Source organism: Xylocopa sonorina, chromosome 11, assembly GCF_050948175.1.
Source record: "Xylocopa sonorina isolate GNS202 chromosome 11, iyXylSono1_principal, whole genome shotgun sequence".
In the NCBI taxonomy this organism is placed as follows: domain Eukaryota; kingdom Metazoa; phylum Arthropoda; class Insecta; order Hymenoptera; family Apidae; genus Xylocopa; species Xylocopa sonorina.
In genome coordinates this window covers 610170-682258 of record NC_135203.1, presented here as the reverse complement: position 1 = coordinate 682258, position 72089 = coordinate 610170, and the positions used below count along the sequence as shown (strand labels likewise).

Here is a 72089-nt window from a genome sequence, read left to right as displayed (position 1 = left end):
TGGCCTCTTGTTCATCTCATAAAAGTGGGACAAGGGAGGAAATTCGAATCAATTTTAGGGAAAAACGAAGAACAACAACGGCCCAGGGAAAACTGAATACTTGGTGTTTGAAACTACGATTGAATTGCATTTCAAATTTTGTTAAGCGTTCCTCTCCGTCCCGAGGATTCTGATATAGGATGCTGTTTATTGTCCCGCCATTACTTGGCGCTTCATTACGAGCATTTTTCATCTTTTTCAGATTCAACAGATGCAATAAACGAATGAGAATATTTATGTGTTTACTTTTCGTAGCTTTTTTCAAGGAAATGAATAGATAATATTGTAAGAGAAATAACAGTAAATTTTTCAATCAAGAGTTGAAGTCAAGTTAATCAAGAGTTGACTGACACTTTTCTGATTAAAGAAATCTTCAGAATCACGTTCTCGTGCGATGATTTATTTGATCATTTTTCCTCCAGCTGCGACAAGTAGTCTGGCTCTTTTTAGTCGAGAACAGAGATATTGCAGGCAGATTTCTTCGACCAGTTGCATTTTCAGTGTACCTTTGCATTTCAACCCCTTGAGCACGAAGTCCGGAATATCACCTGCAGAATATTACTTTCAGCGACCCCTTTTCTGTACATTTAAATATTATTCCACGTCACTATTATTAATCGTATTACATCATCAAAATTTTTATTACTTGTATCCCGATAATAATTGCGAGACGTCAACTAAGAATTTCAATTTTATTATATTAATGTTTGTTGTATTGGAGTCATGATTATCTTCTAATCAAGAGTATAACGACTTTTTCGGGCGAAGCATCTGCTCGACAGGCAACGTCGGAAAATACTTGAACATTATTTTTATTCTCTATCACGAATTTCTTCACGATCGAATACGATCGGTCTAGTTTTTTAGCAGTTCAAAATCAAATTCATCTTCAAAAATTGTGGGACTTCAAAATATAAAATTAGTTAATGAAAAACTCGAGTTGTTGCACGAAACGTCGTGGCGATCGAGAGTCGCCTCATGACTGCAAAAGATTTAACCAGTTAACTGCTTTCGACGGCGTTTACATGTGTCGATTTAGAACTTTGTTTCGATGCGATTCACGATTGTTGACCGTTCATTTTTCATCGAACAAAAATGTAATTCTTTTTCGTGTTTTGTTCGTGTACGTTCGACGTGTACACTCATCATTACTTCGTTTAATTACGCACCCCGTAAGGGACTTTAATAAACTATTTGGCTAAAACGTGTTGTACTCCGGAATTGAACATCTCCACAGAAACAATAAACTTTCCTACAAATATTTGCGACATTAATCGAAGATTTATATTAGACTATTCGAGCTGTTACCGAGGTTTAATAACTGATGGTTTTCAATGTTTCTCGTTGGAGCTCTTGTTTGCGCTTCGTTAATTGTTTGCGTTACCAATTTGCTGTAATTCTATCAACTTAGAGTCAGTCATTCGAAGCTTAGAATGCACTCTCGAGCGTAAAGGGTTCAAAGTAAACTATTCCGACCGCCAAATAATATCCATGATCTATCTCCATTATCTTGTCAACAACTGTACCCAGCGACGTAGCCTCATCGTTTTAAGGTCGGTGGATTTGCAATTCACCGTGGCCAAAGTGAATTTTTTAGTTAGGTAGCCGGAACCAGTACGTAAATGGAACTTTATCCGATCCTTCTTTGGCACCCTGCCCTCTTGGCTCCGACATTCGCCGGCAAAACGTCGAAACAAAGTCCGCGCCGCGTGAGATTATTCAATAACGCGTTCGAACCTTGTTTGAGGCTACCCTCTTGAGCATTCCACCCTTGTCGCAAGGTTCCGCGACTCAGCTACGCTATTATCACAGTATACAGTAGCGCAACTGGCACGATTTTATGTGTTACAAAATTTAATGCGCATGCGCGAAAGAAGGCACCGAATCACAGTGCCATCTGAACTTCTGCCTCGCTTGCTCTTTAGTTTTTCTTTCTCTCTCTCTTTCTTAGCAGACAAAAAGACGATTGAATATCTAACCAAACCTGAAGCTGAATTTGGAGGGAATTCAATATCTGTTGAAAGCTGCTTGAAAGCGTTGAAGCACGTTCGAGCTATTTCGAAGATTTTAGGAGAAAAAGGAAAGAAAGCGAAAAAGAATCAATTTAAAATAATTGTTAATTTCTAAAAGTATTTTGATAAATAATTTAAGGGAATTGTTAATTTATATAAATATTTTATATTGTTTTGTAATTTTCTATAATACATATTTTTTGTTGTAGTATTACATATGCAGAAGGGGCTATAAGAATTGAAGAATTTTTCATTATATTTTCTCTTCTTTATCTTGTATAATATTTATGTTCTTACATTTTTATAGCCATAGTAACATGTGTATTTTATATTTTTTCGATTTTTGCTTTCCTTCCTTGTTTTTTAGTGTATTAGAAATAATAGATTTATTATTTTTATTAAATTTTGATTAACTAAACGTAAAAATAAGTTGGGCAGATAGAGAGTAAAAAATTGCAAGTGAGATTGAAATCCAGATGGCATTGCGATTTGGATTCTTCTGTCGCGCATGCGCACTCAATTTTATGGTACATCGACATCAATGGTGCCGACAGAGAGTTTCGCTACTGTATACTGTGCTATTATCGAGCATACATCCCAGCTACGAAGCATCGGGATTTAAACACGTTTTTGCGAAACAGAAATCGACTCTATTAACCAAAAAAGGAAGAGAAAAGGGATTCTGACTTTTTTTTGCAAATGCAAATCAAATGTTTTGTTCTCTCGTCGAAACTCATGTTAAACAGCTTTAACGTAAATGGATTGTGATCAAATGTGATCGAACATGCCGGAAAGTCTTTCAAAGTTCTACTCGTTGAAAAAATTCTAATGATCGTTCTCTATCATGGTTACAAATGTTTGAATTTTCTGTATTATCTGCACCAGTCCCAAAGTGGTCTATATCGACATAAGTGACGATTGTTGTTATCTAAAAATGTTTGTGAAAGTCTGCTTAGAACTTTGTTTCAATTTTTCCATCACAAAAACCGACAAATCGCATTGCCGTGAGACACGTATTTCGCGTTCTTGGCAACGACACGACGACGAGGAACTTCCGTTCTTCGTCCGGTTCGGCCAGCTACGAAAGGATTTTACCATATTGCCGATGACGCTCGCGCGAGAGTTGCCAGAATTTAGATCACGGAAGCAGTCTTCGCCGGGGCCAGCTGGTGGGGAATAACTCCGATCGATTCTGGGGATACGATTGATGTTACGCGACACTCGATGGGAATCGAATCGGGGAACGAAGTGGGACGAACCAATTGTGCCAGCGATCGCCACCGGGTTAGGAATTTCAAGACACCCTGCAATCAGAGGGCACAGAGCTCCGTCGTTGTCCCAGACACTCCGCGGTAATGAACTGTCCTCCATGTAAAAATACGCCACCGAAAGAGAGGAGCTTAGATAGCATACGTGTTGATTTCTGGCCAATTTCCCTCGCGCTGAAGCTCAGCAACGGACATATTCGTGTACACGTGTTGCTTTCCAGGAAGAAATCATATGCTCCTGGTTATTTTCATTCCCTCTCTTTCATTGAAACTCGTATTTAATTAATGCTTCAATATGAAATCCTAATTTTTTTATATAAAAAATCATAACGAAACGAAAGATGAGGACGTAAGAAAAACGAAAATCTTCTAATAACCATTTATCAGCCAGATCGATCGTCTCTTTAACCAGGAAAGAGTTGCGGCTCTGGAATTGACACGCGAAAGGCTAAATGAATTCTATATGATATAATAAAAAATTTCAATCGCAGAAATCTAATTTCACTATAGTTCGGAGTGAACTATTTACTCGAATAGAACAGGCGTGCAGCGTCAGCGATGTGTGGGCCTGGGGCAGGTGCAAATCAGGAAGAATACCGGGCAGCCGGTGGGTCAATAAACGAGATCAGCTCGTTGAGGAGCGCGTAGGCGTGACACGCGTTGCGGACTCGCGCCAGGAAATGGCGAAAGTGGTGCAATAACTATCGTGGCTCCTTTAATTGTCCGATTGATTAGAGGCAACGCTGGAAAGATGAATGCGAGCCGAGATAGCCCCTGAAATCGCAGTGGTTAATTGCATTTGGAATTAATACCCGAGAGGCTAAATGAAACAGAGTTGCTATTATATTATTTCCTCCATTCCTTATTAACCTATTAACCCATTAATGCGACGCGATCTCCATTTAAGGATTTTCGAATTTTACGAAATTTTACTGCTTGTACATAGTGTATATTATATCAGTCGATATTGTTTATAGCGGATGCTGTCTACAATTCTAACACGGTTCAAAAAGTTCTCGCAGTTATTTTTTTTCTTACACTGCCCTGATGCTCTCTAGTATTTAAATTTCGAGTGCATTTTATATCTCGTTTCTTTAAAAACAAGTGAACAAATATGAAATTAATTTGTAAAAGTTGAGCACAGTAAAATTGTCAGATAATTTTTTACGGTTTCGTTTTTATATTATAATTAAGTACCATACATAGATATGTAATGTGGAGGTTCTAGTAATTATATGTTAGTTACATATTTTTGTTATTATAACAGCTTTCCTTTTTCATGCAACATGTCATAAGACCCATTTGGGACTTTTCAAAAGATATAAAATGTTTTAACAACATAAAAATATAATTTGAATGCAATTATATCGTTACTGTGCAATTTTCCCGTAAAAAATTTCAAGAAAAAACGTTTGGCAACTAATCAATTAAAGGGATGATCGATCTGGTGGATAGTTTGTTATTAATGCGACGAACGAATGCGAGTAGTAACGAAGATTTCCGTTTTTCTCTCCATTTAGAATTTTCATTAGTGTGTAGTTGGGTTTACATTATGTAAAACGGGGGCGAAAGAAAGCTTGATTGTTCTGTGCGTCGATAGAAGGGGATTGATAACTGCGGTTGCGTAAGAATAGGAGCACTTGCGTTGATTGCTGAGTGTTCTATGAGCGGTGGTGAAATTGCAGCGATTGTTTCTGTTTGATTAGAAACATGACGGGCCCTTGAATTACTGTCGCATCGTCTTTAAATGCACGGTTCTAATCTTAAATTAGATTAGTGCAATTTCGACGATTCTAATGCACCCACACTACGATCGATCTCGCAAGTCGAGGTGCATCAGCTGTTGCTGCACGGTTTCGTCGTATGGCACGGTTATTACACGACGCCACTTAGAAAGTTTGCGCGCCGCTGGAACTGCGACAATAGTCGGTAAATAGGACACGGGCGTCGATGAGAGTTCCGTTGGAACACGCGGAGAACATCTGTCCGCAAAACACGAACCGATCCCGGCATTGTCGCGGTAGTGATCATCGCCACGAACTGTTTCGTTACAGTAGAAATTGTGGTCTACTTTTGATTCCTGAATACCCATGAGGCAAGAAGAGAAAGGGAATGCTTAAAAGGAGAGTTGTCTTACTTTTAGGATCGCTTATCTAGGTGAAACAGATTTAGTACATTTATTATACAAGACTTACATTAAGTCTTTCGCACTCGTGTCTCGTATGCAAATATATCAAAATACACAAAAAATAAGCAAATAATTATTCGTTACTATGAATCTTTTCGAAAATTCATGAAACTTCACGTTCCGATGCTTCATGAATTCTGCAATCGTTTTATGTAACAATCAACGATCTAATAAAGGTTTAAAACAGTCATATCCATCCACATCAGTATCTCCAATCTACTTTTACCAACAAATTCTACGAAACTACATTTCTACTGGTCTAACAGTTCGAGCACAGTTAGCAAACAAGATCTTATGACGCAAGCATGTCCCGCCTAATCAATCGGACCTGTGGAGTCGATAAAAAAAAAAACGAAAAATCGAAAGCCTGCCGCTATTTGAAATTTCCATTCACTTCCCAAGCGAGACGTCGAATCAGTTACTCGAGAGATACCGATCCGGATTCGTTCCCGTTACGAGGGCTCCAGCCAAACAGCGAAACGACGAAAGACACGATTGGCGTGGGTCAGTAGACACAGGACAGGAAGACCAGCGTGATATTCGATACGAGAGATCGCGTACGTGGGGTGGCTGGTGCCACCCTAACGTGGCACGTGGGGTGCTGCCAGGTGTTGCCTAGACGTCGGGTCGATGCTGGCTACGGGCGCACGCGCCTTTCCCTCCCTGCCTTCGATTCCCACCACTCTTAGTCTTGCAACCCTCACGCGGACCTTCACCACTACTTCCTCCCTCCCCCCTGACATTCTCGTTCCTGCCCTTTTCCACCCTCCATTTTCTCCTTTTTCGCGAAACAGGGGAGACAGAGCGACCTCTCTTGCTACCACTCCTTCCCGCACCAACACCGACGACCAACTACCAACAAGTTCGTCCCGCGAATCGGCCGACATAGCGTCACCACTATGCAACCAATCGTCCATGGGAATTACCATTGGCCTCCCTATCGGGAATTAACACACTCGTTGGGACGCGAGGGACGGTGCGGTTGCTGTGGTGTGGGTGCTGGCCTAGCCAGCTGTTGTTTCTTCCGCCACTGCTCCGCGTTCGAGCCGGGTCGAGCCGAGTCGAGCCAAACCGTCGTGGTTCGCACTCGCACGCGCGTCCCTCGCGGACGAGTTCGGTGCTGGGTTTCTCTTTCGCTCGCGCGCCTCGGGTTCGCTAACCCCTATAGACGCACGGCTGGATTCGAAGAGCTTCCTATTCTCGGTCGAATTTACGGGCTGCCCAGAGGAAATTAAGTCTCGATCGGAAGGGAATGAATTCGATATGTTCCAACCAGCCCGTTTCACGATGGATCGGCCTCGAGAAGTTGCTGGAGCGAAACCAGTTTATGGAAACGCGATAGAATTTCAACGTACCGTCATAAATCTGTATTCGCGACGATTCCTGTCATGTAATGCAAGCGTGGAAAAAGGAGATGTGCAACAACGTCGTTGCGATCTACTTCGAGTTTTGAACTTTATGCAAGATACCTCGTATTTGTATCTCTTACGTATACCAGCCAACTATGTAGTTCCTGGCTGCCACGCAATTTCGCTAAGTAAAAGATTCATTTAAAGCCCAGTATTACGCCAATGGCGATGCACCGTGCGCGCGCGTGTGGTGCATACAATTGAAAGGCTTGCAGGAATCGAGAGCTGGCATCGGTACCCTCGATGAGTTGCGCAGCCACCCCTTACTTCAGCACGAACCACCAGCAGCGGCGGCGACGCCAGCGCCATCCGACGATTCTGGCTCGAGGGGAGCCGCAATGGAGGGACGACGGGGGTTCCTGGTTTCACGGAGGGTAGAACGAGAAGAACGGTCGTTCATGCCGTGCGCGATCGAGAAGGGAGCATCGCGTTAGAAAGGGGGCAAGGCGGTGGTGCGGCAGCGCCGCCAACTAAACAGTCGCACCCCGTCGTTGTGATCGTATTCGTGGGCACCCTCTGTTACTGACGAGAGCAGCGACAGGGAGCGACCGAGAGAGTATTGGACGGACGGACGGACGGACGGACGGACGGACGGACGGGAGGGCGGGCGGTTGGGCGAGCGGACAAACAGACAGACAGACAGATAGACAGACGGACGGACGGACAGACGGACAAACGGTCGGTCAGTCAGTCAGTCGGTCCACCAACTCGAGTCAACCAGTCGGTGAAGTTCGGCTGCCGTGCGGGGGACACGGTAAAATACACTGGACAACTTGTGCACGCTTCACCTGGACACCGAACGGAGGCACGAAAAAAGACCAGCGAGAAGCGAGGTGCCGGCAGTAACGCGGGACGAAGAACAAGAAAGAGGAAAGAAAAAGTCCCGATCGTATCCGGTAGTAGGCATCCACAAGTAGTAGTACAGTAGTTCTCCTAGTGATAGTTGAAAAAACGGCTAGCGGGATTGATAGTACGCGAACACGGGGTGGAGGCAGGAGGTGGGTTCTCGTGCGAGCAGGCTGGCATGGTGGCGGTGCATCCTACGAAGGAGCTGCCCTCGCTGTGCCGATGACGAGGCTGCAGATCACGCCCCAACGTGAGCACGGAAGGTCGAAGAGGAAGCGCGCACCATCCACCGTGGTCATCCGGAGCGAGGTTAACGGTGGGTTGCAGACGCTGAACGACGGACGGCGGCGACGGAGACGGCGGCGTCACAACATCGACGACCGCATCGCCGTGGTTGACGGCTGGTGTAGCGAGCAACGCGACACCGGCGACGGTGGTGCCGGTGGCGGGGCTGGCGTCGCGCTAGGCGACGTCCACGAGTTCGTCGATCGTCGTCGGTACGGTGGTGCGTTTGGTGCGTTCGGTGAGGGTGTCGGTAGTGGTGTAGCAACGGTTTCTCGTGGCAGGGATACTACTGATTCGAGATCGTCGGGTGACCGCCACCTGGTGAACGAAGCGCGAGGAACTCGCGGCCGCAACGGCCGCGGGACGGGAGAGCTGCGTCAACATGCCGCGCTGCCTCATGGCGAAGAAATGGAAGGCCTATCCGTGGCCGGACCGCGTGGACGATCCGCAGGATGAACAGAGCGATCCTACGGGCATTCTGCAGGGGCAGGGGGACCACGGATTACATACCTCCGCCAGTTTAGAGAAGAGACAGCACAGGCATGAGCCGGAGGACGAGGAGATCGACGTAGTCGGGGATACGGATAGCAGACAGGTTGATCATCAGCAGACCTGTTGGGGTCCTCATAGTCCAACCGCTGGTGCCACTGCACCCAGTCCCCCTCCACTGAATGCTTCTGGTGCTCTCTATTATCATGGTGAGTACCTTCAATTGCTTTATTCGTTCGAATAATTGCATTTCCATTTGTCTCATTGAACTCATGCGTACGCTAAAACGTCTCAGCTTCTTCTCTATTTACGTATCGTGCCACGCCCTACGCATCGCTCAGATTTCATAGGTTCTAATCTCGAGGCAAACTTGCCCCTGGTCAGCGAGTCTTTCGACATTCGAGATGTCGGAAATCTGGCTGGCCATGCATCGAGCCACAAGGGTAACACAACCGCCGATTGGCCGATCGGTGGTGCTATAGAGAAATTGCGGTACTCTGCCCCGTCTGTGACACGAGGTGTCTACCCGCGGCACCTGGTGCCAGCGGGACATGCATCCCCTCGATCGCGTTTCCTACGGCTGGCTGGCCCGGTTTAACGATTTTCCCCGTTCGGTTCGCGATTCTGCGATGGATTTCTAGCCATGCGTCGCAAGCGTACGCGCGTACGTCTGCGTGCATAGTTGTGCACACACAACGTGCAGAGACGTGCAGGTTCGTTGTGTTCAGCGACACACCCGATCGTAGATTCTACTGCGGATCTTTGGGTGGAACGGAAGAGGAACGATTTCTCTTTTTCACGTTACTCGTCGTCCCATTTACATCATTTTCCTTTTGCGAAGAAAGCAGGCCTTTTTTGCACTGCTTTATTTGATCTCTCTCTCTCTCTCTCTCTTTTACGCGCGCGCGTTTATCTCGCGCTACGACAAACGGAAACGTATTCGAATTGCTTTGTTTAATCATTATTTGGAGTCTCCAGTTTTGTGGACGTCATCACGTCATTATTATTGACGAAATTAGGAACGATTTTTTATGCGATTTAGATCAGATTTCTATCCCCCATTACTGGTAATCTCGCTTTCGTCGGTTATTCCCAAGTATATACAATATTTCGTAATCATTGATGAGTAGAATTGAGGAACGCAATTTCGGGAACAATACACAGTTCAGCGAGCGACTTAAAAAGCGGTGAGCCAGTAGAGCAGCGCTTCGAGTACATGTTGAATGCATTCCACAAGTTGACCCGTATCAACGCATACAAAAACCTTGCGTCTTCCTCGTTAACGATTTTTCAAGCGGACATTTTATTACCTCGTCTGTTTTCAAGTCAACTGCCCTCCGTTTCGTTAGGAAATAATGGTTAATGATCCTTGGTAATGCAATAACACCACTTTTCTGTGACCGTAGCTAGTAGCGAAAAATACCCGCGAAAGCAACGAGCGTAATCGATTCTAACGCTAACATGGCACGATGCATTATGTAACACGTGCTCTGCCATGCTGGTTTCTCGTGTCTTCGCAAAGAGTTTACGGAAAGAACACCCGGTTGTTCAAAGTTTTTATCACAACATTTGCATATCTCTGAGAACCTGTCTTCGAACAAATGTATTCAACTTTCGAAATGGTCATTTATACAAGTCAAAGGTTACTTTTTAAGTAGACGATGGCGAGGTTTGATTAACTCGAATTCAGTGGTTGTTCGATTATCTGTGTCGACCTTGTCGGATCGGAATCGAGGTCGAAAATATGTAAGAACGACGTGGCATCAATTAAACGGCTTCCTTTTGCTCCGACTTTAACAGTCGAGTAACGAGCTGCAGTTTCTTCGCGGTCACGTAACGCCTCATTGTACGGGCTCCTTTTCACGCTCGCGGTATTTCTGTCGGCAGTCTTCGCGATTAATTAACGTATGATCGCCCCGCGTTCGAACTTGCTTTGCGAACTTCGCCGAACGTGCACGAATTCCATGGTATTCTCCGCGAGAAGTTTCAAATTCCTCGACGAAAAGTGTCTCGTCTGCAATTTCCTGAAGTGTTCAGATTTTCCCAAAGTCATCAAGCGGTCACACGGAATCCGTGTCGGCGGATACGCTAATTGCCAGCTTCAATATCGCGGACCTCAACACCCACTGCGGTTCGCGTTGCGCAAACGCGCGTAACATTGCGTTTTTCGTCGCAGTGGTTTGCACGAGCCTTGAATCCTCGCGGTCGATCACGCATCCGGGTTATCAGGGTCCATTTAATGCGTTTCGTACGAGTACGATGTCATTGGGACTATTCTTACGACGCAATGGTGATCGTTGTTCGTTCAAAACGATCGAGGAACGATAATGACAGAAGGACCTTACGTCGACCTTTGAAAAAGTAGAATCAACAGACTCGTGGGAGAGTGCGGAGCGTTCATTCGACATTATTGATTCTCACCCTCTCCTCTGGCCCCTCTGTCTCTCTTTCATCCCCGCCCTCTCCCGCCAGCTCTCTGTCTGCCTCCCTTTCTCCCCTTCTTTCCCTCTCTCTCTCTCTCTCTCTTTCTCTCTCTCTCTCTCTCTCTCTCTCTTTCTCTCTCTCTCTCTCTTTCTCTCTCTCTCTCTCTCTCTCTTTCTCTCTCTCTGATTCTCCCTAGCTCGTTGATCAAATACACTTTCAGACACAACCACTCTTTTCTTTCTGTCCTCTCCTCTCTCTTTCTCTCTCTCTCTCTCTCTCTCTCTCTCTCTCTCTTTCTTTCTTTCAATCCTCTCACTCTTGTATACATATGTCACAGTCGCTGTTTGATATCAGGAAAAATTAATTTTAAGGCTCTGGCTACAATTTTCATATGCTATTTATAAATCACACGCACGGTTAAGGGGTTAAGGATAGCTGGGAAATTTTTTCAGCCTGAGAAAGGTGCTTCCGCAAGTAAAATTTGAGAATCGCTGTTGTAGATCGACGATCGAGGATCTCTTGTTGTTCTTAGCTTTTATAGAATAGGAAATTGATAGATGCTAATTGGCTGTGGTGATCGCGTAATTAATGGCGGTACTTGGCCAATAATTATCACGGCGCTGGCGCCAAAGGATCGGGTCAACATAAGGGAATGAATCCTCAGGCAAACGGAAGTCGGAAGCAGCCAGTTTCTCTGTTTTACTCGAGGCTTCGCTCGACGTTGAATCGATTTCGAAAATCCGCCGAGTACGCGCGTACCCTCGTCCTCTTCTATTTTTAGGGTTATTAGGATTATCGTTTCAAGGATTGCTGTTTGAGCACACCGTGCAACGGTGCCAACACTTTCAAAAATCGTTTAATTAGTTTGTTTGCCATCTGTATCTGATCTTTGTCAAATTATTATTCTCCTGGCAATTGCGTATATCGTTGGGTTAACTTTCAAGTCGGTTTAATTCAAATTTGTGGAATTACACTCTCTCACAGTTCATTGAACCTGTCCGTGCGTAGCAGCTAGTCTTTAAACTTCGTACGAGGTCGGAAGACTGAGAATTAAAGGGTTAATACCTCTTCCATATCTCCAAATTATATTCCTTCACATCTTTAACCCATTCGAGACGAGATACGACTTTTGTTAACGTGTGATAGTTCAAATTTAGTTTCAAAACACACACGTTGTGTTGCCCGTCTCGAATGGGTTAACACTAAAATTACAACGCCAGTCGAAATAACTGATTTCACAGTTTCATTCGAAAATTCCTTCTTTCTGTTACATTTTTCTTGCTTTTTATCTATTTTTTTCTTTTATTTATACAGAATCAAAATAATTTTGTATCATGGACAATATACCAAATACCAGGCATTTTGACTAGTACTTCTCAAAGTGGATAAGTATCCTATAACCTGCTTCTTAAACTGGAAACCGTTGATTAGATAGTTTGATAGATTTATAGCCGCTTTGTTTAGAAAATTATATCAATAAATATAATAAAAACAAATGAACCTAACCTTTCAGGTCGGTTATTCTCAGTCGTTGGAATAGTTTTTTTTTTATGTACCGATATTTTACACTTCTGAACTATTGCCAAATCTGACCAATAATAATATAATAATAATCTTATATTTCTATTTCTCTTTTTATTACACTTATTATTATTATCACATTATTATATTATACTTTTTATATTTACTTTAATGGAAGTTTATTTTAGTATTTTTGTTATTCTTTTTATACCTTTTGGTGTTATTATAGTATTATGTTATTATATTTATTACATAGTAGTTATAATTTCGCAACTTTAAATTCCTGTTGTACAAGTAGCTTCGTCTTTTTCTCGGTAGTTGTAACGTTAGCTAACTCTTTCTCCTTTCAGTTCACCTTTCAAGTTCATCTTTTACGACAAGCAGGGGATACCGTGGGTGTATTCTCCTCCCCATAGCACAGAGAGGACAATTTTCTGACGTTCGTGTCGCAATCATCAAGAGAAAATTTACATTCGCACAATCGACGCGCGCGTTTCTTATCGATTGCAACCGGGTGGGCCCGCGGCGGTCGATAGCTGTACCGGAAAACAACAAGAATTTCCGTGTTGTTCTGCACACGTGCACACACACACGCACGCATACATACACGCGCGCGCGCGCAGAGAGAGGGAGAGAGAGAGAGAGAGAGATGTAGAAAAGGAGCGAGTACCGTCGCGTGTGTGCGCGCTCGTCTCTGGAAAAAGTTGCAGCTGACGTGGCACGGAAAGAGGGGGTGGGTAGCGGAGGATGAGCGACTGTGGGGGCCTGGTTGGCGATTTCTGCACTCCCGCGCTCGGAGCCCCGACTCGTAACAGTGCAAATGTCGCGTTACGCTGTCGCAGCGGCCGTATCGATCGTGTCCGATGGAAAGCAACGAGCCATCGAAGGCTAACTGTCGCATGTTCTGTCGCGTGAAAAGGAAGAGCCGCGTGGTACGCGAAACTCGACCGAAATCGCCCCTGGATCGAGCTGGAGTTGGATGGCGGTCGGATTGAAGCTTCGACGCGATTTTTTAGAGACGCCTGATGTTGCTAGCAATAATTAAGCGAACGATCGTTTTTTACGTTATTTTACTTGTAATATCAATTGGGGTAACAGATTAAATGAGCATCACAGCATTTAAGTCAACTTTCAGCCAATATTTTATTACCAAAATGGTCAGTATAAAAATACTAAACGGTCAGTGTAGGTTAGATTAATTGGTTAAATTAATAAACAGACAATTACATCCCATTGCAAGCAGAAAAATAATGAAGTTTTTGACCAATTGGCATTTGTTTAGCTGCCAGTGGGGGCTTCAAAGTATAGTGACTCTTTATATTTAGATACCGTCCAAAAGAGATTAAAATACTGACCAGTAAAGTACAAGCCTTCAAATATTATATATTTAAGGAGGAAAAGAATTAAGTTTTTTTACATCAATAACATTCCTAAATTATTAAGTTAAGCAATTAACTTATGACATTCGACGTGTATATATGTTAATTTTTATCAGACGGAAACGTAATTTTTCCTCGTTTTGTTTGACTTTTTGCGTACAATTTGTAATTGAAGCATTTGCCCTGCATTGCTTCGTTTAATTATGCGCACTGTAAGGGGATATTAAACTGGTTAGCTGGCACGCGGAAAAGACTATCTGCTCGCAGCACGTTAAAAAACGTGAAAAACCTGAAAAGACGGTATCAAATTTAGCAGAAGAAGGGAAGAGAAAAATCATAAAGAAAGAACTATACAATTAACACGATGAGAGCGTAAAACAACTCTGAAAAATCTGGAAAAATACGTGATTTCAAAGGAGCGTGATTAAAATCAAGGAAAAAAGAGAGCAGAAAGAAGGAAGATAAAAAAAGTTGCAATGGGACTGGAAACAAATGAATGCACGTGTCACAGAGGCGTTTCTTTCGCCGCGCCATGCACGCAACAGATACCCCGCGCTACGTAATATGCGCACACCCTCGCCCTCTCCTTCGCCCTCGTCGTTTTCTCGTTAACAATCGCACATGCTGGGACCAGCTGACGCGTGCCAGCAACAGGAAATGAAACGGCGCACCGGTTCCGTGTGATTCACGAATTCAAATATTCATAGCGAATGCCAGGGGGTGAGAACTGCGTAGAGGGTTGCGAGCTGGCGCCGACGAGTGCTTCGAAAAAGGGCGAATCGCGTCGCGTATTTCCGTGCCCTTCCATTTTCGTCCGCGTCTCCCGTTCTAGTATCCGAGGGTATCCTCAGGGTTAATTAAAGAGCGTCATTTTGCGGCTTGGTTGACTCCTCGGATACGCGAGCCTGCAGATCGGAAAACCGGCTGGTGTTTCATTACGAAACCAGCGGACCGTTTCCAATAACCATCTTCCGCGGAAATGGAGGAACTAACAGAATTTATGGCGGATGAAGTGCAAAAAATTGCATTTGATCCAGTTCGAAGTTTGTTATTTCGAAACGATTGGGAATTCTAACCTTTTGCACTTTTATTTTAGTTATCTTCTTGGATTATCAAAGGTGGTGGCTCTCGAATGAGTACTCGGAGCAACAACCACAATTGCTCTTCGCAAAAAATATAATACAATTTAACTTCGGTCCTAAAATTAAGAAAATTAATTGCACCTATAATGTATTCAATTAACTTTTGAATTTTACGTCTAAAGTTAAATCTTTTCTACTTACCACTAATTGGTAAAGATGGGGAGGATTCGTTGGATTCTGACTCACGAACTTGAATTTTGATTACACAAATTTCAGGATGCGGAACCTTCGTTTTGCATTATTCATCGAGCAACCCTTAATTAGTTACCAATGCTTCATTAAGTACGATTGAGCATGTATCCCTCATTAATTAATTAAAATCTCTTTGTGAATTTTGGCTCTGACAGAGACTTAGTCGATTCATTATCTATATTAAAATGCTAAAATTGATCGTTTTAATCGATTATCGTTCATTTTAATCCCAATAATTGTCTATTATCTAAACGGGTGGATGCATTAGTAACCACCACGTTTATAAATTTTATAAATCTGCTACAAATAATCATTGTTTAAAATTTTTACCGAAAATATTTATCGTCAACCACATAGAAAAATGAGAAACAATCAAGATACGGTTTGATATAACGAATTTGTCCAGATAAAAATACTTGGCCACACAAATTGCCCAATAAAGAAACCATTTCTCAAACTACTGCTACGTCAACCAATTTATCAAGATTACAAATAATATCGGTTAAACATCTGTATGTAGAGTATCTACAGAATTTTACAAACCTATTGTTCTGTCCTAACCCATCTTCTCCATTTTTAACACTTGGCGCTTTTTACCAGCAACAGAAAGTTTCCATGCCAATAGAAAATTTCAAGAAGTCAAGTGAAATTCTCAATAAATTATTGTGAAATAATTTTAATTTCCACAAGATTCTCCTTTTAGAGGGGATATCCAAGCGTTAATCCAAGCGGGTTAATCAAGATCGATCGAGTCTATACTTTGTAATAGTGTAAAGACCATAATTACCTAAAAAAGAATGCAAAGTAAGATACATACTGCAAAAAAGAAATTTGCACTACAAGTTTACTTGCATTCGAAATCGAAATAAAATATCGTTTATCAATCGTACGATGCATTCGCAGGCTACACCCACGAGTCGTGGATCAACCACGAGGAGCCACCCAAATACGCAACGCTGCGTTCAGCTGCGGAGCTGGCTCGACCCGTGGCTCCTTCACCGCCGCCACAAGCCGTAACCCAAGAGCTAGGTGTCGTGGTAACCGGCTCCAGCCTATCTCAACCACAGCCGCCAACGGTAACCCCATCATCGTCGTCGACGTCGCTAAGCCTGCCTCCCAGGAAGAGCCTCTCTATGTGCTTCACCAGTACGGGGACGGCGCTTTCGCTGCCGCCGAAGAAGAAGGATATTTACAGGCCCTACAGCCTCCAGCCGATATCAGAGATCCGCACGTCCGCCGAGGAAGATTTGTCCGCCGCGCAGGCGATCCTTGATTTGAGCGCGTCCCCCGCCGCGCCCACGCACTCTGTTTTTATCCACACTCTGTCGCCTCCGTCGCCTCCGCCGCCGACACCCACGGCGCCCACGCAATTGCACCCAGCACCGACCGCGCAACCCATCCCTGTCTCCGTGCTGGTCCCGGTTCCCAGCTCGCAAACCAGCCAATTGCGACAGCAGGAGCAGACGCAACAACCACAGTCGCCGGCCACCGCAGAGGCGAACGCAAACAATTGCTCCAGCGGCAGAGATGGGTGAGTATCCCGATCGAGAGATGAACGTATGCAGTTGGATCAGACTTGTGCTATGGTTATTAGGTATTGGTCTCAGTGGTTTTTTATTTGTATCGACTGATGATACTCGAAATGCATTCGCGTTAGAGTCAGATGACGCGATTGAATTCTAGGTAGTTTTGTTTTGAATCACTTTCTGCAGCGCAATGGTTCCCAACACGGTATTCCGTGTATTGCTCAATTCGAATAAAATAACTGATGGCAGACTTATGTATTTGATATTCACTTAATCTTCTAAGGATTAGTATCCGATATATCGAAACCTATGGAACAGCTGAAGAAACCGAATGTCCGATAAATCGAAAGTCTTACAATCATTATATCGAATAGCCCTATATGGCCTGTACCTCCTCTTTAGAAGATTAAACAAGTATTCTGCTGAAGAAAATTGCTCACAAAAGTGTTCCGTTTCCTAGAAAAGATTCAGAACCATTGGTGTAGAGAGACCATTGGTTTAATAGCGATTCAATCTGCTTTAGCCTCTTTAACGTGATGGTTCGCTCGCATTGGATTTCCTTTCAACTGTATGTACTTTTGGTTGTACTTAAATTTGGTGTGAGCGATGAATGGACAACTGTGCAAGTCGGTGTCGCGACCTGCGTCTGTATTTGGTCGTTTGTCGGTTGTCTAAAGGATGTGGTTCCATTATTATTGCCTGGGTGTTACTGCTTCTGAAAAGAAGCAGCGGAAAAGAATAATTAGAAACACAGATCATACCTAAACCTGATTTATTCCTACTAAAAATAGCTTCCTTCTCTTGGTCACCATGTTCTTCCTACTCGACAGCACCAGTAGCAGCAGCAGCAGCAGCAGCAGTAAGACGGTGGCCTACACGTACGAGGCGTTCTTTGTCTCGGACGGGAGGTCGAAACGTCGTAGCGCGAATATAAATGGCGCTGCGGTGCCCGATAAAGAAGCTGCCCAGCCGGACAGACCCAAATTCACCTGTACGGAGTGTGGCAAGCAGTACGCGACCTCGTCGAATCTGTCACGGCATAAGCAAACCCACCGCAGCCTCGATTCTCAGTCGGCTAAAAAGTGCATTCACTGTGGGAAAGCGTACGTGAGCATGCCAGCCCTGGCGATGCACGTACTCACTCACAAGCTGGCCCACAGCTGCGGCGTCTGCGGGAAGATGTTCTCGCGCCCTTGGCTCCTCCAAGGCCACCTGAGAAGTCACACGGGCGAAAAACCGTACGGGTGCGCGCACTGCGGCAAAGCGTTCGCCGATCGGTCGAATCTACGCGCCCACATGCAGACGCACTCCGCGGACAAAAACTACGAGTGTTCGCGATGCCACAAAACGTTCGCGCTCAAGTCCTACCTGAACAAGCACTTGGAGTCCGCTTGTCTGCGGGACGACGAGATTCCACCGCAGCAACAGCAGCAGACGAACGCTACCACCGCGAACGGTAGCAACAGCAACGTGACGACGCAGCAGAGCAATAACTGTGGTTTGTAGCAGCGCTTCGATGACCGGAAGATTACGATCAGTCGTTTCGATGCGTTCGCAAGCGAGAGCTAGCGCATGATACCAGCGACACCCGGCTAACTGGGATGAGCGGAGGAAGATCGATGACAGTGAAAAGACGAAGATGCTGAGAAAGAGGAAGAGAAAAATTAAGGTTTGCCGTAGGTTTTAAGTAGAAAAGTGCCAGTAGAGAGAATGGAGGATAATAGGAAGAAGTAACCAATCGTATGGTAGAATGGTAGGTAGAGATGGAAGATAAAGGGGGTGAGAGATAATTTGAGCAGGTGTTGGTTTCTTAAATAATGTCTAACATTAATAAAAACGTCCAATAATGTTAAGTCTTAAAACGAGGCGAAAAAGTAAAAAAAGAAAAAAAACGAGACGATGCGGTAATTGAGGAAAAAAGGAAGAATAAAGGAACGACAAACGAAGGGAAAAAACCGAGAACAAAGAACACGTCGAAAGGTGACGTCCACACTGCAGTCTAGTCACTCTAGTCGATTATACCCTAATACATATATTACGATATTATATTATTATATATATTATATTATATTATATTATATATATATATATATAGTATATATTTACTAGCGCGTACGGTTCTAGTCGCGAGCTCGTTAACGGAGACATACTATTTATTGATACTTAGCTGCCTAAAAAGAAGTATGTATGTAAAGAAAAGGAAAGAAGAAACTCCTCGTGAATGAAAAAATAAAAAAATAACACCACACGTACACACAGATCACGACGGTTACGACGTTAGTCGTGAGATCGAAGATGGACTCAAAGCTCGATTTAACCACGAGCGAATGAAGATTTCCGGCCTGTTTCCGATTCATCTCGCCCTTTCTCTCGCGAGACGACGCGTTGGCGCGAGTCTCTGGCGTCGCAGCGTCAACCACAGCCGTCTTATTGGGATCGAATCGTGTCCAGAGATCGATCGTGGCTCGTTGGAAAGCATAGCCATGACCGGATGCCTCCGTTTCTTTCGGAAGGTCTCGAGCACGAGGCTCGGACAATCGATCCTCTCCCATGTTCCTTTTCGATGGCTCCTTCGAATGTTGGACCAGATCGCACTTGACCAGAGGTCGATCCGATATCAATTTCACGACGGAGGCGTCGGTGCAAAACTATGCTTTCTGATGCGGTGACGTAAAGCTGCGTACAACCAGTTCCTGAAACGTTTCTCAAATTCTCTCGTGTGCATACTTTTTGACCTCTTGGTGCGATCGGTTCTCGGCAAATTTATATTTTTATGAAAGGTGTACGCACTGTAAAATAAAACGTATTCCTACAACAGTTATCAATGGTGAAATGGTAGACAAGGATACTTGAACAAGACGTGTGCCTGTTAAAGGAAATGTTTGCAATGGCATGTTAGCAAGAAGCCTGTTTTATGGTTTGTTAGAATAAATTCTGTCGCTGATCTCTCGTTAAAGTTCACGAAAAACTCAAAAACGATATGATAAATAGAACACTTCGGTATAATTAACCCTTTACACTCGAAAGAGAAAATAACAGCATTAATAAAAGAAATATTGCTAACAAAATAAACGAAGTAATTCGGATTAACATTCTAAAATTATTTCCAGTGTCTCCACCGGGGGGACCTCGAGTTTCAAAATGAATTTTAAATGACTCTGCTCCAGCGAGAGCTTGAGCGCAAAGGGTTAATAACATAATAGATTTCGAACATCCCCTTATCCGCCATTGTTACCATGAATAGTTCTGCTCTACGTCACGCACCATTTTATTTCCGTAACCGGCAATACAGAGAACTCCTAGCTTTTCAAATGTTTCATTCCATCAATTTTCTTGTTATTTTTAATTCGCGTTAGAAAAGAGCACTGAGGTTACCAATGAAACGGAAAGGAGTCATCGGGAGCAGCGCGTGGCGTGAAACGTGTTAACGACACGTGGACATCGATCGACCCGCCTCCAGGTCGTCAAGTTTCTAGCGTTTTTTCGTTACAGGAATCGGTTGCACGCGAGCTCAAATGTGAAATAGAATAGAATGGAATAGAATAAAATAGAAAAGAATAGAATAGAATAGAATAGAATAGAATAGAATAGAATAGAACAGAACAGAACAGAACAGGATAGAACAGGATAGAATAGGATAGAATAGAATAGGATAGAATAGAATAGAATAGAATAGAATAGAATAGAATAGAATAGAATAGAATAGAATAGAATAGAATAGAATAGAATAGAGTAGAATAGAATAGAATAGAGTAGAATAGAATAGAGTAGAATAGAATAGAATAGAATAGAACAAATAAAATAGAATAAAATAAAATAAAATAAAATAAAATGATAAATTCGAAAATGCGTCTGCGAGAACACGTATATACATAGACACGTAGGGAAAACACACTGGTACACAGACACGTAAGGAAAGCGCGTTACACGTAATGTTTAGAGCAGATTCGTAAGCAATTCGAGCAATAGATGCGTAACATTGTTATACATATATTTTATAGAAGCAATATAACGAGTAAGGAAAATAAAAAAAAAGTAATAATGACGACGCGTACGGTCAAAAGCAATGTTTCGACACAACGAATTATATAATTATATGTATAGAGGCGAACATCGAAGTTTAACGCGATGGAAAACGATGATTTGCTTCGGTATTGAACTTCTTCGATCGTCCCGGAAACCACGCTCTTCCGACTATTAGGATAATTGAAAAAACGAACTGGTTCGATTCTCGCGATGCTGAAAAAGCGTCTTGCTTCTCTCCCTTTTAAAGAAAAGCAATATCCTCGAACCATTTTACGGATAAGTCATTCCTGCTTTAGAATTAAACAATTAAACATCAATAATTGTTGAAATATAGGAAGAAATCCAGTAAACACTCGGTTCCATTAGGCTTTCATTAGCTTAGAATGTTTTCGAAATGAATACAACCATAATTAAATATACTTCGTGCAACGAATGTAACACCAATCTAGTCTTAAAATTCCTTTTAACACGTTCACTGTTGATTAATCCATGCACGTCTATTCCCCGTCTGCAATTAATTTTTTCGTATTTCTTATAACACTCGTATACTTTAACCTAAATTATAATCGATATTACAATGTGGATCTCAGAACTATAAAACTTTTCAACTTGAATACGTGCGATTGCAGACCAATGGTCAAATCATTCCTCTATTGTTTAATACAACGGTTTAATATTTTTCATCGCTCGTGTGGAATATTTTGACAAATGAATGGCATTCGTTTGTACGTAAACGACACTTTTATTTATTATAAGCATCGATGCTCTTTATTTTATCACAGAAATTTCATTTCCCGTGAATCTTATGCACGTGGCGCCATTTCGCGAAAGAAAACATTGTCATTCGTACACGAGTCTCACATATGTATATATATATATATATATATATATATATATATATATGACACAGCAGGGAACGTGTTAAATATACTTAACAACGACACTTGCTCCGGAAAATAAATGTAGATTTAGTAATGTTATAGAAAATTCCGATGTACATCGAAATTCAATCACGATATTATCGTAAACCTTTAAAAAAATTACATTTCGTGACAACGAAAGGGGAGAGATAGCAGATTCTAATCTTAGTATTACTTGATCAAATTTCCCCCGAAAAGCAATAAATAGCGCGCTGAATTAACGTCGGGAGGATTAGTGAAACATTGAAGGAAATGCCGGAAAGGAGGTTTCCAAGAACACGATCGTGAAAGAAGAAGAAGAAGAAGAAGGAAAAGAAGAAGAAGAAGAAGAAGAAGAAGAAGAAGGAGAAGAAGAAGAAGAGCGTGGGGCTCAATGCCAGCAGTGAGAGAGCTGGCGCGACGATCCGAGTCCTTTTCTAATAATTATTGCCGCGTTGCATGTACAAAGTAGTCAACTTCACCGCCAAAAAAGAAGCAAAAAACAGAAAAAACGATAAAAAAGAAAGTAATAAATTTGTGGGAAGAAAAAGAGAAACGAGAAACGTAACACACACACACGCACGCACGCACGCACGCACGCACGCACACAAGCACACAAACACATACACACGGACGCACGCACGCGTCTTTTGCACGTGCTGTAAATTCTTTTTGATTCCTTTAGGGTGGATTGAACGATCGATCCCTCGAATATCTTCTAGTTCTCACTTTCAAAATGCTGTGCGCAATGATCGCGATTGCCGCACATGTGTGAACGTGGAGCAATAAAACCTTAAGCAATACTAATTAATTAAATGAATTAATGAGTTAATTAACGAGAAACGAGTAAAGCGAAGTTTAGCCCGTTTATTCGAGTTGAGGGAGAGAGCAGGGATGTTATAACAACATGAAAGAGGGAACGAAGTACACTCAGTTCCAGATGCGTGACAAATTGTTACGAGCACAGTTCACTCGTTTCCGATCCCTTCATGTCGCTTTCGATCGCAGAATTCTCGACCATCGGCAATCAAACTTATCTCGCTTTTTAGCCATCGATTCATTGTTCTGAATTGTTATCAGTATTATTATCATCATCATCATTATTAATATCGTGTACTTTATTTATCCTTATATTATTTCATCTAATTATGTTGTGGTTGGTTGTTATTGTTATCGATGATCACAGCCAATGCTGTTAATTCTTTGCACTCTTGGCTTGATGTCAGTAAATAAAAAAAGGAAAAATATATGTTCATTAAATATAAGTTACAATAAAGTTTAATATAATTAGTAAAAAGAGTTGTTTACAAGTACTTTAACCGGTAGGAAACTATCGGCAACAAAAGTGAAAAATAATTCTAAGTGCAAAGGGTTAATAGCGCGTTTTTATTTATACCTTTTTTCTATCATCGTGATCACATTCCATCAACGATTATTATTTTATTGTCGTTGACACGATAAGTTAGAACGATTCGCGCGAACGTAACAGGTATATATGGTCGAAAATAAAAAAAGACAAACAAAACTTGTGCAATTTCCGATTTTTTGGATTCCTTGCGATCGTAGGTAGAAATAAATACATTATGAAGTCTTAGTTGCTTCTGGCACGAACAAATCCTGCGTGTACAATACAGTCATTAGTCGGCGTGATTATTGCACTTCCGCGGCGGACAGGGAACATGCATGCGCGTAAAATTATGATTTCTCGGGCAAAGTTGAATGACTTTAATGCGTACGAAGACTAATTCGAAAGCTTTATATTTGAAGATTCAAAATAATAAGTTGCGAATAAATCATAGGAAAAACAAGATTTATTCAGACAAAACGAAAGATACTTGATTACAATTTTTTATTTCGTTTAATACGTTATGTATCAATCGTCGTGTTTCTTGAGATAGGATGGCATTAAAAGAGGAAATGATGAAGCAGAGAGCATTCGAAAATTTTCACAGACGTACGTTGCGACATAAAAAATTAGCATTAGAGATGTGAGAATATAACTCTTAAACGGAAAGAAATATTTTTCAAAAATATCTATTCCTCCCCTCGTCTGAAACATTTTACGAGCACGCAGTCCTTCGAATTCTCGCGGTCAAAGCAAGCGAACCGGAACCTGGTTGATTTATGATTAGATTGGTAGACGATACGAAATAAAAACAAAAGAACAAAATCGATGCCAGATGCAAATATTTAACGAGGCATCGGTCTGGCTTCGAGTTCGTTACTGGGAATTGCGCTGGTTCCTTAGAGAAGTCTCACGGACAATTAAACTATTTTAATTGACGAGACAGTGAGACTATTTCGCGTTTGTCGTAACTTCATGGCGTTATTAACGGTCGAAAGCGATTTCTGAACTAATTAAACAGTTTCATTCCGACGTGCCGTGGAAAGTTCGATCTGTTTTTTCCTGCTCTATGTCGCTGCGTCGAAAGAAATAATCGTTGATCCGTCTGTTTTTGCTAGAGGAATCGTTTGTTCGTTGGTGTAACTGTTAATTGCGGTGAAAATGGTCAGAAAAAATGACACAACGATGCTCGTTTCTTCTTTTCCGAGAGAAAACAAATATTCAGCTTCTAACGATTCTCGTAGAAGCTTTCGCCGCGGAAACCTCTAGCTTTCTCATCGCAGCGTGCACCACGAAACCGGTAGTCGCGCCTGAAATCGAGCCAAGCGCCTCGAGAAACGATTTTAAATATTAAATAGCACCGCGTAGCTTGCACAACCGTATTTTTCACGACTCGCGGAGGAAATCGTACACTTTTGTCAGTCACGATGTTCCATCATTTTCCGCAACGACGTGTGAACAAAATTGATTCAACGAATTCACAATAACGGTGACGTTGTTCTGGCAAAAGTAGCGGTTTTCCTGGGCAACCATTTCCCTCTTCAGTTCGAGTGCTACTTCTATTTCTCGGATGATCGTCTTGCTTAGATAGAAAATGCGCGTATCTCTTAAATAACCTATTCTGTACATACATACGTATATATCTATATACACGTATAAATACATTCTTAAAGATTTCCTAAGACTACACATAAGGCGAACACTCACACACGCGTATCAATGGACACACAGTTATCCACGTAGTTAACGTCTCTATCGTGTCTATTATTCGATTTCCCCTTAATTAAAACGACCTTTCTGCGCGCTCGCTTATCTACGAATGATACCTCGCTTCTAATAAATACCTATGCGACTTCCCGCCGCTGTTAATATTATTTACGATTAACTGTAAAATGGTGGGAATTTTCAAAGAGATTTACAACTACATAAATGTTACAATTTAACATCGATTTACAGAAATAATAATAACCCTTTCGCAATTTCATAGAGTATATTCGTGTAGGCTGTTAAATATGGCGACGCACCTAGATGTAGATAGAAATATATGAAATTCATGTTTATACCATAGTGATTAGAATGTACAATTGATGAAATTATATATTTTTTGTATTTGTTAGTCTTTTGTTTTGTATGAAATTTTTTGATATTTCGTTCTACTGTGAAAGGTTTAATACTGTGTGTTGATACTATGGATCGTAATTAGAGGAACGAAACGATTACAGAGTGTCGATTCTTTTTCAAAACATCGATCAATCGTTGGCGAGTTCGATGTAACTGCTACCGACTTCAGCTCTTTTCTGTCTACATCTTCCCTTCGACCACCTCTGTTAATCTACACCCCTATCTCGAGCGTCCGCGCAGTTTCCTCTACTTCTCTATCCACGGTTAAGACCTTCGCCGCGTCTATTTTCCATCTCCCTTGAATGTTGACTTTGAAGAACGATGGCCTGCAATCACGCATCTATACGAATCTTCAGTAACCTTCGCCTAATTTTCTAATTTGGTAGAAATATTTAGATGGATCCCGAAGCTCGTCGAATCGTTTATTTCTTATCTTTCTGAACACATTTAACAAAAATGCGAAAACATTGTCAATGTGCCGTGAAAAAGTATTGAAATCGAATTTTATATTTATAGTCTTGCAATAAAATTGAAAAATACTTGTGTGAAGCAGACACGAATAGTAAACTTCCAACTATAATAAAATAAATCAAAAATAAAATTTCTACTTTATATCGTCTGTAATCCATTATCGAACGACTCCAGCTGCTATTATCGTGCGATGTTTCCACGTTTTCACATTACCTGTTGCGCAACGTTGCTAAACAATTTCGTTGCATCAGTTAAGTGTACGTGAAAGCACACTTTTTAATGATTAGACAGCGAGCTTACCATCTAAATTTCGCTTGTTCGTCTTTTTGTGTATGGCAATTGTTTGTGTGCAACATAAGAGTGCACGATTACGTCGACTCGAATCGTCCTCCATTGTTTAAATTAACACCATAGTTTTCTATTTACATCATCGATAGTCAGAAGACATATTACGAATCGAAGTACTTTTGTAACGCAGGAACGATTAATTTTAATTGGAATCATTCGACGAGCTTTTCCACTTAGTCCTCTTTTATTTATTAATTATTATTATTATTTATTATTTAATTATACGTTTTCTTCGAAATCCTAAAAATCATACGGGTAAGAAGGATTTCTCCAAGTTGTTTGTTGAGCAAATAGACCTTGTTACGATCGAAGACTGTGAGAACGCCAATCTATCGCTACTCTACAATTCTCTGAACTTTTTCAATCACTAAGTCACTCTATAACTATCTATGACCACGTCGTCCATGTTTAGCCAACAACTCGCTAATTACCGTAATAATGTCTGAAAATAATAATTATTTGAAACTAATTAAATCTATGGACATTTTTTTTGGCAACAATTATATTTCAGATAGTACCACTAAAAGACTGATTAACACGTTCGCACAGACAGTAATAATTAAATAAATAATAATTGGCTTTAAAATTTGAATGCTATAATATTCACTTTCGCGAACATGTTAAATTAAAATAATAAAAAAATTATTTACACTTAATAACAATGCGATACAAAGGCCACCACGATATCGTGGAGAGGTAATATTGTTCAAAGTTAACGAATTTTGTCTGAACATGGACGATAATTTTCAATTTCGCTGTAGTATAATATATTCGCAGTTGAACGGAAAAGTGTTTTGTCCAACTGACGTTGATACGTTGGAAACACATTCGGTTTACTCGAACGAGTATCGAACAAGAACAACGATTTTAACGCTGACAAACACTACCCTTGTGGCATCTTAAGAATGAGACTCTTGTTCAGAGACAGTATTTGTGTTATATAGAATGACGTGTCGTGATTTCCGTTGAACTTTTCTTAATTATGGGGGAAAATCAGTGAAATGATAACCTCGACGTGTCACATTTTGCAGTCCTTCCAACGAAAGCCTTGACAATTTTTTAACTATTCGTTAGATACCTTAGTGTAAGCAAAAAGGGTGAAAGAGAGAGAGAGAGAGAGAGAGAGAGAGAGAGAGAGAAAGAGAGAGGGAGAAAGGGAGAAAGGGAGAGGGAGAGGAGGAAATTAGATGACGAAAGAAACGAAGAAGAGCGGTGAAAGAACCCTTCTACGGTCAAATTTCAAGTGATTCCTCCCACGCACGATTATACGTGACGTCAGTGTTTCTTGTCTTACGAAGCGAATCTGTGTCTCACTAATTATTATCGCTCAAAATAGAACGCAGTTACTGATACCAAACCCATTATCAAAACCAAACATTATTTAAATACTCACAGATCAAAGTGAATTGGAATAAGCTACTTGTATTCGATAAATGTATACTGAATGCGTAATCGGAAGGCGAGAAACACATCGGCAGACCACATTTGCACGAATCGAATACCCTAATGCCCGCCGCACAAGCAAGCCAAAAGTATTCTCAGTTCAAAACCCCTTGTTCGTGATTCATTTCATGACTTCGTACGAATATTCGAGAGGGTTCGAATCGTTTTGACCTTCGTTTCAACGTGAAACGCGTGTCCTTTGTCTCGATTTGATGCAATACGTAGCGATATAGCTGATAACTTTACGGTATATACAGTTACGATATATATATATATCGTAATATATTTTATATATTCAAACGTAGAGTAAACGATGACTTAGTTAAGGGACCCGTGTAGCTTTCGCCAATGTGACTTCCGTGCTGAGTAGACTCACTGAACCTATCTTACGCATAATGGGCACAACACCAACTCATATGTCTCGACAAATACCTATATTTTATTGGTCAGTATTTTATTCCCCCTTTGACCAGTATTTAAATATAAGTGGTCGATATTACAGTTTAAGATGAAATTGCACTTTTTTTTTAAATATTATGCATTAAATGTTGGAAATGAAAAATTATCTAACCATTATTAGCTATAATTTGATTCAATACTGCTATAGATTCAATACAGCTATAATTTGACTCAAAGATAATTTTTAAATAAAAATATAAAATTTTATATATAATATATATAATTTTTAAATGTAATTTCTTTTCGACTTACAATGAGTCTATAACGGAATAGGTTTTCTCTGCTTTATACTGTCGGTTTATTAATTTTATGCTGACCGTAATGATACTATGACCATCAGTAATTAATTCCGCATTGAACGTTTTTTATTTATACTGACCATTCGCTATTTATATATCGTTTAGGTTAGCTATTACTGACCATTTTAGTAAAAAAATGCTGTCAAAAGGTAGATTTAAATACTGACCATTTAATTTGTTGCCTATCCATGTTGCACGCGCGGAACCGAGTATGTTAGTCTCGTTTTGCAGTCGGTTCGAGGATGCCGAGTACCTTAGACACCGTCGATGTTAATAAGATGCGTTTACGCGCTACACGACGTCACTTTTAAAGTACGATGTGTTCAGGATTCTAGTTCTAGCATTAAGTATACTTATACGTACACACAAAAGTAGAGCCACTGTCACCATGTTTCTCACAATAGATTCATCCGTTCTCAGTCAGACTTTACTTGTGCCCGGTCTCGTTCCCATTTCAGACTTCGTTTATTGTACGGGAAATATTCATCGCATAATTAAAGTATTATTCACGTTATCATTTCTATGTCTACTTTGTTATTAGTATTAACACAGTAGATTCATCCGTTCTCGATCGGATCTTACTTTCGTCCGATTTTGGTTGCGTTTCGGCCTTCCTTTATTGCACTGGAAATATTGATCTCGTCGTTAGAATATTACACGCGTTATATCTACTTTACTATTAGTATTGGCATGATGCCATAGCATGGTTTTCGTTTCATCAATAAAATATTTGTTATCTTGGAGAAGATCGTCTTCTTTTTTCGTTTTTCATTATTTTAAGGCACAACGAAATCAATCTATATGTTATGCATTTCTGACAACATTGCATACCGTGATAATACAATATTTAATAGCATTAACAACAAAGGAATGAAGAAGCTTTCTGTAATTATTGCTGGCCTTAGTTCCTTGCTAATCGCCCCATCTGCAAAACTCTCGAAGACTATGCAGAATCGCGCGCATGAATCTGAATATCGAAGCGTGATTGGTGCCTCTTGTTCTCTTTCCAAAACTCGCGAAAACAGAGGGTCACAAAAGAGCCCCGTACAATTGGGGCGCGATAAAAAAAACGCAGAGAAAAAAAAGAAAAAGGAGAAGCGAGAAGAATTCTATTTTATATTTTCGAAGAGGGGATGCAGTGAAAGGCGAGTTCGTTATAGTTCTCGGAAACACGACGAACGAGGATAGAATAGACATAAAACACGCTATATTGTATAGTCTTGTTTACATACATTACACGTAACGCATTAGCGAGTTAACGAAACACGCCTATTTATCGCCTAACACGGAACTATTGCCGTCATTGCCATTTATCCGTCGTTAACACACTCGAGACCGACGAATTAAAACAAATTTGTCCCCAGTAGCTGACAAACTTTTCGGCACTTCTAGTAAAGATTAACTGAAACTGGAAAATGTAAGAATAAAAAATACACATTTTAGGTAATTCTTACAGATATCCCTTTGTTAGCATCGTACTTGAATTGCACGAAGTCGTGAATATTACTGTTAAAAATTGATTGTTATATTTATAAAATTTTACCTCTCACATTTTCAGGTTTCACTTTTCTAAATTGAATGAATTTACTGTTATTTTTGTACAACTAAAAATACATAAAAAATTTGTATTCTTATTTTTAATGTTTTCCTAATTCATCTTTGGAACAAAATGTATAAATTTGTATGAAGCTTGAGTTTCGGATCGCACGATTTGAATAGCACGGTACCAATTAACCGTGTTATTCAAGGGGTGCCTGTATCATTATTATTGTTATGACTTAAAAATTTTAATATCACGGCCAATGACCCATCATTTTCGTTATTGAAGAAAAATACCGTTTTAATCAAAATTGAAAAGAAATTTCTTAGAACGCATCTCCATCTTTCATTACTTCCACCAATTTCAATGTCATCGTTCTCCGATTCATCATTAGCTCCGCTTTCACTACTTATTTCTTCAGCGTTCGTTACATTGTTATACCAACCATTTTGTCATCAGATTCTTTTTTTTCGGTTCATTTTCAAAATACAATGGTACCTCGTTACACGACCTTAGTCCAAGTAATCCGTTATAATGATTAATTCGTTTTCGTGTAAAAAAAAAGAAAAGAAAACTCCAATTGGGTTGTAAAATAATTTAGACACTGTTCAAACATATAAATAAGAACTGAGATTTTGTTATAGATTTTTACATTGAAAACTCTGCTTAATATTGTATTCTATTCTTTGGAAGAAGAATCCCCTTAAATAAAATCTGACATTCTGGTGTTTTGATATTCTTATTTGTATGATCAGTCAGTTAATAACACATTAACTTTGAATATAATTGATTATTAATTGAATTTTTCCTCCGAGATAATTAACAGGACGTATTTCGAATTGGACGTATTGCAAAGGAGACGTATACAGCGAGGTACAACTGTAGAGTGCCAGTTTTTTCATCACTATTTAGTTTATTTCTATGAGAGTCTTCACTTTACTGTCTGATAACCGTCTAATCCGGCTATATAGGTGGGTGAGATTTTGCGTGACCCACGCGGTGAGTCGCCGGTCTCGAATGTGTAAACGATCCTTTCGTTTAGTCGTGTCCGTTCCCCTTTTGGTTCCCCTTTCTCCGCATCTTTTCTAGCGTAAATAACTAATCGCGTAGAGACGGTGTAACAAGCGTAAAAGAGTTAGTAGGGTTAACGAATAGTAGCGGTATTAAAGATGAAAACCTTAAAGCGTATTGTAATATTAGGGTCTCACGAGAACGTGGCACAGTATAAATTAAGTAAATGTTATACTGGCGAGAACTGGGCTCCCAGTCGGGCCAATATTCGATAAATATCGGGCGTCAACGATCTAGCTCTCTTTTTTCCTTTCCATTATCGAGTTAATCGCGGGACGATCGTTGCTTTTCTCAGATGATGGAAGCCTGCTTCGACGTGGCATTGCCCGAATTCGTCGGTCACACGATCAATTTTTATTTCCTCCGTTCCACGGGTCGTGTCATCATCGCGCACGACGTCGCCGCTCGTGCTTTCGCAGCTTTCACCCAGTTTTCGGGATTATTTCTATTCTATCACGCAGCCATTGTCGTAATTGAAACAAATTTGTGGACAGAGCTGCTCGTGGCGGTTCTATTCAAAAAATTAATTGACTACAGCCACGATTAACATGGCTGGTAATAAATATCGAATGCGATCGGGTAAATTGTAATGCACGTCAACGATAATTTCGTCCGCGGCTGATATCGATCACAATTGGTATCGTGCCAATGTTGACTGTAACAAGCATCGATCAATTGGCAATTGTCATTGCCAAATATAATTTCTTTCCAAGATCTGCATTTTCTGTAATGCGCGCACGGAAATGTTTCTTCGATCTTTTTAGAAGCTGGGCTGACGTGATGCGACGCACGAGCGTCGTGTTTCATCAATCTTTCTAACACTGATTACACCCAGTAACTTGATTCTTATAAATTCCTAACCCAATTACAGCCGAACGAGAGAAGGTAATACAGAAGATTGGTAAATTCGTTCACTTTCGCACGAACTAATTTGATTTTTCACAGAGCTGCGGATTAAACGTGAAGATTACCGATCGCTTTAGTCGGCCGAGTCAGATTTATTGAATAAATGCAACGAAATAATCTATCGAAGAGCCTTAAATGAGAGAAAGAAGGGAACCTGATGGGTAATCGAGTTTATTTGAAACCTCGTGGAGGACGCGAGGAAACGTTCTCGTTGTCGTTTCGAAAACTTCTATTTCGTTAATAACTTAATAGGGATATAAAAAATAATGGGGAAGAAAATTTAACGAAACTTGAGCTGTCCACAATAAAAGGAAAAACCGCATGGTGGACATCAATTTCGTGAATAATCGCGTCGCGTGCAAATCTTTCACTTACGACAGGTAAACCTGTCGAGAAATAAGAAAAAATACAGAAAGAAGTGTTCGCACGCAGTATTACAGCAATAACGCTTAAACAACACGGGATTAAATGGCTACTTGTCTAATTACATTTGTGTCGTCGATGTTTAATGTTTATGGAGCAAGAAATTTAGTGAAAAAAAATAATAATAATTAACGGTGTATTAAATGTTCAATTATACTCGGCGTAATACTCAATATGGGAATAAGAAAACGTGTCAATAATGTTAATGTTTTTTCAAATTGAAACGACTGGACCATTCGGACGATCGTCGAGGTGGCAGCGAACCTGATCGTTCCTGACGTTTCGACGCGAGCTTAAACATTGAAAAACTAAAGTGATATTTTAATTTTTGCTGATGAATTAACAATTTGGCTCATATCTGATAATAGTGCTAGTCGTACTCCAGTCAACTCAAAAGCAATACTCAAATCTAGAATAATTTCTCGCGTATAATGTCCATCGATATGTACAAATAATCGAACACCATCAAGTATAGAAACTTCGATGATTAACCATATTCGATAACACGATAATATTTTCCGAATGATATTTGTAACGTGACTCAGTAGATACTTGAAACTCTTAACTATTAATGGTAGATACAAAATAAAAAAGATGTGTGTCCGTAATCGATGTATAAGATCAGAACAACGTAATCTTATCTGGTTATCGTATTAAGAAAAAATTTATTCATTTATTTATATAGATCAAATTTTGACGTTGGGATAAAGCATTCCGTTTCGTGGAAAAATGTTCTCTCTTCTGATACAGCAAAAGTTTCAGTCGGTGCACCTATTAGAATGATATATCACTCAAAGGTGATTACGAGAGATACGAGAGTTCGAGTATCTCGTTGAATCATCGTTACGAGATTATCTACTTAAGCAATTAAAAAAAAGCACACAATTATCTTGCATAATAATTATTAAGACAAAAAATAAAAGAATGACTTCGGGTTCCCGAGTGACTCGTTTCATATGTGACACGGGATACCATAATGGCCGATTGAAAATGCGCTCGACCTATCGATCAGTATTGCTCAACAACTAGAAAACGAGTCAATAACGAGTCAATAACTTCGTAAGAGCCTCGTTAGTTTAATAAAATTGAGTTAATAGCAGTGATATTAAGTACAAAGAGGAAATGCGAACGAGCAGGAAAATAAATCGCAGAATTTCGTAGTCGACGGTAAAATGTCATTTTCTTCGCTTTTCGATGTCGTTCGCGTGCATTTTCGGTCGATAAGAAAAGTCGGACAAAAGTGATCGTCAAGAATAATTTGGAATAAATTTTAACAAGTATTTTGTATTTACTTACGAACGAAAGAAGAATATGATTAAAACAGAAATTTGCGATGATCACTTTTCCAGCGTCTCGTGTCACATGAATTTTCTCTCTACGACTCTCCACTGTACTGTACTTTCCACTTCGTTTGCGACTTATGTACGAGAAACAACGGTCATAAAATCTGCAAAGCGTTCGCAATTAATAATTAAACGTTAACAAAGCACATATTCGTATGCGCATTGGGTATATTGACAGTAGTGTTTCGTGGACGTAGAAAACAATCTTACGATATTGTTCATTTTCATATAAACAACAAAAGAAGCGATTAATATTACCAATAATTCTTTGTTCCTTCAAATTGCGTGAGGAGAGAGCGTTTAATTTTGTTGCTCCATACCAAAACGAACAAAATTCTTCTTTTCATTATTTTCTTAAATTTGTCAAAATTACGTTCAATTTTTAAAATTGGAATACAAGTAACCTGTAAAATATGATATTACTACGTCCAGAAACAGTTGCGAAGATGTAAAACAGGAGCCTCTTGCTCTAAATTCTATCTATCGCTATTACTATTTCCTACTTCGATTTCTAGTTTCCGTTTTCGTTGTGATCCTACGCTACTTAACCAACCAACGTACGAACGAGAGCGAACATTGTGGTATTAGCCTTTTGCCCTCCTTTGTCAAGTGTGACTCGTCACCGGTAATAATAAAAAAAGGAAATGAAAATATGTTCAAAAAAGTAACAGCGTTATTCTTTTACATAACATTTATAATTTGCTAATAAAATGAATGAAGTTATTACGATTAATGAAAATTATTAGCATCGTTTCCATTGAGGAGCCCTCAAGTTTCAAGACAAAGGGTTAATTTTTTTATCTACTATACAGTATAATATATAATTATATTGTCAACTGATCGAAGTAAATTTCAAATAAAACACTTAAAACAGTATAATAGGGAGTTGTTGGCAAGAAAATTGAAAAGCAATTCCGAATGTAAAGGGCTAATGAATACACCATTAAATCGGGCTGTAACAATAGCCGCGACTGTACGTAATAGCTGCATTCTACTACTTTCTTGTTAGAGATAAACGTTTCTCATTTGTTCCTGCGCGATAGAACGGAATGACAAGGTTGGTAGCGATCACAGGATGCGAAATTGTTTTCTAATATTGTGTATCTCCTATCTTTTTTCTCTTCCTTTCGATTCCACCTATTACTGTCTCGATACTATTCTTTAAAGCGAAAGAATTCTGTTAACGAGGACGGTCTGATAATTCTTCGTCAGAGTGATATACGTACTGTGAGTTTCGATTCGACTCGATTCGATTCGATTCGATTCGATTCGATTCCGTGGCATTTCTTGCTTTAACCGTTTGAATGCCAGACGGCACAGTGACCCTCCCCCTGTTCGATGCTTAAAAGTGCTAGCTACTCGGTGAGACGAACCAAATTGACCGCGCGCTGGGATTTTATCGATGCACGTCTTTTCTAACAACGTCCACCGAAATAGGAAGATAAGGAATAGAAATGCTTTCTCTTGCAAATTTTCTCGCGCTGCTCACCATTTTAAGACATACAAATTGAGAAGCGCCATCGCGTTCCCCAGCGCTTTTAGACGTAGAAATTTCGAAGCGGCATCCCATGGCACTCAAACGGTTAAGAAACGAATGACTGAGCAAATCTGAGATGATTGATTTTTGAAACTGCAGCTCCTTTTATCCCATGGTACAGAAGCCTAACCAAGTTTACCGCAGTTTATTGTTTGGGCGTAATGTAAAAATTGAGGGAGGCATAAAGCAAGAGAGAAAGAGAGAGAGAGAGAGAGAGAGAGAGAGAGAGAGAAAATGAGGGAGAGCAAGAGAAAAAGAACGAAGAAAAAGTGCCTATATATTATACATCAGTAAAATTATTGGTTAGCGTGTATTTATGCGTTCTAACGAGTACGGACAGTGTCAATTACAGATTTGAAAGAGAAGTTGGCGAGACAAAATACGTGACGAATGCAGAAGACGCGAGTAAACAATATGGCGAAGCAATACCGAGCGACGATCTGAGATTACAAACGCTTGCGAGTACCAATTATTAACAACGATTACGGCGACGACGATAATGATTGCGAACTATGATTACTATTATTGTTATTATTGATTGCGAACCTAAATTAAATGAAACTAATCGTCGTGGGGCGCCGGCCGGGTTTCGCCAGGACATAGATAGCGCTCGGGGCGAGATATTTTGCTGAGGATCGATCGCTTGAAAGCCAATTTAAAACGAACAATTAGAACACCAAACGTTATAATATCATACCGTAGAGAAACAGTTTATAAGTATCATGTATATTTATCGAGTATTAACGTTTGGAAGCAGGCTTAAAATTTGCGTTCTGTATAATTAGAGGAGACGCCATTTAGCCGGGAAATTGTGCTTCCAAATGATTGTCAGAAATTCCCGCGAACTCGTACGACGCGAACCACGGCGTGTTAGGGACGGATGTGATATAAGGTGAACCTTAACCTTACTTAGAACGCATACAGATATTGATATTGTATGCATTGTGATAGTATCCACGTGGAGAAAAAGAAAAACACACACCAATCCAACAACGATAAGAAAAAAAAACAAAAAAAAATACAAACCGCCTAAAGAAATCCCTGCCTCCTCCAAAATGCGACTGATATTTACAGGATATTGTTCCAATTGGATGCTCCCAAGGAAGCCGGGGTATTCAAAAGCAATAAATTCGTAGGCGGTCGCGAATCCTCGACGCGAGGCATTCTCGCGACCGATTAATATAAATAATAATAACGGCGTAGAAGAAGAAGAGGAAGAAGAAGAAAAAGAAGAAAAATTGAGTAGGCCGATGAATTTTTAATCTTAATAATTTTAATTACGTAACGACGAGCGGCGCAGGATCACACACCACAAGTCTCGATCATCACGAACACTCGTACAAGTACATAACACATGTAACGGATAAGTATTTGTGACTCGTTACAATAATAAACTATCGAGGATACAAAAAGGAATAAATTATATAGCGAACACGAGGAGCGAGAGGGAGGGAAAAAGAGTTATGTAGAGAAAATGCGAGGTTAAGCGCGCGTGGGAGTATGTGTAGAAGTGCGAGCGATTAAAAGAAACGTGGTAGAATTAGCGTAGATGATGAATCGTTTATATATGGACGCTCGCACACCCATCCATGTAACCGTATACACAATGACACATCACACAGCGAGCCTACCGAACGATATAGTAAGAGTTATTATAATTGTAAAAATGAGGCGCGAAGACTAACGACAATGCAGCTCGACAGACGCGCACCACTGGTTACACACTGACATACATAAATCTATTATATACGATACAAGGAATGAGCAAGCAGCGCAAGGACACATAATATACTACGTTTCGTCAAAAAGATTAAAAAGGAAATAAGAGTTGAGTAAGAGCAAAAATATTGAAAAAAAATAAGCGCAGCGAGAGGACGTGAGTAAGTGTAAACAAAAAAAAAAAGAAAAAATGAGTAATAACAGAAAGGAGTAAAAAAGTAAATGCAAGAAATACAATTGCGCAGGTATCCATATTTTATAGCTTTTACTTAAGAAATTAAAATCGCGTGCACACGCAGGACGCGAAGTTAACTATATATATTTATATACATAGATACGTTGACGCGGTATTACCGACGAAATTATATCGAATTACTGGTAGGCTGATATTATTACAATGATCTGTCGCTTCGATTATTATTATTGTTACACAGGTATCGTCGAACTAATACAGACGCAACTAGGAAGTCGCAACCACCGAACCCATATACACGGTGATTATTTATCATCGTTACTATCATCACTGTCGTTCTTACTACTATCATTACGATTATTACCGTTGGCGTCGATATTATTTGTCGCGACATCACGATTATCGTCAAACGACGATGAAAAGATACCAGTTATATTATAATCTACTAAGGAAAAAAAAAAGTAATACAATTATACTTGCATGACTACGTAGGGCTATACTGCCGCCGAAGCAATACAAAGAGCAATATAATGTTAAAAAGGTAATCAACGAGATTAAAGGTACTAAACGATATTAATAACCGTGGAGAGAAATACCGTAGGTGCATAGACATGAAGAATTTTGCGACACTTGGACATTTTACATTGGAACAGACAGCTTGAGTGCGCATACAGTGATCGAAAGGAAGCTCTGGACTCCGGTTTCGAAAGGAATGCCACATTTAAACCTGTTTTTTCTAGGATAAAGTAGTTTACAAGTAGAAACATATATCGAAAATATTGAAAATGCGTCAAAATTTTAACTCACGGTGGTGCACGAGTATTTTTCACGGTCACTGTGTGTACACGTGCGCGCGCGCGCGCGCGCGCACGCACACACATACACACACACACAAACAGACGAACAGGCACGATTCTATAATAATTACAGTAAACGGCCGAACAGCCGCGGCGCAAGACACACCACAGGTGGACACTATGTATGGTCATTAATTTATTCTGACCGTAGTGCTAATTGTACTTGGCATTTACGTAGATGACACTAATTGCCTAGCTCGACCATTGCGCCCGGGGTTCCTGTTGCCATGCGTGTTACACTCTGTTCCGATTCCTCTCTTTATTAGTCCATTCGAGACGAGTCATATTTTTTCGAGACCATCCTCACAAGCGATAATTTTGTCTTTCTGCATTGTTGCATTACAATTTTTTAAACGCCTTTAGGCACCAACAGTAGTCAAACGGTTTAGTTTGCAAAGTTTAGTTTCCAAACGTAAACACGGCGTGTTGTATGTCGTTTTGCCTCGGAAAATCATAACGCGCATGGTGTACTGCTCGTCTCGAGTGAGTAAATAAGTTTTTATCCCAAGTTACACGATGCGAATCCACGCATCGCTACGAACTATAATAGTTTCCTATAGTGCATCCAATGGCAAACATGAGAATCCTGGTCGATTGAATTTCGCCTAATAATGAAATGAAAAAATGAAAAAAAAAACGGTAGTGATATAGAGTTATTCGTAGAATCGCTACTGTATTTCACTCGGTACCTGTGACAGCTGAGCTCGTTATTTGTTCAAGAACGAAACGATTGACAATACATTGTTCAGTAGAGAGCAACATATTCGAATTTATCTTATTTCGCTGGCTTCGATCAACGCCCCTTCATTTCTTCTGCTTTCCACCTATGTTTCATCCAATTTTCTATCGTTCTTTTTTCTTTTACTTTGATTTTACTCATATCACTCAAAGAACTTATCGCTTTCCCATTTTCTTTATTTTACTTATCAATGTTATTCGAGAGATCAAGTTTTGTGCGAAAGTGGATTAAATACAAAAAACGCAAGAATATTACGACGTTTCGTTCACTTTGCGAGTTTTTTTATTCGACGAGCTTCTCTCTCTCTCTCTCTCTCTCTCTCTCTCTCTCTCTCTCTCTCTCTCTCTCTCTCTCTCTCTCTGTTCGGCGAGACGTTCGACCTACCACGAAACAGCTGTTCACGGGTACCACCTGGAAAACAGTAGTATTAGCATGGTGTGAAAACGATAGTGACGCTAGATGAATTAGCTTTAAGCTTCTTTCTCGTTAAGAGGGAACCTATTATTATAATAATGGTATTTACGTACATTTGTATTATTTGTAAACTAGCGCTAATACAAAACTCCAATTTGTGCATCGACACGTGAAACAAAGAAAGAGATTCCCGTTTCCCTGAGCCCTTTTATTCGTGGACCCACGAAATCCAGACGAATGAGCAAAATGAAACCAACCAACATAAGAAACGAAAAAGAAAAAGACAAAAAAAAGGAAGAAAGGAGTGAACAAAGAAAAGAAACAAAAAGGAGTGAAAGATACGAAGATAAGTTTCAGCTCTTGTTTTTGTTTCGATCGTTCCAGCGGACGACTTTTTTGTAAGAAAATATAATGGAGAAAACAACCACCCGGACACACTTTTCGTTTTTCTGTTCCAGTTTGTGATCTTTCGCTCTGTAACGTCTCTCGTCTATTATATGTATCTTCTCTCTCTGTAATATCGGGTCTTTTCCTCCGAAACGAAGTAAAAAATGAAAATAAGAAGGTATAAAAAAAAAACGAAAAAAAAAACAATAAAGATGAAGAAGAACACGGAATAAGAGAACACGAACTTTATCTATCCTGACATGCTTCTTATAGTGTTGGATGGTAACGTTACAAGACAAAAGGGATTAAAACGTTAATTGAGCATTGTTATCTATGTAATACAACATAGGATGTTTTGTATTATATTTTCATAATAAATAGACACGTAGAAAAAGACATTAATTATACCAGTGTTATCTTCTTTACTCTCCATTACTGGTCCTAACCTCGTTATGTGGTGGTATTGTAAACTGCTACGTCCAATTTCTTCTTCAATTTATGATATGTTTATATTCTTAGAAATTGACCTATAATTTTTTAACGCTTTGCACTCGAAACTTTTTCTGATTTATATCACCAAAATTTTCTTGAATAAACTTCATTTGTGTAATTTGTTAACAGAATGAACGAAGTAATTACAATTTATTGTTGTCCTTATGTTACGAACAGTAAATAATTTGCATTGTCTCGACTGCAAAGAGTTAATAAGAACAACTATTGTGTTGACAGAAAGTATTTTCAATCACAAGGGAAAAAACTATAATTGATTAAGCCTTTGCCCTCCTTTGTCGAGTGTGACTCGAGATTAATAAGTACAAAAATAAAAGAAAGAAAATAGTAGTCGAGGAACTGTCCTTTGAAGTAAATTGTAAATAAAATATTTTAAATAGTATAGAGTTTTTGGCAAGAAAATTCAAAGTGTAAATGGTAAAAGTTTATTCTTTGTACATAAAAAATTAGTTTTATTTCACACTTCATAACCGAAAATACTTCCTTGCCAACCCAATATTACAGAAGACCCAATATTACGAACGAACAAGTTACTTAATGATATAATAGAAGTTATAAAACGATATGACATAAACGAATTAGATATACCAATAGGAAGCCTTTAAATTGAACTCGTCGCTTTGGATTGGCAATTAATGTTTATAAAACGGAAGACGGCGTTTAAAATTAGAAAAAGTGAAATTTTCATTATAATTATGTAGACATTTGTATATTTTTGTTATCGAAAAAACGATCCAAGCTTACCTTAACGATTCTGTTATATGAAAGAATACTAAGTCGGACAATGATTTGATAGTTGAAGTATCAATCTTTTTCTTTTCAATATATTGTATCGATGTGAGCTTTTAGAAAGGGGACAGGTCACGTGTTATCTCTGCCACGAGACCTTACCACGAGAGCCATGAAAAGAACCTATAGAGGTGATCACGTATTGGCTCTTTCCATTACGAAGGCAGCAATTTCGACACCCTTTGCCGACGGCTAACAATAAAAGAGCGCGGGTGTTGAACTTAAGGAGACGACCGAGAGCTGAGCCTGGATGAAATTCAAGTAAAACTCAGCAGAAGCTTGCAAGCACTCAAAGAATGTGGAACGTTCTTCAGATTTTTCAGAGGTTCGCCACACTTTCGAAGCTGCTTTCTCCGTTATAAATGTAATTGAAAAATAATAAATACATTCTTGAAAATGTTTGAAAAACTCGAATCGATGTCGGTCGAGACAAACATGTGGGATAGTTGGGACGTGGTTAACTAATCACCGCACAGAGTTTGTTGTTCGCTTTTCTTTATTAAGTTCGCTTTCGAGCTCGTGCTCTCGGTTCGCGTCGTCGTCGGCGACTGTGTTTCTCTGCTTGCATTCTTACCACGTAGGGTTCTTTTCGGCCTGCGTGGTAAGGAGTTTTTTGGCCTACTTGATTTTCATCGCGTCTCTTCAATAATTATTGAAAAATCTCATGGCCAGCTTGGCGCCGCTTGTTTATGATATCCGTCGGGCCCTAAGTCTCGTGCGTAGTACCCCGACCGAGACTTTCCAGGTGCAAAATGACAACGGTTTCGGTTGGGGTTCGTCGACGGGCGCCACAACAATATAAACTCAAGCATTCTTCATACGTATTTCCGGGAGTTTTATAAAATACTACCTACCATTTTGATTTCAGTACTTTTAGTGTTTCACATTTTTGCATTGCACTGATATTGCACGCGAAAATGTATTATTGCGAAATGATTTCAAATGATTTACGCCGCGTCTTAACATTTCCTGAATTTGGTAAAACAATATCATCTTCATTCAATCAATTTAAGTCGAATTAAAGGAGCTGACTCATTGTAGAGATACGTGAAAAGAACTGACGATCAGGTATAAAGATAACATATGTAATTTTTATGTACGTGAAGAAACTTTTTATTGTTTCTTATCGTTTCTTAGGCTATTTTAGTGCTTTTGTTTCTAACCAGATAGTTAAATAATCAACTTTGTTTAACCTAAGATGTAAATTTCAAATCGTTTAATTTCAAAATAAAACCTCTATTAATATCATAATAACACAATTGTTAAATGTCACAATTACTTGTAACGGTATCATTTTCTATAGTCACGTGCCGTTACGATCATTCTGCAAATGATACTTTCCCGAGACACATATGCACTTTGGCAATAATTTAATTGTACAATGAGCTAATTTCATTGTTAAGCTTCGGTTCTGCTACAGCTGACAAAAGCGTTTGCAGCTGATTGTCAGTCTATTAGACAAACTATGAATTTTAAATTACGTGGGTACGTGTTAAAATACACGCGTTGCATCACGTTGCCATTTAATTCTGTCCTTATTTCACGTGCCGACATTGTTCCATCGGATGATCTATCGACAAAAATATGCGCCAATGCATTATTTCTGGCAAACATGGACAAACGTTTATTATCTTTAACTTGAGACAACAACCAACAAGCTCCATTGTACGAATGCTAATGCCAATGCCTCTCCAACGTCAATGATACAGTACAATGGCGGATATTTGAAATAGTGTTACTTCTAACCGTCACGTGATGCTTCAAGAGAACGCGTTCACACCTATATAAACCGCCGGAGGTGAACAGAGGCTTCAATGAACTCTCTGTTCAGTCAAAATGAGAGCAATTGTCCTTTCTCTCAGTGCTCTCCTCCTCGTGTCAGCTGTGACATGTAACCAATCCGATGTGGTGCAATGTCACAAGGGTCCGGTGCAGGGTCGAGTCTTTAAATCGAAATGGAAGGCCACCGAGTATTCTTGCTTCAAGGGAATCCCTTATGCGAAACCACCTGTTGGAAACTATAGGTTCAAGGTAAGCAGTATCATACCTTACTTTTTAATCTTTTTCTAACCACTATTGCCGCATAAACGCACTAGAAAACTTACGCTTGTCATCGTATAAAAGCGCCTAAAAAACTTGCAGCGTAACAATGCAGGATACAAAAAGATATACCTATAACATAACATCTTACACGACTAGTCTTTGATCATTCTGATCATTCCATATTTCCTAATTAAAGCATGTTATTATTTTTTTATTAATATTATCACTTTCAAATAAACACTACATATTTAATATATTAAACAATGTATTTTCGATTGGTCGCGTAAACGATCTTCTCATTTTCAATTTTATTGGTTACACAAATTAATTATGTTGGTTAAAGAAGTTAGATGATAGTTTAGTAATCGTTTGGAGAAAAATGTAAAGAATGCTTGATGTCTTGAACGTTATACTAAAAAAACTATATCATTTTCTGTTTAACAACTGTAGAACCCTGAAGAACCTGAAGCATGGAAAGAAACTCTAAACGCTACCAGAGAAATGACCGTCTGCAGACAACGTGCCGGCAACAGCTACGTTGGAGACGAAGATTGTTTGTACGTGAACGTGTACACGCCCTTGGTATGTATTTGCTAATCTCTCTCAGTTTCAATTTACTGGTAATTATTAGTGATGTTCGAGCCTTGGATCGGGTCAGGTTGCATGGATTTCAAAAATTTCAGATAAAACTGAGAAACCATGACCCTGTGACGGTCCTCAAAAATAGTTGTCACTAAAGAAACAGCAACCTTAGCAGACAGAATACAGTTTCTCGAAAGTAAAAATACAGTTCTGTTTTCATATAGTACAATATATTCAGCATGTCCGTAACATCCACGCGCTAACGTCTAAGACGCTACTCTGTCATTTTGGTAACGTTACCGAGTGCACTGGCAGGCCCGGGAGAAACGTTCTTCTCACCTTTCCTTCTCTTCCTTTGTACGCATAATAATTATTTAACCGTTTCGCCTGTTTTCTTCGACAGAGAGACTTGAAGAATATTAACAGAGCGAGACCAGTCGTGGTTTGGTTCTTCGAGAGCGGTTTCCTTAGCAAATACACGACTTCCGAAGGCTACACTCCTGAACAATTCATAGAGAAGGACGTAGTATTTGTCACTGTTACATACCGTGTCGGTGTACTTGGTAAGAAAGCAATCACTATGCGAAAGATCAACATTCGCGTTCGATTCTAGTTGATTATCACTTTTTTTTCCATCAGGAAACTTGGCATTGAACGTAAACGGCGCCAAGGGTAACGCTGGTCTAAGGGATCAAACTATGGCCCTGCAATGGATCCAACGTAATATCGAACTGTTCGGTGGTGACAAAAATCGAGTGACCATAATGGGCGAGGGTGGCGCCAGCGCTTCCGTTGGCTACCACATGCTCTTACCTCAGTCGAAAGGTAACGAAAAGTAAGCTAGTTCAATCCCTAGCCTCTCTTTAAAAGCATCTAATTGCTTCATAATTTCTTTCTTCAGGATTGTTCCATCATGCTGTCCAACATAGCGGTTCACCTCTCTGCTCGTGGTCCTTCGTGAAGCGGTCAGACGCCCTCCAACTGGCCGTCAATCTTGCTTCACAGCTAAATATCGTCAGCAGCGATCACAGCGTACTGTTGAGCAAACTTCAACAGGTCGATGTCGATGTCCTCTTGAAGACAGTTCACGCGAACGATGTCTTGCCGGTAATTTCATTACATTTTTCAATTTCCGTAGAAATAATTTTAGATCGCAAAGAGAACATGTGTGTTTCATATTTTCTCACAGCCACCACTTTCCTACAAATTCGGTGTCACGACAGCAGACGATCATCTCGATGCTTGCCCCATAGACTTACTCCGAAACGGAAATCTCACACAAGTACCTGTGTTGTTAGGTTTCAATCAAATTGAAGCAGTCCTTGCTTCAGCGTGTGAGTGTGCTAATTGTACATTTGAAAATACTATTAATTTGTTGAAAAACTTTAAAAAAGTCTACTTTAGAAAAAAATTCTTTAGAAAGAAATATCTTTCATCTTAGATGTATATATACATATATGACAGTACTAATTTGAAAATTTTCGTTTACAGCGACCGAGGTTTTACAATCTACCTTAAATAACGGTTTGAACACTATCAATAATGTTCTTCCCGCACTTATTAAAATTGGCGTTCAAGCTACTTTGAACGCAATAACCGAAGGAGTCGAGATCTTGGAGGTGAATCAGAGAACACTCTATTACTTCTCTACTAGACTACTACTACTACTACTACTAACATTATATTATCGCGCACTAAAACACGATTTTATCTGATTTTCCAGTCAGTCACCGCTTACATGTTCTCTGCACCAGTTGATCTGTCGCAAAGATTCATGGCAAAATTCCTGAAGGAAGCTCCACTATTCTTCTACCGATTGTCGTATGTGACCAAAGAAAACTTGCACTCATTATTCGACGAAAAATCTAGCGGTAACTGCGAATCGTATTTCGATATTGAGCCACTTACTATATCTGTTGAAAAAAATCTTCTTGTCGAATAACTGATCGTTCTCGAAATTTCAGCTGGTGCGGAAGCTGTCCAGGGCATCAGCGTGTTGTTCAACAAGAAAGTATCGTGGTCTTCTTCCGCGGAGGATGAGTTTAATAAGAAGTGCGGTGATCTCATCGGAATCTGGGCTAGCTTTGCTCATAACGGGTAAGCATTTGCTTCAAATTTTCTTATTCCTTTGTACTTTCTGATATTAAGTGCCTCGCAATTAGCTCACAGTTGGAGCACAAGCTTTTAACAACAAGGGTTTTAACCTGTTCACTGCCAACTACGAGATATTGCGATTCGTAACGAAATAAGTATAAACTTGAAATAAATTTGCCTGGCAGTGAATGGGTTAAAAATGACTGGTTAGATACTTTAATACTTGTTTCTACGATATTGTGATCCTCAGCAAACCCAGCATTGGCGGATCTAGCAGTGGATCTGGCAGTGGATCTGGCAGTGGATCTGGCAGTGGATCTGGCAGTGGATCCGGCAGTGGATCTGGCAGTGGATCCGTCAATGGTTCTGGCAGTCAATCCGGCAGTGGTGGATCTAATGGATCCAGTTCCAGCAGTGACTCCGGTAGCAGCGGTGGATCCAGTAGCGGAAGTGGCTCCGGTAGTGGAAGTGGTTCCGGTAGCAGCAGTGGATCCGCTGGCGGCAGTGTATCCGGTAGTTTCAATTGGCAAGCATCGGGTGTCGGTGGATTGCAAGTGGATATTGGTGAAACGATCTCGATAGGCAGCCGTTTCTTGAGTAAGATATACCAAGACTTCGAAAGACTATTGAATGTCGTAATATCGCTGTCCACTGGAAGCAAGCTCAGCTTCAGCATTAAAAGTGGATTTTCAAACATCGACTCCGACCTATTTTAAAACAGACACGAATCTATGCTTTGCGCAGAGGATTTCATTTTCTTGTAATGTTTGCTCATTCTGTTATAATGTAATTTGAAATTTAAATAATACACTATGTTAGAGAAAAGTTATTTTCTTGCTTCTGCTATTTTTTCTTTTAGCTACTTTTCCCCTCCTTTTTAAATTCATTTTTAAATTAACTTATTGTGTCCTATTATCATAAGTAACCAATTAAATCCTCCCATTAAACGGTTGAAATATATTCTAATTGCAAGTCGTGCACGCAATAAATATTTATAAAATATACAAAATGGGAAGAGTTTTTCAAATTTCGATATCGATTTTGACTAGTAGGAAACCTTCCTATGTAAAAAGTACTTAGTACTTGGCTGTAATTGTTATGGATAATTTTGTTGTCCATATGTAAAAATGCCGATATATGAAATTTGATACATCACGTATAACGCGCTATGTCCAACAAATTCCGCAACATTTCGCAGATCGTGCAAAGTTTGTAATAATTCCAAGATTGAGCAATCTCATTTAAAATGAAGTGGGCAACAGAGTGCCGTGAGTTCCGAGGTTTCGTTATCAATATGTACGTAGTCAATATGGCTTTGTTACACATTTTCATTCCGTTAATTTTGTGATCGCGGTACTTGGTTACCGATTCACGTCGAACACGCATCGTTCGTTTATCTAGTGAACCTGTACGCGGTGTGATATCACGAACCGTGTGGAACGCCATCGAGTATTCTTCATTCAAGGGCATCCCTTACGCGAGGCCATCGCTTGGCGATTTGCGATTTAAGGTGGCACTTTTTTAAAAGGAAATTTTTCAACGTTTATTGCTCTATTATAGAGAAGTATTGCTTTGATCGTAACAGCCTTCGGTTCCAGCAGAACGATGGAAGAAGGTATTGAATGCCTTCGGGGAGGGCAACGTGTGTCCCCAGATTGATTATGTGACCAGTGTATACAGCGGTCACGAGGATTGCTTGTACTTGAACGTGTATACTCAAGAGGTACGTTGCTTAACCTTTTACACTTGAAAGAAAAAGTAACAGCTTTTTTACAGTCACATAAGCAAAATTTTCCTGGATTCGCTAACAGAATAGATGAAGTAATTACGATTTCTTTTGGAATTGAAAATTATTTGCATTGTCTCCATTACTTATTTTTAAGGCACGAAATTTTCAAAAATGAAAAAATCCATATTGCAGAGCAGTTTGATTTTTTTTCGAATTGAACAAAGGTGGTTTCTTTTTCTGTTTTTAATACTTTCGTGCAGGTAGCACTTGTAATATTCCAAGATGGTAGAAAAAAATCTCCCATCAAGCATATTTACGTATGAAAAAGGTAGGACACTTTTAACACCACTATGCCTCGATAATAAGTCGATTGAATGGTTATTGTTAGGTGAAGTTTAAACGTCGATTAAACTTGAGACCAGTCATGATTTGGATACATGGCGGCGCTTATAGTTCAGGTTATGGTAACTCGGCTTTATACGGACCCGATTTTTTCATAGAAGAAGACGTCGTTTTCGTCAGCTTCAATTATCGTCTTGGTGCTTTAGGTAAAACGATAGCACGATACTTCAGCTTTGTTTGCACGCGATCGTTACATGTCAACTTTGTCTTCTATTCAGGATTCTTAGCGTTAAATCATCCAAACGCAAAGGGAAACGCTGGATTGAAAGACCATAATTTGGCATTGCGATGGGTACAGAATAACATTGCCGTGTTTGGGGGCGACCCGAATCAAGTGACACTTTTTGGGGAAAGCGCTGGGAGCAGTTCCATTGATTTTCACATATTGTCGGAACGGTCCAAAGGTATACACCGAGAAATATCAACCCTCTGCACCCGAAAAAAAGAAACACCATTATTTAACGTAATATAACATTTGTAATTTGAATTTTAAGTGGCTCCGCTCTGGAGCGTTCGGATGAAACCATTCATTTGCATTAATAAAAATTAAGAAATTATAATGTATAGTGTTCGAAAAAATCATTCGATACTTTTACAGTACATAGAATACTCTATATCGAATAAAAAGACTTTAGTAAACGTAGGTCTCAAAGTGAACCATTTGTGAGATATTAACATTTTTGTTCGCTAGCATTCTGATTAACTTAGTTAGTTCCAAGAGGAACTCTTCGACTAGGAAACCTTTCAATCTAAACACGTATCTTGCAGCTAAAGCACTACACATAAAATGGAGAAGATGCCAGGAAACAGAAGTGTTTAAATCGCATAAGCGGTTCATCTTTCGTTCTGTGCTTATTAAAACTTTTCTACTTAGTACAGTGTACTTTATATAAATATTTAACAGGTAGGTTTATTTTTCTAACACGTGTTCCTTCAGGATTGTTCTATCGTTCGATCAGCATGAGCGGTACACCCTTATGTCCTTGGGCGTACCACACGCCGCAGGAACTAATTCACAACACTCGTCAACTCGCTGCCATACTTGGCTTCGTTCCTAAAGATACAAATCATTTAGTACACCATCTTCGTCAAGTACCTGCGATGGAACTCGTGAATGCAACGCAACGTGTTACCTTAGTAATAACCTGACTACGTTTTCAAAGTTAATTAGAGTAACTTCATTACGATATCACTCATTTGTTGCAATGGTAACACAATTTTAAGCTTCTCGTTCTTGTTGAACGAGGATATTATATTTCCATCCTAATTCACTATGATGTTTCCTCTTTATAAAATTATAAAGACATGGGATGTTTAAACTTGAACATCAAATGGCCATGACCTCCGACTTGTATCAGTGTTACAACAATTGAGTGATACGTTCTACTTAAATTTAATTCCCATTCTGTTCTATACTTTCAGAATATTTTGCCATTTCGACCGACCATAGAAAATCCTGATATCGATCCGAGTAATCAGACATTCCTGACCGAATGCCCTATAACAAAGTACCATACCGGAGATTTCCATCGTCATGCTATGATGATGGGTTACACTCACGACGAGATGATATTGTTTCTTGGTCGTAAGTATAACGTATCTGGGATAATTCTAACTGTTCACTCTTCCTATTCGCCCTTTGGCCAAACAACTTCATCCCTCTCTTCATCGTTCTTAACACATTGCATGCGACCGCAATTTTCCACACTTTTAACCGTGTAGCCAGTGTTAGAATTTCTTTTAATATCTTAAGAGAACTAATAAAGAAAATATCCTATTTAACAAATACTAGCGTATAGTGTGATAATGGAAAGTGAGTTTTTCTTGATGCCCACTGTTCGCCTGGTGCTTCACGACTGACTGACCTGTGTCCCTTCTTTTTCTGCCGCTTCGGGAAATAATTATTGTCTAATCCGTAGAAGGTCTTTGAGTGGAGTTGGGGATTTTACCCGCCACCGTTGAATTCCAACAGCCAGCAAAATTACTTTTTTCGCGGGCTAGTTAACCAATTAACTGCGGAATTCAGCTTTAGAAATCCCTTATAACGCGTATAATTAACACAGTATATTTCTATTTCATTATTTTTTTAAATCGAGCAACAACGAGGGCAAATGCTTTTGAGGGCGATGTACCGGGAGTAAGGAATAACACTCGACCTTTTTGCTCTCAATTTTAATATAACAGACAACAATAGTGGTATAACAAGTTCTCAATAGTGGGGGCGGTGCTATGGCCACGATTCCTTCACGTCGCTACGCGACTCTAATAAAACTCTGATCGACCTCACAATAAACAAATGTGGAGGTTGTTCTAAACGAACTGTTTTAGACGAACCGGGTGTTCTGGACGAACTGTTCTAACCGAACTATTCTAACCGAATCGTTCTGACCGAACTGTCGCGAGGACGAAAACGTCGTCCCTTAAAAATGCGTACAGAAAAGGATGGGAAAATCAAGAATGCAAAGGATGGATGCACGGACGGGGACAGTGAAACACAACGGACGGAAATTGGTCATAAATAAACCAAGTTTAAGGATTTGCCATACGCGACTGGGCAATGCTCAGTCGCGACGAAATCTCAAAGGAAACAATTGCTTGGTCCGGATGATGGACACGAACCAGACGGATATTGGGTTTAGGAAGCACGCGGGCCTGGTCGCCAAATGCTAACCCGCGGTGACCAGACCTGCGCTGTGTCGTGGGAACGCATTGTTACTCCGCTAGAAAATTTACGACGAGAGAATACTCGGAATCGTAGCCGCCACATTTTTATTACAAGTTTTACGAAAAAAGTCAAGCAAAGAAAGGAAGGATTATGCTTTCCTTCGATAAAAATTAACAGTTACTTTTTCCTTTGAGTGCAAAGGGTTAATTATAGTAATTTATGGTAAAACAAAAGTCTTGGATATACATATAAATTATGTACAAAGGTGCAATTCTCCTGAAATTCTTTAAAACACGTCGGATTGACCACCCATCCATTGCGTATGGTTTTCGTCCATCGTTGTTTCCCTGGTCATTACCCGCTTAAAACTACCTACAATTTACAGTCTTTTATTTACTTTTCGCACAAGTAAAGTTTTCTAAAATTACGATACTACATGTGATATCTCGCACATGTAACAGTTACCGTCGACTAGTATATTGTAACTAAATTGCCGCTGTTCATGTGTTAGCAAGTTATGTATTAATGAATTGTTAAGAAAAGGGAATACAAAGGGGATACACAAAACTATGCAAAATTAAGTGTCCAACGAATTTCTCTGTTTCTGTATATAAAAGTATGAATTTGCATATGTGTTCGCATGAGTTCGGTGACGATAAATTTTCTTCTGATTCTTTTAGCACCGATTGGGGTGGCAAATGCAATCGTCTGGACGAAAAGATATTTAGAGAACGTAAAGAAACACCATGAAAGCGTTACTATAAAATCCGCGGACGTAATCGCGCAATTAATAAATACATTAGTTAAGAACAGTTTTCAAGATTTATTGAAGGTAAAGAAATCAGGAGGAAACCGCTTATATGCTCTTTCATAAAAATCATTTCCTACAGATCTTTACAGAATTTCTTTGTAGATCGCGATGGATACCATTTTCAGCGATCCTATAGATCTGACCCAGAGACTCTTAGCGAAACAGAATATAGGCCATCCTGTTTACTATTATAGATTATCATATCAATCGATGTACGCTATGCACAGTGGCAACCCTTTGAATGGTATTCTCGAATAAATTACTTGAAATATTCTCCAAGCATTTTTGTATATGGCAAATGAACGTGAAAATTTTACCAGGAACCGCCCACTTCGACGACATCGGGTACATATTTAACGTGAGGAAACTTCAGAGACCAACCGATTCGATGGATAGATTCTATCGATTTAGGAGGAAAATGGTTACTTTGCGGACGAACTTTGCTAAATATGGGTAAAGTACCGAAGACTGCAAAGGATTCTACCCTTTTTCTTGACAACTACATGGATTTTTATTATTTTAGCGATCCTACTCCGAAAAATTTCAGTCGATCCACGTCCGATGTGTCTTGGATAGAATCCGGAAACGATGGTTTCCAGATTGATATCAATGCAACTTCTGCGATGCATCACCGTTTGATTGATGAAAAAACGGAGAATTATGAGAGATCGCTTTACAGAGTGTTGCCATTGATATCTTCTTACGTGCAGAAGCCAACAAAGTATCTCGATTTTCTCTAACATCTTTATATTTTCGTTCTAAAGCGAATTTTTTGGACAAATTCACGTATAAAATGAAATAAATATTTTACGATGTACACTAGCGATACCTAATTATTATGTAATATTGTTTAAAGAACTTTAATCAACAGAAAAATTACAGCTTCCGTAACGATTGGGAAATCGTCTGCTCTCTGGCAGATTACACTATCAACTGATTGCTTGCCGTTATCGGTCGTCTGGTCTACCACGACCGATAACTGTTTATTTGCCATTACTAATTGGTCATGGTATTATACATACTTAGTGTTCAACATTACCCTCTTCTTCAAGAGCGGTCGTCCGTACCGGATTAGCCGTCTTTAATTATAAATCAGTCATCTGTCTAAAAGGAAGCCTTCATCTAACTTGACTTGCGTGGTCCTACTCGGACGGCACACGCCTCGATATTCGTCAAGTGTCGACTCCCACTCCATCTTAGGTACATTGATTCCTCTTGACTCTTGAATCTTGAGTATTTCATTTTTGCATCCTTCTTGCATCCATTTTTACGACGAAATGTCTTCTTCTTGGGTGAGAGAAACCAATTAGATCTTTTCTTCTTACTTAAACTGCGTCCGCCCTTCATACTGGGCCAGGCGTCGAACAAATACAAGATTACATTTACATCTTAGTGAGCGTTATACACGATACACTAACAATCTTGTATGACTCCTCCCAGTCCGATTGTAGCTTCGGACACATTCCAATTACTCTCTTCGGTTGGAAGAACCAAATAAGATTTTCTGGTATAAATTCAATAGCTTAAACGTGATTATCAATCTAAAATTTCATTTTGCTACTCCGCCGACTTCGAAATGCTGACGGACAAACTCATGAATTTCCCGTAATCGTTTTCTAATTTTGGAAAAATAGTTCCCCTCAACATCCTCTTCTTCCTCCTCCTCAAGAGAAGCTCCTCTCCATAGATACGAAGGCGGTCGAATTTCCTGTCCAAACAAAATTATGGACGGTGTCAACTGAGTTGCTTCGTCACGTGAAGAGCGGAATCCATTCATTCCAATCCCTTTGGTGATCCGAAACAAACATGGCTAAATACTAATACTAATAGCGCTCTGTTTAACCTCTTCCGACCAAACTATCAGATTGAGGATTAAACGGAGTAGTTCTTGTCTTTTTAATTCCAAGAAATTTTATCAATTCCTGGAACACTCTAGATTCAAAACTTTTGCCCTGATCAGAATGAATTTCTAGTGGTACACTATGACGATGTATCTGCTTGCTGATTTGGTATCGTTATTATCTCTGGCCATTTCGGGAAGTAATCTGCCACAACTAGCTTCTTCCCACATCGGAACTTAGGAAGTGCGCAACATCGACCGCCTATTCTTTCAAACGGTGCTCCAACCTAAGGTTGTATACCTCCATGCTTTCAGCTCCCTTTTCTTCACCGCACACTTGTCGCAACGCCGACACCATTCCTCTACATCTTGTTGACATGTTACCCAGTAGAGTGGTTGCCTAACCCGTCGCAAAAATCTTCTTTATTCCAAAGTGTCCTGTGGCTGGTGAATCGTGAAATTCTAACAAAATTTCTGAAACTTTCTTCCGTGATACTACCAAAAGCCAAGAAATCTTCGTATCACAAATTAATTCCCATCTTTTAAACAGAAGACTATTTTTGATCTTCATCTTCCGAATCCCAAATTGTACACAGTTAATCTCTTCTTAAGCTTCGCAAATGCATCTTAACAATCTTCTGAAGCGAAGTGCTTCGGTTTGCTGTAGAATGAAAGAGGAAAGAAGGAAGGAAAAGAGAGGGAAGAACGTTTCGTCCTGGGCCTGCTAGTGGACTCATCAAGGTAAGGCTACCTAGCAGGCAGATGTTAGGGACAGATCAAAAAGTGGTATATGTTGAAACGGAGAAGGAAATGAGCACTTTCGGCAACCCGCAGATGTTGTTGTCCCTCTAGTAGAGAGTGTCGGAGGACCGCTACAGAATTTATTACCAAAAATAATTATGTCGTTGAGATAGACCAAACAAATTTTCCAGCACATTTGCCATAAACGTTCAAACGTTGCGGGAGTATTATATAGTTCAAATGGCATGACTTTGAACTGCCAAAGTCCTATATTTATGCAAAAGACTGTCTTCTCCCGATCTTTCTCCGTTATAGAAATCTACTAGTAACCAATCGGCAGATCCGCTGTAGAGAACCAAGACGAACCGGCCAAGACATCCAACGTATCCTCAATACAGGGCAAACAATACGAATCCTTCTTCGTAGAACTGTCTTTCTTTTTAACCAAAACGATAGGATACGGTCAAGGACTCTGAAATTTTTCAATAACACCTTGTTTCGACATCCTCAGAATCAATTGTTCCACCTCATCTATTCCCAAATTTAAAACGCGCAAATCAACCGGATTCGCATTCACCGGATAACGCGGCACAATTGTTGGTGGACCAGTTGGCAAACCAGGGGCGAACGAAGGAATTACTCTTTGCACATTATTTACACTATCTACACTATATACATTGTTTTCACTAACTAAAATCGTCTCGCCCTAACGCCTATAACTTAACCCTCCAAGGGCCGAATTTTTGTTTTAAATCCAAAAAAATTGTGAGAACGAAAAATCAGAAATTATAAACCTATATATGCAAATGAAAACAAATTTTTGCGTTTAAACAATTTTATTGCGATATATTCACTTTGTGACTTTCAAGTCGCACCGGCATATAAAGTTTAAATTATTTTGTAAAATGCCGATAAATTAAAATGTGACCTGAAAGTTATACGGGCCCATAGAGGGTTAGGTCTCATTTTTATCAATGAGAATTCCTATGGAAAATTCCAAAGTGCTGACTGTAATAAATATCTAGAATTATCTTATCTCCGTTTCAGTTACCACAGCTTAACCAGCTACTAACTGTATACCTAGTACTAACAGTATTCTTCATCCAGTGCAGCGATAGTCTCGTAGTACAGACAAAAATGGTAACCATCGGGTAGTCATTATGTTCCACGGTATGGAATTCCATAGATTATTCGTTGTTCCAGGGAATTCCTTACGCGTAACCATCCCTTGGAGGATTTAGATTTCAAGTATTGTTCATACTGTAACAGTACCATAACGATAGAAGTCTGTTATGGTTTTAAAATAACAAGTTGAACGTTGTTGAGACCCATTAATCTTTTGGCCCTGTTGGCGATGAATGCGACAAGTGCAGAATACCAAAAAATGAATAGTATTGTTTTAGTGTTTTGATTATTTGAATATATTGTCTCAGAAACGCACGTCTAACAAACGTTTCTTGGGCCATGTTATGAAGCAAGGGAAGTCCATCGGGGTCTGCTAATTTTGTAACGAGTAACCATAGACCCTTCGTTTGCTGACTATCGAATTTAATTGATACACATTTGGCAGCTACCCATAGCATCAATAATGTTCAAGAAGCTGTTACTTTCGAATCCTATATTTAGCTATTATTCAAGTCGATCGCTTCTTGGGTTTACTGTTCGCTACGATCGAAAATTAGAACGATATTCCACGCTAATTTTGCGTAGATTGTCCGTAGCGCTAACATGATTAAATTTCTTCGCTCGATTGTTCTAACGACGCTAGTTTTGAAACATTTATCTGATATTGATACCCATATCATTCAGGGTGTTGATAAACGTACTTTGGATAATTACTTCAGCCACCCGTGTCCGCGACTCCATAGACTGGAATTCGGGACGTCTAGTTTAGATAATCCTGGATGCGTACAATTTAATTTTCCCGAAAACGTCGCTGCATGGATGATGAAGATTACTTGTTTCTCAACGTACATGCTCCTATTGTGAATATCATTCATTTTGGATAACGATGACTCGATGACTTTTTAAAAACATTTCAATACCATTAAAACCTGTTTTGTTTTGAATACATGGCGGTTCCTACATTTATGGTAATGGAGCTACCTATAATTACAGGCCAGACTATCTTAGCGAACAGGGTATAGTGATAGTTTCTACTGCGAATCTACCGCGAAATTGAAGAAATATTGTTCCTTAGGATTCCTTACGTTGAATCATTCGAACGCGTTAGGCAATCGAGGTTTGAAGGACCAGTATCTGGCTTTGAAATGGATAAATGAGAATATCGAAAAGTTTGGTGGTGATCTCAACGAAGTGACGATAATAGAACATAGCGCTGGCAACGCGTCTAATAGGATACTATCAACGCGGAGATTATCCAAGGTATCTAATTCTAATGGGCTATATAATCGGCGAGATAGCTTTGGAGATCTATGTCAATTATTATTAAAAAAAAACATGCAAAACGGAACAAAAGAAATTCACAAGCTAATAATGTTTACTTGTAATTCGAATTTTTGTTAAAAAGAAATATTTGAAATCTCTGTAAGAAATATCGGGTAACAGGGTGCATGGACGGTCAACGAGGGCCGTGTGCATTTCCCTGTGGCATCGCCCCACTCCGGGGCCTTGTCTAAACATACGAATGGGCCATGACGTTGAGGGTGTCCTCGAGGCTAGTACGAATGGCCTAAGAAGGCATTCTTGTATGAACCTTCGGGTGATTCAGAAATAAATACGCCCAGTAAACGTTGAGCAATCAAGTTTTGTACTTCATTCTCATCTACATCCTACATCTCTCTTCGTCATTCGTCTTCTCTGTAATTTCAGAGAACCCACGCCGGAGAATAATTTTCCTATTGACATGAGGTGGTTACGCTCGGAACCGGAAGGATTACAAATTGAGCTAAATACAACTTTTGCCATGTACAAATGCGGGATATCCTGAGAAATGTTGAACTACGTGGATACCGTATTTCCATTGTTACTAGTTAATCCGAAGTGTATAGCAAATATATATGTATTATAAATATCCAGCTTCGGAGATGCTACTTCATGGTATATTGTAAATATATCATTCAGTATCGATTCGATCGCAATGTTATATTCTTATTTATGTAAAATGTATCCAAAACGAAACTAATTAGACGCAATTACTTAAATCATTCAATGATTTTTATTGGACAAATTGTAAATCCATAATAAAAATCTTATTGTTGCAAAAACAAGATTTATATATTTGATAAATTCTATTGAATATATCGTGGAGCCTGCAATTTGTGTCGTAACCTATTACCACAATGTATTTACCGAACGCGTTTAATTATAACATTTATACACGATGACTTATTGGTAATTAAATAACGTACAATATACACATGTATATTCATAAGATCGATAAATATGCCAATTTTCAATTGGGCAACGAATTCCTAACGAGAACTAAAATTGTCATCGGCAGTATTTCATTAATCGTCTTCGTCCTCAATTCAATGCGCGAGATCCTATACATACATAAGCAATCGAACTGCAATACTTAGAATGTTACAAATTTCTATAGCCCAATATGATCGTTAATTTTCTTGAAGATCGTTACATAGGTAACGAAGATTGCATAATGCCATTTTTAAGATTAATTTAATCTACATTCACCATTTCAAAATTTGATAGTCGAGTTTCTGTTGGCCACAAATGCGGAAACCCGTCATGTTTTGGATGCTTCACGGTGCTTATATACTTGACTCACAGACGTACCTATCTGTGCAGGTCTGACTATTTCATAGAACAGGATGTCGTGGTGGTTACCTTCAACTATCGCTTTGGTATATTTGGTAAACGGATTACCGATTTGTCAACGTTCAAAAATGATGGACCAGCTAGTGAATGACTGTATATATGTATCTTAGGTTTCTTAGCATTGAATCATCCGAAAGCGTTAGGAAATCAAGGTTTAGATGCGATCTAGGTCTGCATCAGTTGAACTTTACGTATTATCAGATAAAGATAAGGGTACACAGAAAAATATGCAACGTGCTCTTGATTGTTCGACGCATAACCTTTTTCATTAATGGATTACGTACAGTATGGAATATTATTGTCTGTGATTAGGTTTATTCGCACGATCGATTCAAGTGAGCGACAGCTCTTTATGTCCATGGGCGTTCCGTACGTCCGATGAAGCTCTTAACATTGGTCAACAAATTGTCATTGTAGTTGGTCATCAAATGAATACCGATAAGTTTTTGGACTTTCTTTTTAAGCAGTCAACTGCGACTCTTGCAAATGCAATCAGATTAATGGTAACAAATACCTCCGTCTTATGAATCATGTCTAATCGAACTACTTCAACCTATTCTTACTTATTATTTTCAGGAATCTTACCAAATACTACCGTTCAGACCGACTATAGAAAATACCAGGATCGATTACAATAAGACAGCATAGAAACAGCCAACGATGATGGATTACACGCACGGTGAATTACTTACATTCTTGGTGGGTAAGTATCTGTAAATAGAATGTTTAGGTGCATATTTTTAAATGGCAATTTTTGAATCCTATTTCTTTGCAGTTGTTAATTATGTATTTGGATTTATAGAAATTTTCTTACAAAAGTAGAATAAAGTGATCATGTATTATAAACTGAAAGTTGTTTTAATAATTAGAGTAGGATGTTCCTTTATCTATTTTTTCACTCGTTACCACAAGATAATGATTAATATTTAGACGTATAGAGGCAAAAAATGGTAACATATTCGTTGTTATGGTGAATTCCGCCAGTCTTATCTCGATAGACAAATAAACGCAAATGAAACCACAGAAATAACGCATCTATTACATACATGTACACGTACGTTTAGTTACACAAGAGTTATTGATAACGGTTAGTTGTACATGTTTACAAATTGTAGTTGCAAACTATGTCACCAGCATGATGTAACCCACGTTTACCGTGGAAACAGGGAACTATGTAGGAGAAATTGCAACATCTTATTGGTAATAACTTGAAACTAAGAATAAAATAACCGTGGGGACTTGTATTGCGTTATAAAATAATAAACTCTTACCAGTAAACTGTAAACCAAATTGATTTTTATCGCGCCTTTTCTTTCTATATTAAACGAACGGAAAACTATACGTAAATTTTCCGCATAAAAATAATTAGTTTTTTACAAAGAAAGTGCAACATGGATGTATGAATTTTTAAAATAAATAATTCGAGACTGGTATTAAACCATACCTTTGCATTCCTTTGTCGGGTGTGACTAAATAAAAGTTAAGCAAATAAGGAAAGGGTACAAATATAATTAATAGATAAAATCATTTACAAGTAGCGGTCGTGGAACTTTAGTTAGTTCCCTTAATTAACAAAGTTGAAAGATAATTCCGAGTGCAAATGTTTGACACCCCTCAGCTACGTGGCTGCGATACCTCAGAATTGCCACACCCGTAACCGTTCTCTCACAGATCAAAACCACGATCCCTGAGAAACGAGAGTAATGACTGAGAATCTGAATGGATCTGTGTTAAATCCTAGTTATATCAACATTATTGATAATTTCATTTTTCATGGTTAAATAGTAGAGAGTTATTGACAACAAAATTGAAAAATAATTCCGAACGCAAAGGGTTAAAGGCTTGTATTACGTAGGTAAAGAAAAAGAATATGATGATGTAACAAAAATATTCCGTGGCAGGAATAATTTGGATAAATTGTGTTTGTTCAACTATTGTTCTAAGGGAATCAAGACTTGAAAAGTTAAATATTTCTAATTAAGGACCAAAGAGTTCGGTCAGAGAATATGAAAATACGAGGTACATCATGAAGCATCAAATATATATATCACATTCTAATCTAGATACAACATCGACACAAGACTCAAAAACAAACCAAGTATCGCAAATCATTTCGAAAACGAGAAAATCCCTCAAAGCCAGTCAAAGTCTCACCAAAAAAAATTATATGAATTCGGTGCAACGGGTAATATAAAAATCGGTAATTGAATAAACTAAATACTTAATATGAATTAGCAGGATGAATAAATTACACTGAAATTCTGAAATTATCCAGAGGAAGGGATATATAATAAATCAACCGAGCTGAAACACCAACAGACGCGGTTGCATTTATTTACTTAAAATTACAATCGTGACATCATTATCTTCCCCCATCGTCCTTATCTTTCGACCAACTTCTCTCATCGCGCAGATTGAAACGAAAAGAAGAGATATGAGACATCCATAAATCGTGATGCCTCTTGCGCCAACAGAGAGCGTTTTCTACGTAACTTCGCCTCTGTTTGGCGTCACGAATCAGGATAAAACCTCGTGTTTTTGATAGCGAAACGTTAGCAAAGTGAAGCATAAACGCTGTAGTCGATCCGTAGCTCGATCAAAAGTGAAATCTTGCTGGTACTTGGACGTATTCCCTCGAGTTCGCGATTTTAGTACGACTTCGCATAGACAGGCTAACGTTCGCACCAGCGATCGATCGATCCTCGGTCGATTATTTGAAAATTCGTATTTCTTTAATGAGATAACTTTTTACACGAGAAAAGTAATCACGAAGAGAGAAAAACAAATCGTTGGTGTTGTTATAATTAATTTTCCCTCGAGAAGAAGCTATTTTCAGATCATTCGTAGAGGATGCTTTCTGCAGATAAAGTTACGATAGATTGATCGAAGGTATCCGAGACGAGTTTCAGCTCGTGTCTGTGGCTGATAACCGAAAAATACTTGGATTAAAAGGAGAAACACGAAGCTTGTTAAATCGTCGGTAAGCATCAAAGTTTTTATCGTCTTAGCGAGATAAGCGTCACGTTTCCTCGCTCGCTTGAAAGTTTCACCATTCCGCGGATTTTAACACCATTACTCTACTGGCTGCAGCTACCTTTGTAACACAGCGTTGATATGTCGTATTCGATTGGCAAATCGAAGATCGTTTAACATAACTGGTTAAAGAAATGTACGAAGTGTTATCATTGGCGGAGAATTTTCCGTGAAGCAGTTGTATCTGTAAAACGATAGAGAAAATATCAGTTTCTTACAATTCATTTAGTACGAATGATTTATAAAGTATCATCTGCGTTATTTATGAAGAGCAAATTGACCCACTTTTGCTGATGTACTCTTTGGATAACCTATGTAATTAAAATCCATCAAGAATTCTCAGTACGCGTGTAACGAAAAGTTAGTAGGAATAATGATTTTAATGAAGGAAAGTAATGGAAGCTGCAAATTTATAACTTGGTTCCTTGTTGGTTACTCCTATGAGAAACGCGACTTGTATCTGAATAATACATATAATCTTCTATGGACAAATGTTTTCCGTGCCTAATCTGAAATCTCCACGACCACTTTTACATAGGTAATCAGACAATAACTATTATGTCGCACAGTTTTTTTTTTTCTTCTCTACTCGAATACTCGGAGAAATGACGGGTAAAACAGTCGCGAAGGCTATCGACATTTGCTTTACGAATTCAACAAAAACGAAAAGCAGTTACAACAGTCGGGATTTGAACATTTCCGAACCTACAGTTGCGTCTTATGACGGCTTGCATAATTTTGTACAGTGTTTCTGTAACCCTCGTATGACGTCCTTTAGGTTTAAAATTACCGGAAAGATAAAAATTGAACAATAATTATTATCGAATAAAAGTAATTACACTAGCTTATGTATTTCTGTTACTTAGCAGAGGATGTGCAGAACTTTTGACGTTCTTTATGTCGAAGCCTTCTTAGAATTTCTTTTCATTTTATTTCATAGGATAACGAATTTTAATATACCCTTAGTGGATTATTAACACTTTTTAATCGATCTCCCTATAAAGCACCTTAATGAGTTTGAAATTCTTCTATGAAATATTATAAGATATTATAATAGTGCAAGACACTGTACAATGAGATACGTATTGTTAAAAAATAATCAGAGGCACATTATCAGCTAACGTGATTAAGTATTCCAACACGGTAGAAACTTAGACGACGCGGTTTCTCTTCGCAAAGTCAGTCATCAATTGCACTTTCTAATCGACCAAGTAACCGCGCGTCATCCGTCACGCCGTTACATCAAGCCTCGTAAGCATACTGATCCGATCGCGGTGAAATATCCGTCACGGTCACCCATCACTCTTTGTTATTCGTGGGATGAATGCTTATCTCGAAACTCGCGCGTTTATTTGACACTCGCGGTGCTATCGCCGGCGTGTGACCGAATTCTAATCGAAAATGAGTCGATCCGAGCTCACGTTCGACGCGTTTCTCGCCGATAGCCATTGCAGTCGAGTTATCACCGTGTTTCGTGCATCTTCCAAGCTGCACTTTTTCGCTGGAACACACCGAACTTTCGGTTCGAGCGCGCGGCGTGCTTTAGAAAATACGCGAAACGTTTTACTCAAGTGGATTATACGTACATGTATAACGCTTCACTAGTCATCATGACAGGTCACTTTTTTAACCTGATTTCCTCGAAATATATTTTTCTCTTCAAGTCAAGTAAAAGCAATAGGCTGATTTTGGTAGTTGACATGTTGTTAATTGAAAGCGTAAGAAAGCAACAAAATTCTGATTCTCGAATGTTAGCGACGAAATTAAACGTATGATAGGGAAAAGTTCTGTTTGATTTGTTATAAACACGAACAAACTTTGGGAAAGTGAAAATATTCACACATGGTCAAGCAAATTGTACTCGTTACTTGTAATAACAATAAAACCTGTTATTTTCTAGTTGTATAACAATGCGCGTTGTTAGAAAGACAAGTTAGTATCTCGTATACCTACGTCGAGTCGCGCATACAACGCTCAGCAGTCGGAGTTTTGAAAAATTTCACTTCGAGCCAAACATGAATAAACGTGAAAACGAAGTCTGACGAGAAATGAATTAAATCGCAGGCTATCCAAGCGACGATATGTCGAGCAACCCAGAGTTAACGGTGAGGCGACCGGTCTATCAACAGGACGAGCTTAATCACTTGTGCAAATACGTGAAACCGAACGAAACGCGTGAGTATCGGAGAATCGTGACAACGCGTGACGACGGTTTGCTCGTTCACGAAAGAAATATCGCAAACTTTCAACAATTTGTTTTATAAAGTTTACATCGAGGAGGCTAGAAATCTTAAGTCCTCGAAGAGCGATTTTTAACTGTTAACCATTTGGATTTGGAAAAACTTGTAAATGCAAATCATTTTCTAATCAACTAATTTTTCAACTGTAAAAAAACTATAATGTCAGTAAAAGAAAGCTTCGAGTACAAATGGTTAAATTACAATACATAACCAATACTATAATCCTATCATTAAATGATTCTGACTAACAAATACTAATACTGGTCAAATGTTTACATTCAGCTGAAAATAAAACTTTTTAATCGCTCTGAATTACTGAATCGTTTTCTATTTTCTAACCATTCCCTGGAAACCTTCATTCCTTTAACCATTCAGTTTTAATTAACTGATCGTTGAAACCTTGTGCGGCTACTAATCGAACAAAATTGAAAAGAATGGTAATTATGAATGGTCGATGTCACAGTTTTGAGGAACTTCTCGACGAAATGCAAAAGAGTGAAACCCATCACGTTTCTAAAGAATTCCGTGCCCTTGTTTGGTTGGCTATCAACGTATAATTGGAAAGAAGACATACTAGGCGATATTGTTGCTGGAATTACTGTCGCAGTAATGCATATTCCTCAAGGTATAAACGTTTCTTGACCACATATTATTATTCATACGCTAGTAATAATATACGTTCTTAGAAAGAGACGCGTTAAACGATCAAACTCGAATAATCTATAATGTGTGGTTAATTGGTAATTAAATATGTATTTAAGATATTGAAGACCATCTACTCTTTTTTAAATTTAAATAGTTACCACCGAAATCGAGATTTAAAATTAGATTTGATTCAAATACGCTACGTATACATATTTGAACTCTTTACACTCGAGGACTCTGTGGAGCGGAGCCACTTGAAATTTGTCTTCAAACTCGAGGACTCCTCAATGAAGACGATAATTTCATTTATTCTGTTAATAAATTAGAAATAAAATCTATTGAAAAGTTTTGTTTGTGTAAAAATTATTAAACAAAGAATTGGAAAAATATTTTCTAGAGTGAGTTATAATTTCGTGTAATAACTTTTATCGCATTTGCACTTAGTTCACGGTATAATCAACTTTGCAGGAATGGCCTACGCGATATTGGGCAACGTGCCTCCGATCGTGGGCATATACATGGCTTTCTTTCCCGTTCTCGTTTATCTTTTCCTCGGTACATCCAGGCACAACTCAATGGGTAAGTACGCGTAAGTCTGATCTAATGATCATTCAATGATTAATGTTACATAATTAAGAAGTTTTCAACTACTAAAGAATTATATACAAAATTTCTTTATATCAAAAATTTTTGCAAGTACACTTAAAGTATTGATCAGTCAATTGAAATAGCTGATCCGATATTAAAAACGATTTCTTCGATTCTTACTTACACGTCCACTTCCTTTTAACTTTCATTTCAATTTCTCTTTCGAATGTTACTGTAACAAAACGCAAAACTTCCAAGCAATTTCGAATGGCATTTGTCTGCTGTTTCTCGTTGCAATGCGGTAGGTTATTGCGTGTTAGCCCAGATAACGGGAGATCGCTTGCTATACGGAACACTGTAATACCTCATAAAAAGCTAATTGTCAAAGTATAAACACATCGTTGATTCCTCTAAATTGAATTTACAATACAGTTAAACTTATGAAAATAAAAACCCGATAAGCTCTGTTTTTGAATGATTATCGCCTTTTTCAAATTGGTTTAACCAATTACGATTAAAGTATATATATGTCAATCGTAGATAAAGTCGAGTCAGTTTCGAAGGCTTCAATTTTGAATGGCAATGAACAATGTTATTATATTTCTGTTGATTAGTAAACAGTGACGATTATTTATTAAAATTCTCACTTTCCTCCCGCCAAGGTACGTTCGCCTTAATTTGCATGATGACTGGGAAAGTGGTCGCGATTTACAGCCCTCAAGGAGAGCTCCCTAAAAACGGGACGACAAATAACGAAGCATTGTCCTCGATGAGCGATCAATGTTCTCCTGTGGAAGTCGCCACAGCGGTTACCTTCACCGTAGGATTCATTCAGGTAATCATTTCCTGGCTAATCATATTTCTTCTAATTTACAAAGTAAGTAGGGATGATTATGGGCTATTAGGCCCTTACTGCAAGAGATTCCAAGGACTCCAAGGAGAAATGAAACTCTCCTCGACTCCTAACTCTCAAGTCTAACTCTCAATACTAAACAAGACTGGTTTCTTAAAATTAACTACTAACTAACTTTATTTTTTATTTTTTCCTCGCCTCTATCAATTACAAAAAAAACAAATTACAATCATAAAAAAACTAAAACTTCCTTTCCACGGAAATTTGATCTACTTAATTTGACTCGAATTATTTTTTAATTTAGTTGGCAATGTATTTGTTGCGATTGGGAGTGATCACTTCGCTTCTGGCAGACAGTCTCGTCAGTGGGTTCACCACTTCCGCGGCAATACACGTGTTCACGTCGCAGGTGAAGGATCTTTTGGGCTTGAAGAATTTGCCTAGGCGCAGGGGGCCATTTAAGCTGATTTTTGTAAGTACGAGGATCATAACTTCTTGCGTAAGACTTCTTATCGTACAGAGATAGAAAGGATAACTTAGCTTATTCGGCGAAATTTATCAGGGAAAATAAGAGATCGTTAAACTGATCGCAACGTGGGTATCCGAGCGTACAGAGACCTTTGGATAATCGATTGATCTGCTTGATTCATCAACAGATGTACATACTTTCTCTCTAAGCGTAAGACGTAGGAAGTTTGAGAATATAATCAATCGGGAATACGAAATTACCAGAATCACCGGAATTTACAGCACTGCTTTTTAATTATTATAGAAAATTCGTTTCTATATTCAATTATTCGAGTTGCAAATAATTGATAAATTAACATCTGCTTATTTTCAATAAAAGAAACAAACTCAGAAAAGTAAAAGAATTCTGTTCATCCATCGAAAATTGACAGCTTCGAAAAGAAAATTGTATAGTAAAAAGATGAAAAAAAGAAAAAGAAATTCCTTTTTCAACTCATATTTAAGCACGAAAAACATCATTGAAACTCTATCGATAATTCGTAATGATACCTGTTTCACGAATTATTATTTCCTCCAGCAGCAAAGGAATAAATCCTTGAGAATCGCTACTATACCAATTCACTTCCCTGGGGAAGATTAACGAGCCGTGTCGAGAGACCTGAATTTCGAATATACACGAGAAAACATTTAAAAAATAACGAAATATCACTAAACCTTCCTTTCAATTCAACAAAACAGTTTAAGCCTTCTTGTATCCTACAATTACAACCCAGTAAACCCAACAATTCTAATAGTTATGTTATAATATTTTTGACTCATTAACGTCCGCACTTTCAGTGTTCATTCCCTAGTTCGTTCTAAAAGATTTATTAAACTTATTCATTCAGATTCAACAAGTAAAAGTTATAATATGATACTTCATACGAAATGAGTCGAGCACGGTCCAGAACGCATTTGATTATCCTCCTGGTTTTGCCGTTGCTGTTTCCAATATGAACCTGGCTATGATTTCCACCTGGTAGTAGGTGAATGTAAGAAAATTACGAAGAACTACTGCGAACACCTGTGCGAAATGCCAAATGAAACTCCGTCGCAGACTTTCCAATAGTTCAATAATAATCATTCAGATGAAGAGATATATTTCCGTGGTTTATGAAATTTTCTACGGAAAGAGAGTCGTACTGATCATTCAGAATGGTTAAGAAATTTCAGAATTTTAAATAGGAGAAATTTCATATGGAAACTATAAATGGAAACGTTTGTAATCTGTTTGATTTGTTTTGATTTCCAATATTGCAAATCCGTGGAGGAATCTCGTTTATGTTAAATGAAATTTTCAAACGTGCATAACTCATTGTTTGTGACTGTAATTTACACATTTAGTAAAGCTGGATTTGATTTCGTAGAAAAGTTTGCTATAACATGGTACTAAATTATTCAACGTTGTTTCAGGCTTACGTGGATATTCTCAATGATTTCAAATCCATCAATGGGATTGCTCTTTTGCTATCGTGCGCAACAATCTTAATTCTCGTTGTCAACAATGCTTTGAAGGTTATTACAAGATATATTTAAATACTTCTTCAATTAAAATATAATAATAACGTGAAAAGCTTACGGTCTCTTAAAAATATTTGAAAATGAAACTTCTGCTTTTATTTTCAGCCAAAAATAGCAAAACTGAGTTCACTTCCAATTCCCATAGAAATGTTGGTGGTTGTAATTGGTACGATCCTCTCTGTATATCTGAACCTTGCAGACGTTTACGGAATCATAATAGTCGGTGACATACCAGTCGGGTAACAGTGGCTTTGAAATAATCTTTTTCACAATAATTACATCGTGTTACGTTTAAACCGACGATAACTTTTCGTCGCGTTTCTTTCAGTTTGCCGGTTCCATCCTTGCCCCCGTTGTCCTTAGTGCCAAACATTCTGTTGGATAGTTTCACAATCACCATGGTCTCCTACACTATATCCATGTCCATGGCATTAATCTTCGCACAGAAGCTTAATTACGAGGTGGACTCGAACCAAGAATTAATGGCACAGGTTTGAGTTTATAAATTTAAGTACGAACATTCAAACTTGATACTTCAAAATTTGAATTTGGAATTTTGAATATTTAGGCGCTTGAAATTTTGAAATAAAATATAGGTCAGATCTGATTACTATATGTATATATTAACAATTGAACACTTTTTAGTTTCTAAAATGAAAGATGAAAGATTATATTTAAATACATTATAATACAGAAATGATTGTAGTCATAGAGCTGACCTGATTTGTCGAAGGCACTGTTTCGCTCAACGCTAATACCTTGGCCGAGAGGTATTAGAGAGTATCACAATCAGTATCACAGTCGATGAAAGAGAGCACGAATTATTTATTAAACAATACCGTCGATTGACTTGAATTCTAGGGTGTTGGAAATCTAGTTGGATCCTTCTTCTCTTGCATGCCATTCACAGCTTCGCTATCTAGATCCCTGATCCAGCAGACGGTCGGCGGCCGAACCCAGTTAGCTAGCCTGATATCGTGCGGAATTCTAATTAGCGTCCTACTTTGGATCGGACCATTTTTTGAGCCTCTACCACGGGTAATTAACAAGCAATTCACTCGCAATAAAATCTTAAATGTTCATATTACACTTTTTTTTCAACAGTGTGTTCTAGCCAGCATCATTGTAGTTGCTTTGAAAGGAATGTTAATAAAGGTGACAGAATTCAACAGGTTTTGGAAACTTGACAAGATGGATGGAATTATTTGGGCAGTGACGTTCACATCAGTGATCATCCTGGATGTAGAATACGGCCTTTTAATTGGAATCCTATTCTGTATAGGCAAACTGATCTTCTTTTCCGTTCATCCATACATATGCTCGCTCGCTCTAGTACCTGGTACTGAGCTTTATCTGGATACCAAGAGATATAAAGGCGTACGAAATAATGATAATCTCTAATCTGTTTTTTCTTTCCTTCCCTCTTTTGTATTAAACAGTGACGTTGATAATCACGAAGGTAGTTTATTCCGATCAAAGTGAATTTTCACTCTTAGATCGCATATTCCTCGAGGCAATACAGATTGAATAGATCTCTCGAGAGTGATCTGCTAACGCAGAGGTCATCTTTTCAGACTGTCGAGCAACCAGGGATAAGGATATTTCACTACTCAGGAAGCTTGAACTTCGCTTGTCGGCAACACTTCCGTAACGAGGTATACAAAGTTGCCGGACAGGCACCGCGGAAAACATTGAACACAAATTTCAAGCACGGCGAGCTCAAGGAAATTAAGAAGGTGATAAAATAATATAACTTCGACTTATCATTTAATACCACTTATCAATTGAAAATAGAGATAAATGCATTCTGATAAAAGAAAACCAATTTTTAAGCACAAGAAACTTTATAATATCACGAAAATATTATAATTTTATCCAAGGCAATACTAACTTCCTCATCATTATGTTACAGTTACGAATCTTGATACTAGACTTCACCGCATTGACTAACATAGATCTGGCAGGTGCAACGACTCTCGGAAACCTGATCAACGAGTACTGCGAAATCGATACCCCGGTGTACATCGCTGGCTGTTCCGGTAAGTGTAATTGCTACGCGGAACCGCTTCTAGAAACCGGAAGAGATGGCGTTGCCGATCGATGCGTGACACAACGACAATCTGTATATATGTATTATAGGACCTGTGTACGAGATGATGAGAAAGTGCAACCTATTGGAATACAAAGGCGGTCTATTCGCCGTGTTCCCTACCGTGGCTGATGCGGTGCATTTTGCAAAGTGCAATACCGAACTGTCGTCCCTTCCCGCCTGGAGCTCGTCCATCTTCGAGGATACCTCAGCCGTGAGGTTGTGAATACTAATGCGATTGCACGTCCAGAGATTTATTCATTCATGGTTCTCAAGCCAAAACTTGTCAGTTAATTATCGTTTGAGATTTTTTAGGAAATATGCATTCTGTTTACGAAAATGAAAGATAAGTACTTATTAAGTGCTTTGGAATTGTGAATATTTTTTAACGAATAGGAAATTTTCGAAAAATGTGTTCCATAGTTCGTAGTATATCGGATTATATAGACAAGTTATAGTAACGAGAGAGTGTTGTATGAAGATAGTCTTTCTGTTGAATTTAGTTAAAGCTATTTGTTCAAGGCAGGATGGTTACAAACTAAGAACGAATGTTTAGTCGGTCTTAGAACCATCGAATTTTTTATACATGTATATATCAAGTACTTAAATCTTTTAAAACATAACTAGAAAAGAAGAAAAGTGTTCTGTGCTTTGCGAGAATAATGAAAGAGAAGTACTCTAGGATCTGGATAAAGTTCGCGTTTTTAGCCAATATTAACTTCGAATAACTATCATATAATGGATATACGTAACTAAATTTAATTAAAAGGAACATAATTTTTATAGATAATCTATTGAGAAAAAGAAATGCTATACATGCACAAGCAGGTGACAACTTCCTTGCTAAAGCCACAATGAAATACAAGTGTCTATCATAGTTGTACGAGGTTCAAACATTAGAAATGCGTTTTCCAAACGATGACGATATAACAAGCGTCTTGAAGAAGTTAGCTTACTTAATTATTCGATTTAATGATCGGTAAAATGATTGTTTTGAGACAAATGGACAACACTTATTTTTAACGCAAGACAGTTTATCAGTAATACGAAAATAAATTAACTCTTATAATGACGCTGCGAAGAAATATACTACCTCACTGTAGTAGTGTGAACTTTAGAATTGTGTATAAATTATGTCTGATTTATAATACTATGAATATGTATAAAAATATCAATAATAAAAATATTTATGGACACATATTTTCCTGAACATTTTAGATATATACTTAAAAATACGTTTTCAATTCTTTGTATAAGATTAAAATATATTATTAAATATTGAAACTATTATTTTAACTCATCATATTTTCAAATTCACGATATTTCGCGCGTACATCTGAGAAATGGCCTACTATAGCGCCTGCGCTAGCAACGTCAACACTTTACGTACGATCCACGTTTAAATAAAAGTTCGTTTGTGCAGATTGACCGGTTAGTCGGCTTTATTTGTTTACAATGAATTCCTGGATACAATACATAAAGTCAATTCCAACGCATATGGTGAGTCGACAAATTAATTTTAAAACTGTTAACCTTAACATTAACATGTCTTAAGTATGTACTCAACTACATATAGGTTATGTTTTTTACTACTAAGGTGTTTTTATATCTAATTGAATAAATTTGTTCAACACATTTGATAATTACATCCTTTAACTTTTCAGGACTATGAAGGCCAAGAACGGGCTGAAAAGTTGTCAAGAGCCATTATATTACTATTTGGGGTACATTACACTTTAGAAACATTCATATTTAATATAAACATACTTCTTAATAAACCACTTACACTCAATGGATGTGCGTATCTCTGATTTGATTTTAGATAGTAGGACTTATTTGGGGATTTGTTATCCAACAATTCTCACAAACTATGTACATACTTGGCGCAGGATTTGTATTGGCAGCTCTGATTACAGTACCACCTTGGCCAATGTACCGCCGTAAACCTTTAGATTGGCAAAAACCGCAATCCGAAGTCACAGTTAAGCAAAAGAAGAAGAAATAACTGTACTTAGCAATATTTTACTATGAAATGTTACACAATGATATTTGTTGGTACAAAGTAGAGAAAAACATTTGATATCATCTTCAATGGAACTTGATGATGTACCTGTAACCTGCATAATTTATAAACAGAACTGTGTTAAAAAAAAATATTAAATACATTGGATGTATTAGAAACATATTATTCTTAGTATATATTTTTAGTATATATAAAACCCTTTTTAATTTTTTCCATGCTATTGACAGGCATTCACAATTAATAAAAAGTTCAACCAATGAATCTAAATGTTCCACCCTATCTGTGTAATAATTTAAGAGTATATATGAGAACATTATGAGATGTATGTCAGTTCTTAAAGCTCAGAATACTTCCAGAAATAAAGACAAAAGAAGTATAAATTTCAAAACAACAGGATACTTTCCATTATATTATAATATATAAATGTGTAAAAATAACATATATGATTTTCTAATAGCTATATTTATGTTTCATACATCCTTATTGTTCATTTCCACATATTCAATGACTCTTAGTTACTCTGATGATTAAGTGCAAGTGATTTTATGGATCCAATGTCACGTTAATGCAATGTACCTTTTACAACTATTCTGGTGACTATGTGCAATATTATACTTTCATATCGTTAGTGGAAGATGAAAATTTTATTGTAATTGTATACTGTGAGTTCCAAATGTTGAAAAATGCAATTTTATAACTTTCACATAAAATATTCAACATCTTGTCGTGAGCATAGGTATACAATTATACGTGTATATATCAATTATTAGATCAAACTAGGTCTTCTTGCATTTCTTGTTTATAAATATTACAATATAATAAGAATAATTGGACAATACGAGGGTGCAGAGCCCTCACTATTTTAAAAAATTAAATTATTTTTTATCGCAAAACATTAAATGAAAAACTATTAGTGAAAGAAAAACTAATAACTAAAAATTATTATTTCAATATGAGTAGCAGATAAATCGCAACGCTAAAAAGTTATTTGGTTATCACAACTCTAAAATCAAAACAGCAAATGTAATCTAACCTTAGTTACAACAAAGAATTAGCAAATAACAATTACTAAGAATCTAACAAGTTTTTATGATTGGCAACAAACAGTAAATGACCAATTGATTAGCATTTACAAGTAATTGTAATACACAACACGATATGTTGCCGATATAGTATCAATATAGTTTCCAATATCTGTTACTCGTGTAATAATCAATACGTAACTCTCTGATGGACGAACATTCAACTGATCGAAACTAAAACACTACTACATAAATACGAACATGACAAAATAGTAACAAAGAATTAACTTTGCATTCAGAGAAT

At 38.6% G+C, this 72089-nt stretch overlaps 4 protein-coding genes and 1 long non-coding RNA gene across 7 annotated transcripts; all 5 read left to right on the top strand.

Moving 5' to 3' along the window:
• The first annotated feature begins 8286 nt into the window (after positions 1-8286).
• On the top strand, positions 8287-18581 carry Scrt (scratch). Of its 2 annotated transcripts, none has more exons than XM_076904445.1 (3): positions 8287-8745; positions 16098-16725; positions 17566-18581. In XM_076904445.1, the coding sequence occupies exons 1-3, from the start codon at positions 8430-8432 to the stop codon at positions 18224-18226; spliced, it is 1605 nt and encodes a 534-aa protein (XP_076760560.1). In that variant the 5' UTR covers positions 8287-8429; the 3' UTR covers positions 18227-18581. The 2 variants fall into 2 exon arrangements, with proteins under 2 accessions (XP_076760560.1, XP_076760558.1); XM_076904443.1 differs by having other exon boundaries at positions 17551-18581.
• Positions 18582-26659: 8078 nt separating this feature from the next.
• LOC143429372 (uncharacterized) lies at positions 26660-27232 on the top strand. Its single transcript, XR_013102522.1, has 2 exons — positions 26660-27012; positions 27079-27232. It is a non-coding gene; the product is annotated as an uncharacterized LOC143429372 (long non-coding RNA).
• Positions 27233-42387: 15155 nt separating this feature from the next.
• On the top strand, positions 42388-51625 carry LOC143428907 (uncharacterized). Its single transcript, XM_076904183.1, has 23 exons — positions 42388-42590; positions 43053-43184; positions 43588-43747; positions 43824-44009; positions 44086-44291; positions 44374-44518; positions 44676-44803; positions 44908-45055; positions 45149-45281; positions 45529-45991; positions 46098-46182; positions 46252-46350; positions 46477-46486; positions 46632-46788; positions 46864-47001; positions 47396-47555; positions 47628-47813; positions 48347-48546; positions 48832-48994; positions 50755-50906; positions 50988-51129; positions 51206-51338; positions 51409-51625. The coding sequence occupies exons 1-23, from the start codon at positions 42396-42398 to the stop codon at positions 51623-51625; spliced, it is 3738 nt and encodes a 1245-aa protein (XP_076760298.1). The 5' UTR covers positions 42388-42395.
• Positions 51626-60130: 8505 nt separating this feature from the next.
• Positions 60131-68969, top strand: LOC143429198 (prestin). 2 transcript variants are annotated; one of them, XM_076904688.1, is made up of 14 exons: positions 60131-60244; positions 62362-62472; positions 63001-63162; positions 63651-63761; positions 64433-64605; positions 64928-65095; positions 66544-66645; positions 66757-66890; positions 66980-67142; positions 67513-67689; positions 67756-68028; positions 68226-68387; positions 68564-68690; positions 68791-68969. In XM_076904688.1, the coding sequence occupies exons 2-14, from the start codon at positions 62379-62381 to the stop codon at positions 68964-68966; spliced, it is 2022 nt and encodes a 673-aa protein (XP_076760803.1). In that variant the 5' UTR covers positions 60131-60244; positions 62362-62378; the 3' UTR covers positions 68967-68969. The 2 variants fall into 2 exon arrangements, with proteins under 2 accessions (XP_076760803.1, XP_076760802.1); XM_076904687.1 differs by lacking the exon at positions 60131-60244 and adding an exon at positions 61895-61914.
• A 1109-nt stretch (positions 68970-70078) lies between these two features.
• Positions 70079-70817, top strand: Spase12 (Signal peptidase complex subunit Spase12). Its single transcript, XM_076904153.1, has 3 exons — positions 70079-70240; positions 70405-70464; positions 70563-70817. The coding sequence occupies exons 1-3, from the start codon at positions 70196-70198 to the stop codon at positions 70743-70745; spliced, it is 288 nt and encodes a 95-aa protein (XP_076760268.1). The 5' UTR covers positions 70079-70195; the 3' UTR covers positions 70746-70817.
• Positions 70818-72089: the final 1272 nt, after the last annotated feature.

Coding starts and splice junctions, on each gene's coding strand:
- Scrt (XM_076904443.1), top strand. CDS start 8,430: ATGCCGCGCTGCCTCATGGCGAAGAAATGGAAGGCCTATCCGTGGCCG. Junction 8,746..16,097: donor TGGTGCTCTCTATTATCATG/GTGAGTACCTTC, acceptor ATGCATTCGCAG/GCTACACCCACGAGTCGTGG. Junction 16,726..17,550: donor TGCTCCAGCGGCAGAGATGG/GTGAGTATCCCG, acceptor CCTACTCGACAG/CACCAGTAGCAGCAGCAGCA.
- LOC143428907 (XM_076904183.1), top strand. CDS start 42,396: ATGAGAGCAATTGTCCTTTCTCTCAGTGCTCTCCTCCTCGTGTCAGCT. Junction 47,814..48,346: donor ATTGTCGGAACGGTCCAAAG/GTATACACCGAG, acceptor GTGTTCCTTCAG/GATTGTTCTATCGTTCGATC. Junction 51,339..51,408: donor ACGAACTTTGCTAAATATGG/GTAAAGTACCGA, acceptor TTATTATTTTAG/CGATCCTACTCCGAAAAATT.
- LOC143429198 (XM_076904687.1), top strand. Junction 67,143..67,512: donor ACCAAGAATTAATGGCACAG/GTTTGAGTTTAT, acceptor CTTGAATTCTAG/GGTGTTGGAAATCTAGTTGG. Junction 68,029..68,225: donor ATACCAAGAGATATAAAGGC/GTACGAAATAAT, acceptor TCATCTTTTCAG/ACTGTCGAGCAACCAGGGAT.
- Spase12 (XM_076904153.1), top strand. CDS start 70,196: ATGAATTCCTGGATACAATACATAAAGTCAATTCCAACGCATATG. Junction 70,241..70,404: donor AGTCAATTCCAACGCATATG/GTGAGTCGACAA, acceptor TTAACTTTTCAG/GACTATGAAGGCCAAGAACG. Junction 70,465..70,562: donor CCATTATATTACTATTTGGG/GTACATTACACT, acceptor ATTTGATTTTAG/ATAGTAGGACTTATTTGGGG.